Source organism: Tasmannia lanceolata, unplaced genomic scaffold, assembly GCF_043159265.1.
Source record: "Tasmannia lanceolata isolate RefF3 unplaced genomic scaffold, GAP_Taslan_0.1 ptg000003l, whole genome shotgun sequence".
Classification (NCBI taxonomy): Eukaryota; Viridiplantae; Streptophyta; class Magnoliopsida; order Canellales; family Winteraceae; genus Tasmannia; species Tasmannia lanceolata.
The window spans coordinates 23,621,623-23,693,711 of record NW_027518680.1 but is presented as its reverse complement, the minus strand read 5'-3'; the positions used below and the strand labels follow the sequence as shown (position 1 = coordinate 23,693,711).

General features: G+C 36.8%; 1 protein-coding gene and 1 long non-coding RNA gene across 2 annotated transcripts; one reads left to right on the top strand and one right to left on the bottom strand.

Annotated features, from left to right (window-relative positions):
- The first annotated feature begins 5,596 nt into the window (after positions 1 to 5,596).
- Positions 5,597 to 7,324, top strand: LOC143862025 (uncharacterized). Its single transcript, XR_013240128.1, has 3 exons — positions 5,597 to 5,852; positions 6,885 to 6,939; positions 7,245 to 7,324. It is a non-coding gene; the product is annotated as an uncharacterized LOC143862025 (long non-coding RNA).
- A 13,764-nt stretch (positions 7,325 to 21,088) lies between these two features.
- On the bottom strand, positions 21,089 to 70,491 carry LOC143853916 (proline-rich receptor-like protein kinase PERK3). Its single transcript, XM_077363610.1, has 8 exons — positions 70,179 to 70,491; positions 49,055 to 49,969; positions 48,130 to 48,216; positions 47,932 to 48,002; positions 47,567 to 47,646; positions 44,574 to 44,721; positions 44,192 to 44,341; positions 21,089 to 21,523 (listed from the first exon to the last, which is right to left on the bottom strand). Exons 1-8 carry the CDS (start codon positions 70,399 to 70,401, stop codon positions 21,398 to 21,400), a joined length of 1,800 nt encoding a protein of 599 aa, XP_077219725.1. The 5' UTR covers positions 70,402 to 70,491; the 3' UTR covers positions 21,089 to 21,397.
- Between the last annotated feature and the right edge of the window lie 1,598 nt (positions 70,492 to 72,089).

Here is a 72,089-nt window from a genome sequence, read left to right as displayed (position 1 = left end):
GAATAAATATCTACTTGTAACTTGTGAGTAACAATAGTCGTCCTTCAAAAAATTATGTCGGCCACCTCTTGGCTATTATTAGGATGAGGAATGATAGAATGAAGGTTGCCCTTGCAAAAACTTCTCTAGAAAAAGGGAGCCCCCATTGTTCAATGTCAACAAAGTGAATGTATTACGCCATTAAGTTTATATTTATTTATCTGCACCATTTTCATATAGTTCTGTGCTCTTATAAATGAACTATGTGGACATTGTCCAATGGGGGCGCTCATGGGCGGATCTAGGGCGCGGGTCAGTGGGGGGGGGGGGGTGAGGCGGGCAGTTGCTCCCCTGGAAATTCAGATTTTTCCATTCGTAGGAAGGGAATTTGCCCCCTTCCCCCTTGTGACACTACATTTGCCCCTATCTCCATGTGACACCTTGCCCCCAACTCTCTCTCCCTCTCTCTCACACACACGTACAGACATATGCACACACACACCCCGCCCCCATGAGAGTTTATATGTAGTGTGCATGTGAAGTCCGGTATTTTAAAAATGGGTATTGTGGGTCCCACTTCATAGGTTGATCCAATCTGTTTATGTAGGGCCACAAAATAAATAGTTGCAACCCGTAAATCTTCTCCATAGGATGATCCAAACGCTCCCAAGGATTTCAAAATATAGGGGTTTCTATAATGGGCAATCTCATTTCTATCATGCGGTGTAGACAATTTAAGCCCAACAAATGAACGGTTTGGATCATTCTATGAAGTGGGCCCATATCATTTTTTGAAAAATAATAGACTTCATGGTCATCACCCATCCAAACATGATGTGTCATTTTTAGGCCCCACTACAACAAAATACGATTTGTAAATTCGGACTCCATATGCACGGTTTAGGGGGAGATCGTGGGTCCACCTAGCAAAATATGAAGTGTAAAATGGCGGCCCCCAACATGCTATAAGAACCATTCTCTGCCCCCCTAGAGCAAATTCCTGGCTCCGCCCCTGGGGGCGCCCTTTAGGTGGTTTTTGCAAGAGCTCCCTTCAATTTATTAGGAAATGGAAGATGAGTTTTTCAATTTTGAAAAAACTCAGATAGATGTACCAGCTTCAGTTATCTCTCTCTCTCTCTCTCTCTCTCTCTCTCTCTCTCTCTCTCTCTCTCTATATATATATATATATATATATATATATATATATATATATATATATATTATAGCAGAAGAGAAATTAGAGAATTTTTTTGAATATTTCTAAAATTCTGTGAGATTTACACGTCCATGTTTCATTTATTTACCATCTAGCCCTTGAATCCCTTGAATCTTATAGTTCATCCATATTACAGTCAAGGGTAAAATGGTCTATTCCTGAATCTCCTTTTCCCCACCTCCCACCTACTACAGATATTATCCAAGGGGGATTTTTTGGTGTTTCCTTCTCTGGCTGAATCTCTCATTACCTTCCTAAGGTTAAAAAAATGCATTTTCAAAACTGATTGTGAGTACATAACTGATAATTGGATTCAGTTCTTATTTAAGCTAAACTTTTTTTCATTTTCCTCTAGGTAACTTTGATCTTTACAAGAACACAATATTAACATAATGCATATGCCATGAGACACTTCCATTTCATGCCTCTTTGTTGTGTATCATGTGACACTCACCATCAATGCTTGACCTATGTTTTTTAAGTTTTTTTTTCAAATCCTCTATCTCAATCCAATAAGTGTTATTGGAACTAAGTGTTTCTTTTACATACGAATTAGCTACGAATTAGTTTCTATATCTATGTAATCCCAAGTTTGGAGTTGAAATACAAATATTTTTCATGTTTTATAGATTGGAGGTCATTGTTGTGAACTTGCCATCAATGCTTCATCATGTTCTTCAGGGAATTTCGAGATCCTCTATCTCAATCCAGAAGAACTTTCATCAGTTTAATTGGCACAATTGGACTTGCTCTGTCATGACCTTCAGTTCATGGGTTACACACTTACACCCTGCTTTACAGAAAGAAGATTACTATGGCCTTCAACTTTAGGTCAGATCACGATGTGAGGCACACATATTGTACTCAACCCTTATTGCTTTATTTGTTCATTTTGTCCTCTTACCTTTTCATGCTGTTGCGTAGCAAAGTGTTTTTTGGGTCTTCATGCATCTATTAGTGCTTGTGAGAAACATACCTTGGAGAACAATCCACATTTCTCTACACGTCCATGTTTGATTTCTAATCTTCTCCTTTTTCCCACCGACTATAGATATTCTCCTTTTTCCCACCTACTACAGATATCAGCAGAAGAGAAATGCTATGAGATATACACGTCCATGTTTGATTTCTATATATATACATATATATATATACATATATATACATATATACATATATATATGCATACATATATATATATATATATATATCCTCAATTAAGGAGAGAGGGCGTAGAACCATCCCCTCCGTCAACAATAGCAGAAATGAGGAGTGCAACTTACAACATCTATCTTATCAGGTAAATTTGGAAACTCAGGTCTTTAAATGTTGTTTAGATTATTAAGCTAAGCTATGTATCTGATCTTATTGGTTTTTTTTTAAAAATAGTTCAATGAAATCATAATTAAGGCCATGTTCGTTTGGGATATTCAGAATTGATTGTGTCTAAAACTGATTTACTGCACGTCCATGTTTGATTTCTAATCTTCTCCTTTTTCCCACCGACTACAGATATTCTCCTTTTTCCCACCTACTACAGATATCAGCAGAAGAGAAATGCTATGAGATATACACGTCCATGTTTGATTTCTATATATATACATATATATATATATACATATATCCTCAATTAAGGAGAGAGGGCGTAGAACCATCCCCTCCGTCAACAATAGCAGAAATGAGGAGTGCAACTTACAACATCTATCTTATCAGGTAAATTTGGAAACTCAGGTCTTTAAATGTTGTTTAGATTATTAAGCTAAGCTATGTATCTGATCTTATTGGTTTTTTTTTTAAAATAGTTCAATGAAATCATAATTAAGGCCATGTTCGTTTGGGATATTCAGAATTGATTGTGTCTAAAACTGATTTACTGGATACAAATGTGGCCATTTGTCCTGCCTGCATAACCATATTATAATACTAATTGCCTCTGCTTTTTAGTGCTCTGTCATTTTATTTTTTCTGAATAAAGAGTTCTAATACCATTCTATATGAACTGGAATCTGACTTCCGTATGGTGGTGCATGTAGGATGTTGACATATTAGAATTTTTGGCCTTTTATGGAGAATTTTTGTCAACACAGATATGTGGTTGGGAATAGATGACATGCCTTATGAGGTAAAAAGGACAGACTCCTATATGTTTATTTTATTTTTTCTCTTCTGAATTTCTCTGTGTTTATGAATTTATCCTTCAAGTTCTGAAGGATGAAAAGATTAGAGTGGGTCTTTGTATCCTCCTTCCTTCTACTTTGTTCTACTTATTCATCTCGACAAATGATTTTTTGATATGCAGTAATCCTATATATTTAATGGAATTTCATTGGGATTGGAAGAATCATTTATTTTTTCCCGAGGAGAAACAGTAGGTTCACTTTCAAAAAATAAAAAAAATACAAAAGAGTTACTAAATTTTTTGGTGTCTGACTCTGTTATTTTCGTTGTTCCTGGCTACCTAATTTTACTCTTACCTTCATGCATTTTTTTAATCCATGCTCTCTACATTTTTGTTGTTGTTTCTGCCTTCTGTTATTTTTTGGTGTCTGACTCTGTTATTTTCCCGTCTAGTTTTATACTTCTTTTTAATCCATGCTCTCTACTTTTTTGTTTTAAGTATTCTGCCTTCTTAATTTCTTGATTTTCCCTTCAAAAACTTTCCTAACAGAGTTATTAAATTTTAAGTATTCTCCCTTCTTAATTTTCCCGTCTAATTTTATAATTCTTTTTAATCCATCCTCTCTATATTTTTGTTTTAAGTATTCTGCCTTCTTAATTTCTTGATTTTCCCCTCAAAAACTTTCCTAACAGAGTTATTAAATTTTTTGGTGTCTGACTCTGTTATTTTCGTTGTTCTTGGTTCCCTAATTTTACTCTTACCTTCATGCATTTTTGTAATCCATTCTCTCTACATTTTTGTTGTTGTTTTTGCCTTCTTAATTTTTTGATTTTTCCGTCAAAAACTTTCCTAACAGAGTTATTAAATTTTTTTTCCTCTGACCATGTTTGGCTGTTTTCTCTCTTTTAGTAACCACCATGTTTTTTCGAAGTTGAAGAATGCGTAATGCTATATGTGTTAACTTAAATCAGGATTAGATTAGAATTTCTGCTTTTCCATTGCTTTTCAGTTTTTTTAAAATTTCTTTTCTTCTATTTTAAACCTTAAAATGCTTTCGTTTTGTAAAATACCGTTTCTTTCCATTGATTTTCAGTTTTTTTATTTCTTTGTGTTTGACTAAATTCTTTTTGCATTAGTTTCACCAATTCTTCTTTAGTGTTGAGATACAGTACTTCAATATAGGTTATTCCAATGTAGTTTCTGACAGATTAAATTAATCAAACTTATCATTTCATTTCTCTCTTGCCTTTTGAAACCTCATATCCAATACTTTGAAACTACGACTACACTTTACACCTGGGTAATCAAATATATCAGCAATTTATGCTATACTTTTTAAATCATCTCAGGGCATCTTTTTATTATTCATTTAATTTTTCTTCGCACGGGTTGATATATATATATATATATATATATATATATATATATATATATATATATATATATATATATAGAGAGAGAGAGAGAGAGAGAGAGAGAGAGAGAGAGAGAGAACGGTTCCTACACACATGTGTAGATAAGTTATCTACACACTACGTTAAAATACAGTAGGGGCCACATTATTTGGGTGATCCAAACCATTCATTTTTAAGGCCCTCACATAGATAGGGTGTCCACAAAAAATCAGATCCATAGGATCATCCTAACCATTCAAACTGTGGAGGCAAAAAATGGACTAATTTGTGAAGGTTTAAAGACATCCATTTTACCTCCACAAATCGTAGGGTTGGGATGATCCTATGGATCTGATTTTTTGTAGACACCCTATCTATGTGAGGGCCTTTAAAATGGATGGCTTGGATCACCCAAACAATGTGGGCCCCCACTGTATTTTAAGCTAGTGTGTAGAGAACTCTCTACACATATGTGTAGGAACCGTTTTCTCTACACACACACACACACACACACACACACACACACACACACACACATATATATATATATATATATATATATAGTCAATTTTATAGCCATCCATTTTAAACCTCCACAAATCAAGGGTTAGCATCATCCTATGGACATGATTTCTTAGGAACACCCTATCTATGTTAAGTCCTATGAAATCAATATATCTAATATATATATATATATATATATATATATATATATATATATATACACACACACACTACAATATAGCCAGAGAAAAAGGGTTTCTTTTTTTGTCTCTTGAGTTTTCTCCTGCAGTCTCTCTCATACGGTTTTACCCTTAAGCCCCTTAAAAATTCATATTCATAAGGTTTTTAATGACCTAATGACCTTACCTATCCACCTCCTGATATTTCCATCTCTGTTAGACATCCCCTCGGGCTCTCTGTTTAACGCATCTCACCCACTCTCTTTCTTCCATGTGCTCCTCCCCACGCCTCTACCTCACTCTCCCATGCCGCCCTCTATCTTCAGATATTTTTTAGGGTTTGGGTTCCCTAGTTCTGCTCTTTCCACTTGCCCAAATCAACTTCAGCACAAGCAACAGAAGGAAACCCTCAATTTTGAAATCATTTTCTAAAGCTAGGGCTTGGGACCAAAATTTTCATGGTAACAGATATTCTCTGCTTTGTTTATTCTGTTTGCATTAGGGTTCATGGTTTAGGATTTTAGGGTTTTGTCTATTGAAAGTTGTATGGTTTATAAAATGGGAATAGGGGATTGGGTATGTTTTATTCAGGAAGATGAATAACTTTTTAGTTTGCTTGTGGGTTTTGAATCCATTTATCATATTGCTGAATCAGTGTTCTTTTGGCTGAAAGTATTTGGTGCCTGGGATTTTTGTAATGAGTTTTTGTAATTGATTTTTTATAATGTGTTTTTTTTTTTTAAATTGGAGGTTAAGTGAGAATGAGTAAAGAAAGGCTGGTTCGTCTAGGCCCTGTTTGGATTTCAGGAATTTTTTTAAAAAAGCTTGGAAAAGAAAAGGATTTCTGAAATTTCCCAGTTGTTTGAGAAACTAAAAATGACAAATGGAACCAACTTTTAATAATAGGAATATCCCTCCAAATTAACAATAATCTTATCATTTATTTCTAAATCGTGGAAACAAAAATTTCTTGATACCCTATTTGGATTCCAAAAAAAATACATTTACGATGGAATTTTTCTCTTGGATTTTTTTTTCTTTCCACAATTTAGAGGGAAATGACATAATTCTGCTTAATTTAGAGGGATATTGTCATAACTTGAATGTTTTCTAAGTAATTATTTTTTGAATGGTTTTTCTAAGTAAAATTTGAATTGGGTTGTTTTTTTTTAAATGATTCAACTTTATTTTTTTTGAATGGTAATGATTGAACTTTATTAATGAAGGAAAACCACGACTAAGACTGTCATGGGAACACAGTAACAATACAGTGGATGTGGGGGATACAGTTAACACGGTAACTTGAATTGTGTTTGTTCAAGTTATCTTTTCTTCTGTGTGAATTAAAGTAGGAAATTTTAGATATATTTTCCTTCCCAAAATTTTCCATAAAATTCTTGCAATCTAAACAAAGCTTTAGGCAATTGAAATGTCGATGAGTTTGATAAAAAGTACTGATACGCCTCATATTTTCCCCTTCTATCTTGCATCAGGATTCCTCACTATGAGAACAAGAAACCCCTCTTTTTCTACATCAAACACATTAAGGTGTGTAAACTCTAATGCTTTCCTTCCTTATTTTTCTCCCACCATGAAGAAATCTAGGTCTTTTACAGTTTCTTTCTTGGTTTTTTGTAGTGGATATCCTCTTGGGAGGTTTTCTAGAGATAGATATGATTTTGGTTTTGGCAAGTTTTAAGATTTTCTATAATAAAATAAAAAAGGGAAAATAAACGGGATATATTACTATAATCAACAAGACATATTTATGCATATGGTACATAAACCACACTTGTCAACAGCTTTTATGTTTAAGATTGATAAACTCTTACAATCTATTTTTTCATTTACAGCTTTCATATTTAGGTCCGCAAATCTCGTGATTTACAAGGAGTTGCCACTGAAATCAAGATCAGAAAACTTTTAAAGGAGGCAAGAGTTCCAATAGTTTAACCTTTAGAGTAGCTACTGAAATCAATAATGCAAGAGATACACATAATTCTCTAGTTGATTTGTTTACAACTTCATGTTTTAAATCATGATACTCTTCAATGTTTCAATCCTCTCCTATTAGTTGCAGAACTACCTAATCATTGCATGCTTGAATTCTTAAAATTTGGTTAATTCCTACTCTTAGCCCATGTTTTTACACTTCTTCTATGTTTGAGCCTATCCATTTGGAGCATGCATTATATATATCTTGCTTTCTTTAAAAAGATACATATTTAATTGGGTAGTGATGGATTTTTGAGAATTGTAATTACCTTACGAGATTTTATATGATGGTGGTGTACACACATAATAGGGGTACGCCCTTGATATTTGATCCAACATCATCTCACTTTTAGCGAAGGTGATGTCGGATCAAATATTCATGTTGGTACTTCCATCATACCACTTTTACGTGTTTGGACGCCCATTCATCGTACGAACCAATGAAATTCCAGCTTGTCTTTTCTTTAATATCGTATGTATGTTAATAGAAGTTCCTTGGTTTGTTTGTGGAAATCAAACATGTGAGTTGATTTGATCTTCATACTTAGTTTTTAGGTTGGTACTATATCACTAAGCTTATCTTAATTCACGGAGAATCACTGTTGGTGCTTTCGCTTGAAAAATATTTTGGAGCTTCCCAAGGTACTTGCATAATCTCCTTAATTAATTTTATATCTATAACTCCATTGCATTCCCAATGACATTAGCCTGAGAACAGTTCCAAGGGCATTTTTATTGCGTCTGTATGTTAGATTATGTATTATGTTATCGATTAGTTTCATCTTCATGATTGGTTTTTAGGTTGGTTCTTTATTAGTAAGGTTTCTTCATCCACATAGAGTCACTGTTGGTGTTTCCGCTTGGAAATCATTTTGGTTCCTAAGGTACTGGCATAATCTCATCAATTACTTTTGTATATATAACTCTATTGTTTCCTATTAGTTGCAGAACTACCTAATCAATACATGCTTGAATTCTTAAAATTTGGTTAATTCCTACGCTTTGCCCCATGGTTTTACACTTCTTCTATGTTTGAGCCTATCCACTTGGAGCATGCATTATATATATCTTGCTTTCTTTAAAAAGATACCTATTTGATTGGGTAGTGATGGATTTTTGAGAATTGTAATTACCTTACGAGATTTTAAAAAATGAGATGATATTGTTAGAGTAGGTGCCCCTAAAACCCAGTATATTTCGCATGTTAATCAATAAAAGTTTCTTTTTCATGACATTTATGAGTACTAAAAGTTAAATATGTGTGATATGTTACTTGTTATTGACATGTATTTGTCCTTAGGTAGCAAAGTAGGAAACCCATGCTCATGGATTCACAGATCCTATAGAGCAAGGAGATATGGGATTCCTGTTCTTTGCAGACCTCAGTAGTTCCTAGTTAGGGTTGAGGTTGGACACCTCATTCTGTACACAACTACCATCTATCTTGCCTAAATGCACGAGATGTGGAGTGACTTATCTCAATCACTTGGGTAATGAACCTTAAGCAAGATAGAATGGGTACGACAATGAGATTGTGTACTGAACAAGATCACATTAAAATAGCTTGTGGACAGGAGACAGTTGAGCTATTCTACCAGACATGACCCTTTACATGTCCTTTGACCTGAGGGGTCATATTGGTCTGTTGGCAAGTCTCTCATTTTTTGTCTATCTAACCGTGGTTCTTATTGGAGTCATCGGAGGGTAGTACAAGAGTGTTGGACAAACCTTCGAGGTCAATAGTGATACCTGACATGGAATTCTCCGCCTATTTAATAAGATAATTTGGTCAGAGCAATAGGCCTAGAAAAATACCTGGCCAGCTGGATTTGATAAAATGTTTATCAAAAGGATTTCACAAAATAAGTTTTCTATTGAAATGGTTTTAGCAAATGCATTTGCAGGCTGACACTGCTTGACTAAAAGGTATACCATGAGAGCCCAATGGGCAGTTAATTTCCACTCCCCATAGGACTCAACTCGGTAGATGTGGACTTGAAGAAAGGACTTGCACATTTCATGTGATTAGGGGTATGATGATTTGACGGTTATCTTCAGGGTTACGTCTCGATGGAGGCTACTGGCTCAATGTAATTGTAGCATTAGCTACGGAGCAATAATCGCAGTGGGGCCCACTTGTGGGTTCTACAGGATCTACCGTTAAATCCCTTCTATGATCCCACTCACTACTCGATTTACCTATTATAATCTATTTGATAGAGGTCTCGCATTTATTTAGTTGCTCACACGAACTACTTTCATGGCATTGGATGAATTGAAAGGATATACACAATGTATATAGTGTATATGCACTATGTGATACATTGGGAATACCTAAATGGTTAAGTATTAACCATAAGGGTATTTTGGGAATAACATAAATTATGATTGAAGCTTTAATTCTATTGGATAGGCTTGGATTGAATTAATTTAATTATGAATTAAATAAAAATACAAGGGGATTTAAATTGGATAAGTGGAACCCCACATGGGACGAATTTGGGTGCGACCCATGTCCACAAGCCCCATGTGGTGTGCCATTATCAATTTGAAATTCAAATAATATTTGAAATATTATTGCTTGATTTGTTTTAACAAATTAAAGCAACACATGTGATGAAAATGGAATGAGAGATAGAAGGAAACAATGTAGAAAATAAAATTGGAAACAAGAGAACCACATGAGGCAGCCCAAGGTTGCTTGGGCAGCAAGACAAACTCACCTTGGGTGCCCCATGTGGGTTTCCAATTGGGTGTGTCTTGTTTCCCAATTGGAGATTCCAATTTCGACTAGTTTCCTTAGTTTTTGGGATTTCTCTAGAAACTTTGGATGTGCAAAAGGAAATTTAAAACTCTATAAATACAATATAAAGTGCTGGAGTTTTTTTTTAGAGCTCTCCTATACTTCCATATGCTGAAAATTGGTAGACACCCCAAAGTCTTTCTCTTGTTCTTTTCTCTCAATTCCATCAACTAGTTTTGTCTTTTCAAGGTAAAAGACAATCATCTAATCAAGCTCCAATGTTCTAAACAATTATTATCATATTATAATTTGATTGAAATCAGATTATAAAGTGAACAAAGAGTTGTACACAAGTTCTTTTGTGCAATAAAAGGAATCCATTGATTCAACCTGCAGTTTCGCGTCGATTAGATCGCCTGGGGATTTTCGAGGAGTAGATCAAGCGGACATGTTCTTCTCTATAGCAACTAAAGGTATTTGATGTATATTTGTGTTTATTAAATCACCATAAAATTAATTAGTCCTTAGAAATCCTGGTTTAGAGCAAAAATTTTGTTCTACACGGTTTATTATTCCTCTATGTGTAGCGATTTTGCTCGGGATTTTTTCAACCCTTCTAACAGTTTGATCTGATATCAATGGTGGTACATCCATCATACCACTTTTACGTGCTTGGACACCCATTCATCATACGGACCAATGAAACTCTAGCTTATCTTTTCTTTATCTCAATAAGTAGGCTTTCAAAAAATTCCTTAGAAAAAGACATTCTCCAATGAGTTCTCTTTTGAGGTGTAATTTGGTTGGGATTCACATTGATGTGTTCGATTTTGATTTCATATGGGTTTTGATTTGTTTCTTCATATTATCTTTTTATAGGGTTGGGTGTTTGTGTTTTAAATTTCAATTATACCTATCTTAAGTGTTTTTAGGAATTTATGAAATTCTGCTGTATCGTGGGTAATCGTGATGTTGGTTTTGGTTCTTAAAATCGTATGTACGTTAATGGAAGTTCCTTGGTTTGTTTATCGAAATCAAACATGTGGGTTGATTTGATCTTCATAATTGGTATTTAGCTTGGTACTTTATCACTAAGGTTTTCTTAATTCACGGAGAATCACTGTTATTGCTTTCTCTTGAAAAACATTTTGGGGCTTCCTAAGGTACTGGCATAATCTCCTTAATTAATTTTATATCTATAACTCCATTGCATTCCCAATGACCTGAACCTAAGAACAGTTCCAAGGGCATTTTTATTGCATCTGTATGTTATATTATGTATTATGCTATTAATTAATTTCATCTTCATGATTGGTTTTTAGGTTGGTTCTTCATTAGTAAGGTTTTCCTAATCCACAGAGAGTCATTGTTGGTGTTTCCGCTTGGAAATTATTTTGGTTCCTAAGGTACTGGCATAATCTCATCAATTACTTTTGTATATATAACTGCATTGCATTCCCAATGAGAATAACATGCAAACAGTTCCTATGCGATTTGTATTGCATCCGCCATCAACAATTGATTTCTCAAGTTACGCATCAACCTCTGAAGCTATCGGGACTAGAACAGGGAATAATCATACGTCCTCCAATGACATTGATGGATTTACAGAAACTTGGAATTTTGGTCCCCCAAATACGACATGCCAAATGTGTGGCGCATTATTGTCGTATCAAGAAAGATCTACTTCTAAGCCTGGTCCTTTGCCGAGATTTTCCATGTGTTGTCAAGATGGCAAGATTCAATTAGCGATGTTTCAAGAGACACCCACTTATTTGCAAGAGTTGATTGACGAAAAATATGATAATGTCCGTACGTGCTTTAGGAAGCTTATCCGTGCTTATAATTCAATGTTTAGCTTTACTTCGATGGGCGGTACTATTGATCACAGTGTTGTTGGTGGTCGTAGTCCGTATTCTCTTAGGATTTCAGGTTCTAACTACCACAAAATTGGGACATTGTTGCCAAGGCCTAACTGCAAACCAATGTTTGCACAACTCTGTCTGTATGCGACCAACGATGAGGCAAAAATAGAATGGATGCTATTCATGCTAGCAACAGACAATTTTCCATTGACGAGAATGTCATTACTGGTTCAAGACAAATGCTTGACAATATTAATCCCTATGTACAAAGTTTTAGATATGCTAGGGATTTCTTAGCAAACGATGCGGCCGTTGAGCTACGTATTCGACTCATAGAACAAAGAACATGGGATGCTAGGCAATATAATCTACCAACTGCCTCAGAGGGGGCTGCACTAATGTTTGGTGATGGATTTGAGGTTGTTAAGCATCACGAGATTGTTGTTTGCACCAGTGAAGGATTCTTCCAACCGATAAATGAGTTCCACCCTGCTTATATGCCTTTACAATATCCTTTGCTATTTCCATACAGAGAGGATGGTTGGAAGATCAATATACCAGGCAGGTCAGATCTTAATTCCACCATCCGAAAGCATGATTCTGTTAGCATGCGAGAGTTTTGTGCTTATAGGATTCAATATCGACCAATAGAAGGGAAGACACTTATGAAGTCTGGTCATGCATTCTAACAATTTGTGGTTGATGCTTATGCGGCTATTGAAGAACAAAGATTACTTTGGGTACGAACAAATCAATCACAGGTCTGCGCTGATGTCTACCGCGATTTGCAAGATACTGTGAGAAGTGGTGATCATAATGCTACAAGCATTGCACAAAGGTTGATTTTGCCATCATCTGTTATCGAGGGTCCTCGATACATGGCTCATGCTTACCAAAATGCAATGGCAATCTGTCAATCGTATGGCCCTCCATATTTATTTATAACATTTACTTGCAATTCAAAATGGGAAGAAATCAATTTAGCTCTCCCACCGATTCTCGGCCTGAGGATTGAAGATAGACCCGACATTGTCGCAAGGGTATTCAATCTAAAGAAAAAACAACTTATAACTGACCATAGCAAAAAGAAATTCGGAACCGTAGTTGCAGGTACTTATCCTTCTGCTCTCAAGCTTCTCTGGTTATTTGTATTAAACTTTACTATGTTTTTATTTTAATATTACAATTGTTAATCTTATTATTTCTCTACAACTTATAACTGCAGATATTGATGTTGAGGAATTCCAAAAGAGGGGGTTGCCACACGCACATATTTTATTAACACTTGCAAATCAAGATAAGATTGTCACCCCAACAGAGGTTGATCATTTCATTTCAGCAGAACTTCCTGATAAAGATATGGATCCCCAAGCTTTCCAAGTTGTTTCAAAGTCAATGATACATGGTCCTTGCGGACATATAAATCCACACTCACCATTGTTAGTTAGTAGAAAATGCTCTAAGCTATATCCAAGAGGTTTAATTGTGAAACAAAGATTGACGATAATGGATTCGCTGTTTATCGTCAGAGGAATGATGGTCGAAATGCTGCAGTTTGTGGACAAGAAGTAGATAACCGATGGGTTGTCCCATACAACCGCACCCTTTTGATTAAGTACAATTCACATATCAATGTTGAGCTTTGCGCTGAGACCAAGGTTATTAAGTTTCTGTTCAAGTATCTTCATAAAGGACCTAATCGAGCTGCAGTTGTTCTTGAGCCAAATTCTACAACAAGCGTGCAACCCACTGAAATTGAAAAACAATTCTTCTAGTTTCCAATTTTGGGTTTGAACCAAAATTATATACCTTGGTGTATGTTCAAATGATTGAACCTTTGGGTATTTTCTATATTGAGACATAACACGACCGTTACTCTTTCTCATAATTTAAATACCCAACAAATCATTTATAACACCAATATTTTATAAATGACAAAACTCTTTGGCATTTTAATACCCAATTTATGTCAGATTTTGATCACAAATTACTTATGACATCTATAATACCAATGTCAACATTAAAATCACATGTCATCCAAATACGATAACAATTTCAGCATTTTAGATTTGCTATATGCATACTTATTGCATTATGTATCCTCAAATCATTTGATTATATAACCTTATAAAATATTTCTTATTCTATTTGGATACATGAGCAATTCATACAATGAGCAAATCACACAATTACTTGCATATCTTATTTCCATACTAGAAATCTCAGAAAACTTCAAATCATTCAATATATATATATATATATATATATATATATATATATATATATATACATATGTTTTGCTATTAAGATTACTACCAAGATACAATCTCGACCATCCACATAATACTTATGAATCTTAGAGATTAAGAATATGGTTTTTAATCTTAGCATTCAAAGCCTAATTGTCAAAATAATTTATCTTTACTTCCTTTATAAATCTTTTGCAATCATCTTGCTTGAGATTATTTTATGGATCTTTATCTCTGGGTCTTGGTCTAGATCCTTTTTAAAGATCCACTTATAGCAAATGAACTTCCACAAGAGAGTTTACTTAATTACTATCTCCATTCTACAATAGAATATATATATATATATATATATATATATATATATATATATATATTAATTCCTCTTTATAATCTTAAGGATTAGACTCTGCTCTTAGATTAATCATGAAGGAAGTTTAAGGGATTATTTAGTTTCTCCTACTAAATAAATTATGAAAACTAGATCACATTCTCTTTTATTTCTCTTTTTCTTATTCTTATGTATTGAGTATCTCCTCTTTAGACTGTTATAATGATTTTAGAATTGATTAAAATCTTCTAACTTTTGGATAGAGGAGAATTTAATCTCAAAAGATTACAACCCATAGGTCAACGACTTTGTGACCTCACATAGAACATCAAATTCTATTACTTAAAGCATGTAAACTTGCATATTTAGGAATATGCACTCAGTACCCTTACTTCCTAACTTCTTAGACATGATTGGGTACTTAACACAAATACCCTATAACCTACGTTAGGTTTTCATTTTTTTCAATTTTTATAAGGGTACACTATATACATTTAGTGATTGTTGAAGCTCTACCCACTAACTAGGATTTCTTCTAAAATCCTATTATTAGTTTTGCTTCATCTAAGTATATATAAGGCAAAACTTATTTCACATCTTTCCTTTATATTTTCACAAAATTAAGAAAAAAGTAATTTACCTTAATATAATACCTAAGACATTTGATATTAGTTTTATTTTGATTTTCTAAAAGTTTTAACTTTCTCAAAACTCATATTTATAATATGAGGAATTCTAGACTGAAGGGAGCCCTTGCAAAAAAGAGGTGAAAGGGCTCTCCTATTGGCTACACATCACCATCATGCATTAATAACAGCTGAAAAGTCAAACATGATGGTGATGTGCAGCCAATGGGGGAGCCCTTTCACCTCTTTTTTGCAAGGGCTCCGTTCAGTTTAGACTTCCTCTTATAATATAGAAAAGATGCATATATCAAACTTAGATATTTTATCATGATTTTTCACATACTTTATTAAAGATCATATACGTAGCACCATGTACAGTTGTAAATATTCAATTAGAAAATAATTTATACTTTAGAAAATATAATAACATGCATTTTCTAATGATAACCATGTTTCATTCTGTAATATCATTCTTGAAGTTTTCAAATGATATCAAGATTAAACATGCAACATATCATTCTTAATCATGAAATTAACATTTTCATACTAACAAGTATGTGAGTAATATAACTACTTGTATGACATCAACATTATACAATCGATTATTCTCAAACTATCCTTGAAAGATATCACTTGTTTTATTTAAAACAAGTTTATTCCACTTTATCAAAAGTGCCACTAAAGACTACAATGTCTTTAGTTTCAATCAAGAAACTTATATCGGAAAGACCAAGGAATTTTCTTAGAATAAATTCTAATTCCAATATTCCTTATCCTTTGACTTCATTAGTGACGATTGCCTTTGAAGATAATGCTTTCATTCTTAATTTATTCTTAAATCAAAATAGGCCCCATTGTCTTATATAGATGTTCCTTGTCACACCCAAGTCAAATATCAAACATTTTCATCTTCGAGGATATAACCTCGGATATCATGGCTTCACATAATTCCTTTATTATCTTGTGCATCTAACTTCTTCTGAGAAGTATGCACTAACTTAGGCCAACTTTAGCCACAAGAAAAACTAAACCACACTTGTTCTTGTCAAGAACACTTATATGTTTGTTTCTTTTTCGATTTCCAATCAAGAAATAAGAGGTTTTAAAATTAACTATATCATACATGGATATCATTCACTTTTCTCAATTATTATTTGCATGTCCTAAATGATATTTCAAATTGAAAGTCAATATTCTCTTATGCCTTAAATATATCATCACATTAATTTTTCTTTTACAAGAATTACATCTTAAACAAGAAAGTGTTATTTATCCCCTTTCTCACTTCTTCACCAATTGACTGTGTATAAGATGGTAAGAGTTTATACGCTACTTTATCTAATTATTGACATTCAAGTCAATTTTCTTAAGAGATTCAACCATCTTAGAGGTAAGAGTATTAAATTCTACTTTTCTCTAAATATTGACATCAAGTCAATTTCTTAAGAGAATTAAACCTCCTTGAACACAGACTATTGCGATAGTGATTCCAATATGGTGGATTTCATTCTTTTAAGGGAAATATGAAGATATCACAAAGCATATAGTATTAAACATAATACCATGCGCTTAACTTGACCAAATCAAACATGATTTATAATTCGAAAAACGTACCTTATGTAATCAAGTCCAACGAAAGTAATTCATACCATTGTATCCAATTTGTCTTCTTCAAAACAGGCCTTAAGGATCTCCTTGGAAATTTGTCTTAAGATTGTTGGTGGGATCTGTGGCTGATGGAGATTTAAGATCAACAAGTAATGATGCTTCAAGGCGCGTAATCGCTTTCCTTAAGACAAATTTCACACCCACCAGTAGGGTGCAAAGGGGATCAATGAATCGCCTCCAAGATATAATGAAGCCTTGTAGGAATATCCTACAAATGTTTGACGATGCTTTGCACAAGTGGAATCAAACTCAAAACGCCCTTTGAGAATTACAAGCCTTAGAGAAATTCATTACAACTGTTTCTGCAGAAAAACAGTATTTAGTGCACTGTTATGTATAAAACTCAACCTCTAAAAACAAGAGAGTAGGGGATTTCATGAGAGAAAAAATCCAGCAATAACTAACTATCAAAAGACAGATTTCTGCTCTTTTATAGAGCCATAGATGTCTTTTCAATGTGAAAAACATCTCATCAAAGTACCCTTTAGAATGTTAAAAGCATCTCTTCAAAGTACCCTTTAGATTGGCTCGTACAGTGGCCGTAATATCGCACCTCTTCGCGATATAACTAATTTGGATCATCCATAATGTGTCCCTTGATTTTGAAATCATCCATGACTGTTGGGAAGCAAAAGCACATGAAGAGATTCAAATTTGGAAGTAAAAAGATGTGTCCATTTTTCTACCAACGGATAGATTTTCGCCCAGCCGCGGTCGACTGGGCTACCCGTGGTCGCCCGCCGATATGCTTCTGGACTTTCTATTTTTTCCGATCTAAAGAACCGCAGTCGACCGGGGCTACCGCGGTCGACCGGCCATACCTTTTTGGAAATCATATACACTTCCAAATTCCAATCCGCGGTCAACCTAACCTCCACGGTCGACCTGCCCTGTTTGAAAATTTGTTTTAATTTCTCTTTTTATTTTGATAAAACACTTTCAAATATTTTGAATTGCCCCAAAACATTTTGAAAATATCTAACAATCTATTGGACAAATTTTATTTGCTTCCATAGTTTATTTAATTCTTTAGCCAATTAAATTAATTAAATAGTTAGTTTAGTTATGCTCTGTTTATAACATGCTTTATTTGAGATGCCTTACATGTTTGTGGTATGTGATTATGAATGTGTGGCGTTGTTACCTGCCTGGACCGGATCTCGTTTGGGGCGTGTTTTCCAAAAATGGATCACCCACCTCCCCCAATGATTTGAAAATCATGATAAAATCACAACGAAATTAGGGGGATGGGGTCAGGATCGGGTGCAGTCAGGTCCTCGACTCTAATTCAACTCTAACCCAACCCAAACAAAGGAAAAGTCAATCCAACCCGAGCCGAAATCGGGTTTAACCCGTTGGGTTGAGTCCGGATTGAGCACAGCCCTGGTTGCACCCGTACGCCCAAGTTTTCCTCACTGTATATAATGGATAAAGGGAGTGTCATTATCAATACAACAAATTTCGAGTTATGTTATCTTCCTTTATGCGTAACCATCTGTAACAAAATAGGAAAATGGTAATGGAGACCGAGAATAGGACCTAACAGGGGACCTGGAATGAGAATATGCCATGTGTTGAAAAAAATTTACTTTTTTGAGATTTCCCTAAAATTAAGGGTTTGCTCATGGCACTTGTGATGTTATGGCGTGAATCAATTTGTTTTAGGTCCTATTCTCTAAGAGTCGACCGAGCAGACCCTGTGAGGTTTGCCCGGTTCGGCTTCTTCAGCTTTGTTTTTTAGGCATTTTAAGGTTTTTTGGGCCTTTTAAGGTTCTTTTGAGGTCTATTTTAGACTCCTAAAGACTATAAATATCAGTTGGATTCTAAATCAATGCAATATGGGTTATTAGGTGACCTTCTTGAAAAGTTGGAAAAACTATGGTGGAGGTCTTGTGCATGACCAAACTTCTAGTAACTTTACTGTGAGGAGACCTGTTCTATTTCCTGTTATTTATGCAAGTTTTGCTTAAGATATGATTACCATGACTTGAATCAGTACCATGTTGGTTTACACATAGGCTTTAACATGATTGAACTATTTTGCAGGACTGGTAGCATTGTCTACCAGTAATTGTTAAAATAGAATTATTAGATTTGCATGTAAATGCCAGTATTGACATGGAATAGTTATCTTCCGCAGGTATTGTGGGATGCGATCGCTCATGGGTTTAAAGAGGATTGGGTCGCTCACGGGTATTGTGAGGACATGATTGCCCCACATGTTTAGTGGGGAATGGGTTTCCCATGGGTTTAGTGGGGACTTGGCTTACCGCAGATATTGTGGAGGCGTGCCTTGACTATGTAGACCATTGGGCCAGTTTCATGACGCCAACAGTTAAGCTAGTCATGCACTAGTTTTGTGCTAGATATGATCTGCCAGCTATACAGTTATTGCATGGATTTGCCGGTTAACAGTTTCACTTGATCATAAATATTTATCATAATTGATATTTATGTTTATTTTTTAGAACTTGTCTATTCATTGGGCTTAAGCTCGCTCGTTATTATTTATATCTACATATGCTGATCGATGTGAGATTTCGTCTCGCGGGACTGGGAGAGAGAGTCAAGAACCTAGGATTTATTTTATCATCCAAGTTGATTAGATTATTCAGACAGTACTTGACATTAATAGTTGATTTATTATTCATGTAATTTATTGGACAAATTTTAGTTGCTTCCATAGTTTATTTAATACTTTAGCCAATTAAATTAATGAAATTAGTTAGTTTAGTTATGCTATGTTTATAACATGCTTTATTTGAGATGCCTTACATGTCTGTGGTAAGTGATTATGAATGTGTGGCGTTTGTTACGTGCCTGGACCGGATCTCGGTTTGGGGTGTGTTTTCCAAAAATGATCACCCACATCCCCCAATGATTTGAAAATCATGATAAAATCACAACGAAATTAAGGGGATGGGGTCGGGATCGGGTGCGGTCAGGTTGTCGTAGGCCTCAACTCTAATTCAACCCTAACCCAACCAAATAAAGGAAAAGTCAACCTGACCCGAGCCGAAATCGGGTTTAACCCATTGAGTTCAGTCCGGGTTGAGCACAGCCCTAATTGCACCTGTACACCCAAGTTTTCCCCATTGTATATAGTATAGATGAAGGGTGTGTCATTATCAATATAGCAATCTAATAAAAATAGGAAAATAGATAATGGAGACCGAGAATAGGATCTAACAAGGGACCTGCAATGAGAATATGCATGTGTTGAAAAAAAATTACTTTTATGAGATTTCCCTAAAATTAAGGGTTTTGCTCACGGCACTTGTGATGTTATGGCGTTAATCAATTTGCTCGGTCCCCTTTTAGGTCCTATTCGCATTACTCAAAAAGACAGATAGCTACTTCTAACAAACACATGTTGGCCCAGGTGTACCATGTGGACATGATAGGATCTGTTGTTCCGACGTGGGATCATAATCCTAGTCCATTTCCATCCACATTGATCAGATGATCATAGACCCTAGTTCTATCAAGCATCATAGGGCTTCACCGTGAAAAGATAAACTGTTGATTTTTGTAATTCTTCATCTTTACGGATAGGATATCCATTTGGGATGGGACTACAACTGTTTGATACAATAACATTTTCCTCTAAAAATAGGCATAAATTTTTTAGAACCCATTTTCCACTTAAAATTAAGCATAAGTTTTTTACACTCACTTTACATAGAAAGATATAGAGCTAAGTGAACTATACAGTATAGAAAGAAACAGATCATTATCTCCGTCTCTAAGCCACTGGAATCTAGATCATTATCTCCAATGATTTTCTCCCACGAGGAGAAGCTGTTACTAAAACAACTTTTGGTGCTTCTTATGTACTTAACAGAATTCACTCTACATTGAAAATTCAATTCAAATCAAACCATACAATAACATACTAATTCACCGAATTTTTTTTTAATGGGAATGTTAAAAGTAAACTGCAAAAAATTGTTTTTTTCTTTTTGCCTTTCGTCGTGTCATTGATTCTAATCAGGTACATGTTACTCAGTAATCTCATGAATTAGATGATCATAACTATTTGATCGAAGACACTTATTCGTTAAATGTAGACCATTGATCATAACTATCCAGCCCATGAAAGTTCTTCAGATAGACAGTAACCAATCAGTGTGATTTTTGGGCTATGGTGCATCAAAAACAGCATAACCAGATGAATGATCAGTGGGTCAAAGAAGAAAAATAACTACTTTCACCAAGTATACTTTCTTTTGTTAATAGACTGAATAGGAATATAATTATGAATGAAACAAATAAATTATACATAACAGTTTTTGGTGCTTATCATATTCTCTCTCAAATTCAGTTTTATCCAAATCACTCAGCCACATACAAGATCACAAAAACAAAAATTTCCAGTCTAAGCATCCCCATTCTTGCTAGTACAAGATAGGAATAAGAAAGCGAGGGTTTTGACAGGTGATACCTGTCAGTTTTCACGGGTTTCCACCGAATACTTGGCTGTCGTTTTCATCATCCCATCTCCATTTTGCAAGTTTGTTAGCCTCCACCGCTCAAGGCAGTGGTGTTGGACTGCCGAGGCTAGAGGACTCAATATGGTTGAATGTTGAGGCACGCGATACTGTAATGCCTTCGTTCAGAACGTTGAGAGACAAATGTCCTTCTAGGACCCGTACTATCTGCACAGATTCAGATTGCAGAAGGAAGATTTTTAAAAAATATTGAGTCATAAAGAATCCATAGATGGCAATTTCAATAGGTTACCCCAGCTTTGTTTATGCAAGACACAAACAATATATGTAATGAAGAAAAGGATCAGACATGCTAAAGCCATCCAATACATACTTTGGTTTTCAAAAACTTGCTAATCAAGTAGGAACTTGACCTAGTCAGCTTGCATTGGTCGTGTTCCAAGTAATCTGTGTCCAAATCTAGGCTCTTCACAAGCTTCGTCAAGTTGGCCTAAATGGATTTATAATTTTGATTTTGAACCTTGAAATGATCTCAATTAGTGATGTCCAAAATGAAAACCATGTTCTTTAACCCTGTAATGAATTTAAGGGGCTGGTGTTTTTAAAATTGATGATTTTGAACAAAATGGTTGTTTGGATGGAAACCTCCACAGATAGAAAAGTTGGCCATCCTGGATTTTGGTTAAGAAATCGTTGAATGTGAAATTGAACATCGAAGGTTGGATTTCACATTCGTTTAAAGGGAAACACTAGTTTATCGAGTATGAAAAATATATCCTACTCTTGCATCTCCGTTTCACTCCAGTTCCTCTCACCCAGCTTTCATTTTCATTCCTTCGTCTTGAACAACCCCCATCTCTCACAGTTATAATTGCCTCAACTCCGGCTCATCGGTCATTCTTTGCAGTTGTCACCTCTCTCACTATCTCAGTTGTCTTTGCATCAAGGTCTAGCTCATCTGTCATTCATTGTAGTTGCCGTCTCTCTCTCTCTCTCTCTCTCTATATATATATATATATATATATATATATATATATATATATATATATATGAGAACGGTTTCTACTCACAAGTGTAGATAAGTTATCTACACACTAGCTTAAAATACAGTGGAGGACATATTATTTGGGTGATCCAAACCATTCATTTGATTGGCCCTCACATAGATAGGGTGTCCACAAAAAATCAGCTCCATAGAATCATCCCAACCCTACGATTTCTGGATGTAAAATGGACGTGTATAAACCTTCACAAATCTGTCCATTTTTTGCCTCCACGGTTCGAAGGGTTAGGATGATCCTATGGAGCTGATTTTTTGTGGACACCCTATCTATGTGAGGGCCAATGAAATGAATGGTTTGGATCACCCAAACAATGTGCGCCTCCACTGTATTTTAAGCTAGTGTGTAGATAACTTATCTACACTTGTGTGTAGAAACCGTTTTCTCACACACACACATATTAATATATATATATATATATATATATATATATATATATATATATATATATAAATATATAGCAGAAGAGAAAATGAGAGAATTATTTGAATTTCTCCCAAAATTCTACGAGAATTACACATCACATTTTTGACTTTTTTTTAACAAAGGCACCCATTCAACCCACATATTTTCAATCCTACCCCCTCCTTTTATGCTTTTTAACAAAGGCACTCATTAAAGCCACATAATTTCAATCCTACCCCCCTCCTATATGCTTTTGTAATAAAAAAAATGAAAAAAGTCAGAGGAACAACAATTATAGAAACCTCTATAGATTGGAGGGCTAGGATCAGCCTATGAAAATGATTTTACGGGCACAACCTATTTATGTTGTGTTCCATCACATGGACGGTTTGAATCAACCTATGATGTGGTATGTACAGTTCTTTGTCGGCCTGTGCATCGCACGGGGTTTTTTACTAATATATATATATATATTTATATATATATATATATATATATATATATATATATATATATATATATATATCAGTGGTTTCATGGCCACTACTGACAACCCGAAGGTTTCCCTCGCCCTTCTCTTCCTCCATCTTTCTCAAAGAGAATTCTCTGTACATTTGCAGAGCTTGCTCGAAGGCCTTTCTTAGACCATATAAACCACTTTAAAAGATGTTTAAAGTGGTTTTGAAAGCCGCTTACCTTCTTTTCCTGCGGCGACGAAAGGGTGAACAACTCATATATCTTTAGACTATCCCTTTTTTTGTGGATATTTTTATGGCTATGTTTTGAAGGTTTTTAAAAGATATTTGAAGTGGTTGTAAGAAGTCTGAAGTATTATAACACTTCAAAGCCAAATTTTGATCTAGGATTGGAGCCCATTTTTTGTTGGTATTTTAATACAAAAATAGCTCATGTTGGTATTTTACAAAGTTCTTTTGTTTACAAAAGGAAGCCACTTTGGTTTTTGAAAATGGTTTGCTCACTTCCTTCACAAAAGTGAATAGTCCCGTATTGGAAAGTGGAGAAAAGCTTCATGTGGTTATATAGCTTTTCACTTCTTTAGCTTTGTGAATGAGAAGAGGAGAAAAGGGGCATACGCGCATGAGCCACCAAGTGGACCCGGTGGTCTTTTGGCTATACCACATGCGCGCGGCTAGGCCCGGCGCGGCTCGGCCGACCGCGCGTGTGAGTCAAGGTTTTCCTTCCCCTACATTTTAATTTGTAAATAACACCGCAATTATTTTACGAATAACTGCGCCATTCCTAAGCATTGTGAATGTTAAGGATGCGACATTTCGCATCTGTAACGTCTTTTGAATGGCTCTTTTCTTAAAGGGAGTCTTTACTGTTTTCTTCTTGTTTTTCTCAGCTTACTGTAAACAGAGATTTCTTTCTTCTTCTTTTATTTTACGTATTTTATTGGGCTACTGGAGTGTTCGGGTGGTTCGAATCTCCTTGATCGTGCAATTCTTGGAGATCGACGGTGTGTCGGGCTGTTGTACCCTTGGGGTGATTGTGGCCAGTAATCTGCTGTATCAGAATTTATTTCCGCAGAGGCGCAAATTCACCCTAAAGAGAGCGACATAGTCCGTGCCTCATCTCGTCGCATTGGAAAAGGTTTTACTAACACTGTTTGTTTGTTGTTTCTGTTACTCAACATAAATCTGGTAAGCCGTATTATTCCTTAAATCCACAACAATTTTAAGTTAAATTTTGATTGTTTATTTATAATATGGCATCACACTATGAAATTTTATCGGATTCCTCAAATCCGAATAAACCTTTTCGTTTTAACGGTGCAAACATTAAGAGATGGAAGAAGAAGATGTTCTTTTATCTATCCACGAAAAAGGTAGCCAATGTATTAACTAAAGCAAAGACATGGAGATCGGAACTTGAACCGACTCGTTCCTTCTTGAAAAACAGTGGAAAGAATCTGATTTTCTGTGTCAAAATTTTATTTTGAATAGCCTCTCTGATGAACTGTATGATTTTATGGCGACTCTCAAGATTCTAAGTCACTTTGGGAAGCATTATAGAAAAAATATGACACGGAAGAAGCGGGTTCAAAGAAGTATGTTGTAAGCAAATACTTTAGATTTTACATAGTTGATGAGAGGACTGTTATATCACAGACACATGAATTGCAGAAATTGGTCCATGACATCCTTGCAGAAGGAATGGTCATTATTGAACAATTTCAAGTGGCTGCTGTGATTGACAAGTTGCCTTCTTCGTGGAAAGATTTTAGAAACTTTCTTTTATATAAATCTAAAGAACTTTCAATGGAAAGTCTTCTCATCCGTCTTAAGATTGAAGAAGAGAATCGTAACTAGGATAAGAAAGAGGAAAATGGTACTAATGTTAATGCTATTTTTTATGTAAGAAACCCAAACCAGAAACCGCAAGTGAATCTGAAGCCTAAGAAGAAGTCGATGAAGAGGAAACAGAACCAAAATCGAGGTACCAATAAGAGTAAGAACCAGAATCCCAAAAAGAATAGTAATTATTATAAAGTTGTGTGCTACAACTGTGACTTGAAAGGGCACATTGCCCGGATGTGTCGGTAAAAGAAAAGTGCAGAAGTCCCTCAGGCCAATGTGATTGAAGAGCCACTTGTGGCTATGATCACTGAGGTGAATGCCGTTGGCGGGTCTGATGTGTGCTGGGATGACACAGGGGCTTCTCATCATGTTTGTTTTGACAGAAGTTGGTTAAAGACTTATGCACCTGTTGAAAGTGATAAGAAGGTGTTGTTGGGAGACTCACACCACTAAGGTACTCGGAACTGGGGATGTTGAACTCCGATTCACTTCTAGAAAGTGCTGTTGAAGGATGTTCTTCACACTCTTGAAATGAGGAAGAACTTAGTCTCTGATTTTTCTGTTAAATAAGGCTGGATTTAAACAAACCGTTGAATCTGATCAGTACATTGTAACTAAGCATGAATCTTTTGTTGGGAAAGGATATGCTTGTGATGGGATGTTTAAACTTAATGTTGAAATGAATGAAATTTCTTCTTCTGCCTATATGCTTGATTGTGTGAATTCATGGCATGCTAGATTATGTCACATAAATAAGAAATTTGTGTATGGTATGAGTACACTTGGTTTAATCCAAAAAATAAAGTTAGAAGATTGAAATTCCACTTAGCAACCCAAGAGGGGGTGAATTGGGTTTCTTTTCAAATTTTAAGAATTTTGAAAACTTAGATTGCACTAGTTTTAGATTGAATAGGAAATCAAAAATAGTATTCAAAGCAATAGTGAAAACTTACCATACAAGAAGAGGTGAAGAGGCAAAGAAGCTTTGACACCAAGATTTTTATAGTGGTTCGGTCTTATCTCAAGACCTACTCCACTCTTCTCAAGTTACTCTCCTTGAGGATTCCACTATCTTCTCCAAGGAACTTAATGGCGGCGTTCCTTCCGCCTTGTACAAATCGAGCTCTACGCTCCAAGGGTCTTCTACGGCGCCCTTTGTGCCAAATACAAAGAAGATGAAATGAAAAAGCTTGCTTGCCTCTAGATAGGCTAATTTAAGGTAAAGCTCACTCACTCTCACAAGAACAAGATTGAACAAGTGAAGGTCCTAAGGTCTCTCAAGAATAATCTAAGGTAAATGGCACAAGAGAGAGATGGAGAGTGAAGATCTTCAAGAGAAGGAGAACAAATGACTTTTTGTGCTCTTGAAATCTTTGTAATGTCCTTGGGTAGGAAACCCAAGAGTCCCTAGGTTCATATAAATAGAGGGGACAAGAAATCACAAAATATTCGCACCCCAACGGTCGTCTCGGACTCCGGGCTCGGAGCTCCGAGCGGCTATTTTTTGAACCTGGAACAATTCTCGGAGTTCCGAGAATTTTCTCGGAGTTCCGAGCTCGGAGCTCCGAGAATATTCTCGGAGTTCCGAGAAGCCTACGGCCAGCAGATTTTCCTTATATTTTGCTGATTTTGTTTGGGCTTTTGGAACTTTGATTTTTCAAGATAAATGGAGTGTCATGAGGGTCCAACAATGTTGAAACACCACTATGAACATTCACAAACCCATTAAATTCTATCTAGGTTGATTTTAACTCTCCTTTGTGCCATAGACCTAGACTAAACATTGAGGACCATTTACATTCTAAATTTACTTGGTCTTCAATCTTGTTGGCACCTTGTAGAGGCTTTGACATGTCTTCACTCAACTCCATTGATGCTTGAGTTGATTTGCCATTCTTGTGCTTGAGTTCAACCTCGAGTTCAACCTTGAGTTCAACCTTGTCATGCACTCTTGAGGATGGTACACTGTGAACATTATAACTTTGCCAATGGAAATCATTAGTGTATAAAACCTTTAAAACAAATTTAGTTTGTTAATCATCAAAACAATTCAATAGGAGTACTTGTTGAACCCTTGGGCTAACAATCTCCCCCTTTTTGATGATGACAAACATAATTTGTTTTAGGGTAGGAGCTCCCCCTTTAGGGATGAATAAAACACTTTGGGCTCCCCCTAAGAGTTTGATTTAATTGAACATTTAAGGCATTACTTTAAGGATGAAAATTTGATTGCAACATTTTAAGCATAGAGCTTTGCTCCCCCTTAATATATGCATTGGGAGCTCAAATATTCTCCCCCTTTTGTCATCACCAAAAAGGTGGAACAAAAGGAGTGAGGGCAGGTGAGAGCAAATGAACAAGTAACATGAAATGCGATAAAGAGAGTAGGCATAATACATGGTATGCAAGCAAAAAGAATGAAACATAGAGATAATATAGAGGATGTGAAATGGCATACAGAAAAGTGCATACAATCGGTCAGCATACATAGCATTCATGACACAGCATAATGGCGACAGATGTAGATAAACCTAAAACATCCCAAAAAAAAGATCCATACAACCAGCGGATAGTCCAAAGACTATCGATACACAACAGAAACAGATAGATACACCGAATAGAAATAGAAATCTGAGCATTAGAGAACTCGAGCCATCTACTGAGGCGGAGGAGGCGGTGGCTGATGAGAAGAGCTGCCCGGCGCCTGGCCCCACTGGTCACCGGAGAGGTAGCGATAATAAGCGGCCCACTGCTCATCAACGTGGGTAGTCATGGTCTGGAAGCGAGCAGAGATCTCAGAGTCAACATGGGTAGATAGCTGCGCAAATTGTGAGGCCATAGATCGTTCAATAGCCTCCTGCATCTGAGCCAAATCCTGGCGAGTGCAGTATGAAGATGTATCCTGTGATGGCTGCGGGGCCGGTGCAGCCTGAGCATCGGCTTCGTAGCCGCCTCCAGCGGCAGGAGCATCGTCAACCGCTACTTGATTCAAAGCCATGCGGTTAAAGGTCTGCTCATCAAACGGGGCAGTCGGAGTCATGGTCAGTTCACCATCCAAGGTGATGCCAAAGTGACGGAAGACACGGGTGAGGACCATGCCATAGGGCAACGAAGAGCGGTAGCGGCCAGGGGTCTGAAACATGTAGCGAAACATGATGTACGGCAGACAAAGCTGACGGCCCTCGAGAATGCTGTAGATAAGATAGGCCTCTAAGGGTCTGAGGGCTTCACGCATCCCACCACGAGGGATGAAGATGTGGTACATAAAGTTGTGAAGCATACGCGCTACCGGAATGAGGTCGGCGGATTGGACGGGCATACCAGAGTGGTAGTTCCGCGTAATCCTACCATAGACCGTGTCATGATCGATATCATCAAGTGAATGGGTCCCATCTTCCGGCCAGAAATAGTGGGTGAGGCCATCAAAGCTGATCCCAAGAAGAGTGGCAAAGGTGTGATAGTTGAGTTTGATCACTGTTTTCTTGATTTTGGATTCAATTTTGAAGAAGGAAGGAGAAATTGTGAGATTGGCGTAGAAGAGACGCACCAATCGAGGGTATACTGGTTCATTGAGGTGTAGGATGGATGTCCAGTGAAGGGCATCAAATTTGGCCTGTAAGTCGAAATTTTGAAGGACAGGAGGATCAATGTACCTGCCGGTGAGGATGCCCCTAGTGCCGATGTCGGCCCAGAGTTTCTTGGCTTTATCCCCAGTAAAAAATGAGTTAGGCACAACCTCAGCCGTTACAGCCTTTGCCTTTGCCTTCTTCCGAGAAGGCCCTTCTTCCTCGGGAACTTCTTCAGGAAAGTATTCAGGGTCTGCAGCTTGGGAGGAGCCTCCAATGTTGAGATTTTTGGTTTTGGGAGGCATTGTGAGAAGAAATGTGAGTGGAGAGATAGCCCTAAAATGAAGGAGAATAAGAGAAATAGAGAGAAATAGAGAAATAGAGAAGGATAAGGGTTTAAAAACAAGGAAATGGCCCTAGAATGGAAGAAAATAGAAGAAGGGGAGAAAAAAAGGAGAAATTTTAGGGTTTGAAGAAGAAAAATGGGTTGGTAGGAAGAAGAGAGTTAAAGGAAATGGTTTGAAGGAGGAAAAGGGGTTGTGGAAGGAGAAAAAGGAAGAGAAAGAACGAAAATGGAGGTAGTATTTTAGAAGAAAGGGAAGGAAGAGGGAAAGGGGAGAGGAGAAAATGAAAAAAAAGAACCGGATCCAGGGGTTTTAACGCTCCTGGACCGATTCTCGGAGCTCCGAGAAATAGTCTCGGAGTTCCGAGAACACACGCGTTTTTTTTATTTTTCTACTGTCCGATTCTCGGAGTTCCGAGAACACACGCAATTTTTTTTATTTTTCTACTGTCCGATTCTCGGAGTTCCGAGAAATTTTCTCGGAGTTCCGAGAAGCCTGGAAGAAATCTCGGAGTTCCGAGAAATTTTCTCGGAGTTCCGAGAAACGCTCCAGAGCCCTCTGTTCATTTCCTCGGAGTTCTGAGACAAAATCTCGGAGTTCCGAGAATTTTTTATTTTTTTTTATTTTTTATTTTTTTTTGAATGGGAGGAGAACAGAGTTATATGTGATATTTTGAGTTGCAACTTAACCAACCATGATCCAATGCATGAACATAGATGACTTTCCGAGGGTTTTGATGATGGCGCAAGGCCAAAGTTTTAAGTATCTTAATTTAGGGTGATGGTACCGACTCCCCCTTGAAATGAAGTGGGCTATGGGTACCAATTGAGTGATTTTTAGAGTTAGGGTTGGATCATCAAAAACCATGTAGTCACAATCAAAATATGAGATATATATATACAAAGATAATTATGTCTTCTATTCATGCTTCATGTGCAAACTCTTTCATTTGATCTAGACTCCAAATGTTGAGTCCACTCCTAAGGTCACAAAATCGATCCTCATTAAGGGGTTTTGTGAAGATATCCGCCAATTGTTCATTGGTGTGGATGTACTTAATTTCAATATCCCCTTTTTGAGAATGATCTCTTAAGAAATGATGCCTTACCTCTATGTGCTTAGTCTTAGAATGTTGAATTGGATTTTTTGTCAAGTTGATGGCGCTTGTATTATCACAATGGATTGGAACATTACTAAATGCAAGATTATAGTCCATGAGAGTGTTCTTCATCCATAGGATTTGTGCACAACAAGCGCCGGCCGCAATGTATTCTGCTTCGGTTGTAGACAAGGCTACCGAGTTTTGTTTTTTGCTAAACCAGGACACTAGAGACCTTCCTAGAAATTGACAAGTGCCACTTGTGCTTTTTCTATCAATTCTACAACCGGCAAAGTCGGCATCCGAAAATCCTACTAGATTGAATTCATTCGATCGTTCATACCATAATCCTAAAGAAGGAGTTCCTTTGAGATATTTGAATATCCTCTTAACGGCACTCAAATGAGACTCTTTAGGACCCGATTGAAACCTAGCACAAATGCACACGCTAAACATTATATCCGGCCGACTAGCGGTCAAATATAATAGACTTCCTATCATTCCTCTAAACTTTTTCTCATCAACCGGTTTCCCACTTTCATCCTTTTCTAATTTGGTGGAAGTGCTCATAGGAGTTGGCTTGATTTGAGAGCTATCCATGCCAAATTTCTTAAGGAGTTCCTTAGTATACTTCTCTTGGTTGATGAAAATTCCATTTTTACATTGTTTGATTTGAAGTCCTAGGAAATAGGTAAGCTCTCCCATCATACTCATCTCAAACTCTTTTTGCATGGATTGTGCGAATTCTTCACACATCTTATCATTGGTAGCACCAAATATTATATCATCTACATAGACTTGAACAATAAGCATATCTTTTCCTTTTCTTTTAATAAACAAGGTTTTGTCAACCGTGCCCATTTGAAAGCCACTCTCTAATAAGAAGGAGCTAAGCCTCTCATACCAAGCTCTAGGAGCTTGCTTTAGACCATACAAGGCTTTGTCCAACCTATATACGTGATTAGGGTATTTGAAATCCTCAAAACCGGGAGGTTGTTCAACATAAACTTCCTCCATAATATACCCATTTAGGAATGCACTCTTCACATCCATTTGATACAACTTAAAGTTTTTATGGGATGCAAATGCAAGTAGCATCCTTATGGCTTCCAATCTAGCAACCGGAGCAAAGGTCTCATCATAATCGATACCTTCCTCTTGGTTGTAACCTTGGGCTACCAATCTAGCTTTATTCCTTTGAATATCTCCATGCTCATCGAGTTTGTTTCTAAACACCCATTTAGTCCCAATAACTGGGTGATCACTAGGCCTAGGAACTAACCTCCATACTTGGTTTCTCTCAAATTGGTTTAGTTCCTCATTCATAGCAATCATCCAAAATTCATCCTTTTCAGCTTCTTTTATGGACTTGGGTTCTATTTGGGAGATAAATGCCATGTTGGCACAAACATTCTTATAGTGAGATCTTGTCTTAACTCCTTGTGAGGTTTCACCTATGATTTGAGTAGAGGGGTGACTAGACATGATTCTACTATGTTTAGGAAGACTTTCTACTTCAAGTTCTTCTATAGGTTGACCTTCTAAATTAAGATTTTCTAAGGGTTGGACAATGGACTCTACTTGACTAAGAGGCTCTAGAAGATTGACACCATCATCATCTTCATTAATGACATTAGGAGGTTCAAATGACTCGTCAAATTTGACATGCACGGATTCTTCCACAATTTGAGTTCTTTTGTTATAGACTCTATAAGCTTTACTATGGGTTGAATAGCCTAAGAAGATACCTTCATCGGATTTTGAATCAAACTTATGCAAGGTGTCTTTCATGTTTAATATAAAACATTTACAACCAAAGACTTTGAAATAGCTAACTTTGGGGGGTGTTCCACTCCATAGTTCATAAGGTGTTTTGTTAAGGTGAGGTCTAATGAGCACTCTATTTAAAATATAGCAAGCCGAGTGAACGGCTTCCGCCCAAAAGTTTCTTGGAACATTGTGCTCATTTAACATAGTTCTAGCCATTTCAATAATAGATCTATTTTTCCTTTCAACTACCCCATTTTGTTGGGGAGTTCTTGGAGCCGAGAAATTGTGCTTGATTCCATTTTCATTGCAAAAGGTATCAAACTCAAAGTTCTCAAACTCGGTTCCATGATCACTTCTAATTTCATTTATGAAAACCCCTTGTTCATTTTGAATTCGCTTGCACAAGTTGACAAATTTCTTGAAGGTTTCATCTTTACTAGTTAAGAATAACACCCAAGTGAATCGAGAGTAGTCATCAACAATCACATATACATATCTACTTCCTCCTCTACTACTAGTCTTCATGGGACCAAATAGGTCCATATGAAGGAGTTGGAGTGGACAAGAGGTAGATAATACACTTATGGGTTTAAAAGAGTTTTTAGCATGTTTTCCATGAATGCAAGCACTACAAACTTTATCTCTAATGTATTTGAGTTTAGGTAACTCTCTCACAAGATTCTTAGAAGATAATCTTGAAATTAAATCCATATGAGCATGACCAAGTCTCCTATGCCATAACCAAGGGTTATCATCCATGGCGGAGAGACATTGGATGTTTTGATTTTCAAGGTCTTCTAATGCTAATGAATACATATTGCCATCTCTATATGCAACAAATTCAACTTCATTATTCTTGGAATTCAAAATTTTACATCTATCTTTTTCAAAAAGAACTTTGTGACCAAGATCACATAGTTGACTAATGCTTATTAAATTAAATGAAAGACCGTCAACGAGCAAAACATGTTCAACCTTAATGTCCTTAATTTTAATGGTACCTTCACCGAGGATTTTGCTTCTTGTATCATCCCCAAAGGTGACATTTCCTTGATGACTCATGGTGACAAAGGCGAACTTGCTTACATCTCCCGTCATGTGCCTTGAGCAACCGCTATCCAAAAACCATTTGTCCTTTGAGGGTTTTCCTTTCAAGCACACCTACAAGAATCAAAGCTCATGTTGAAGTTTTAGGTACCCACTTTTTCTTGGGTCCTTCAAGGTTAGCAACATCATAAAGCTCATTCTTTTTAACCCACATAAATTTTGTTGCTTTTGATTTCTTAACATTGCATGCAAACCTTAAGTGTCCTATTCTACCACAATAGTGACAAGTGGGAATAAAGGCACTAGTGTTAGCATGGATGTAGGAGAAATTTCCTATAGCTTTATTTTTGAATGAGGCTTTTCCTTTAGAAAAGGGTTGGTAACCAAGACCATTTTTTTTTAGAGAGACAAGCTTATTTTCAAGAATTTCATCTAGTTTATTTTTGCCACATGAGAATTTTTTAAATGTCAAATCAAGTTCTTTGCATTTCAAAATAAGTTTCTCATTTTCTTCTTTTAAGCTTTTGTTTTCAAAGATTAATTTGTCTACTTCTTCATTCAAAGCTTTGTTTTCCAAAAACAATTTTTCACTTGTATTGGTTTGCAAATCGAATTCCTTTTTCATGAACCCAAAATCCCTAGTGACATTTTGTAAGGACTTTTTCATTGTTTTGTTTTTGGCGAGTTGTAAATCCAAATTTTCATGAAGTTTTTCACAAGCAAAAATTAGTTCATCATTAGAGAATTCATGAGATATATCATCAACATCATTTACCTCGGATAAGGAGATGTCTTGTGTTACATCGGCGAGTCCCATGAAGCAAAGGTCATCTTCATCCTTTCCGTTGGATTCATTTCCGGATGAAGCACTCCCTTCATCCCAAGCCGCCGCACACAAAGCCTTTTTGCCATGTCTTCTATTCTTCCTATCCTTGTCATTGTTGTTGATGAGTGGGCAATTTGGCCGTATATGACCAACCTTGTTGCACTTATAGCATCTCATCTCCTCTTTGTTTGAGGGTCTATTTCTTCCTTGGCTAGAGTTGCCTCCTTTCTTGAATTTGAGAAATTTCTTGAATCTCTTGGTGAAGAGAGCAAGATCATCTTGTGTGTCTTCTTCACTCTCTTCCTCTTCACTCTCAACTCTTGCTTTGAAAGCTATTCCTTTCCTTTTTGTATCTTCCTTTTGTTTGTTTAAGGTTTCTCTTCCTTTTAAAATCATTTCATAAGTTGTTAAGGAACCTATTAAGTCTTCTAAGCCCATTTTTGATACGTCTTTTGCTTCTTCAATGGCGGTGACCTTGGGATCCCAATCTTTAGGTAAAGACCTAAGTATTTTGGTAACTAAGTCCTTGCTAGACAATTGTTTACCTAAGGATCTCAACCCATTTGTTATGTTTGTGAACCTAGTATGCATTTCGGCAATGGTTTCATTTGGGTCCATCATGAATAGCTCATACTCTCTAAAGAGAAGATTCATCTTGGACTCTTTCACTTGATTTGTCCCTTCATGAGCTACCTCTAGCATATCCCAAATCTCCTTAGCGGTTTCAAGAGTAGAAACTCGATTGAACTCCTCGGGAGATAAGGCACAAATCAAGGCATTCATTGCTTTTGCATTGATAGTGGATTCTCTTCTTTCATTTTCATCCCATAGTTCCATATCAACACTAGGTTCATTATATCCATTTTGGATACTTCTCCAAACATCAAAATCCAAAGATTTTAAAAACACTCTCATTCTAGCTTTCCAATATGGATAGTTTGAGCCATTGAAGAAGGGAGGTCTAGTGGTGGATTGCCCCTCATTGCTATGAGAAAAGGTTGCCATTTGAATCTTTCCCTTGTAGGTTTTCAAAGAGAATTCCTATGTAAGAGCCTATGCTCTGATACCAAGTGAAATTCCACTTAGCAACCCAAGAGGGGGTGAATTGGGTTTCTTTTCAAATTTTAAGAATTTTGAAAACTTAGATTGCACTAGTTTTAGATTGAATAGGAAATCAAAAATAGTATTCAAAGCAATAGTGAAAACTTACCACACAAGAAGAGGTGAAGAGGCAAAGAAGCTTTGACACCAAGATTTTTATAGTGGTTCGGTCTTATCTCAAGACCTACTCCACTCTTCTCAAGTTACTCTCCTTGAGGATTCCACTATCTTCTCCAAGGAACTTAAATACGGCGTTCCTTCCGCCTTGTACAAATCGAGCTCTACGCTCCAAGGGTCTTCTACGGCGCCCTTTGTGCCAAATACAAAGAAGATGAAATGAAAAAGCTTGCTTGCCTCTAGATAGGCTAATTTAAGGTAAAGCTCACTCACTCTCACAAGAACAAGATTGAACAAGTGAAGGTCCTAAGGTCTCTCAAGAATAATCTAAGGTAAATGGCACAAGAGAGAGATGGAGAGTGAAGATCTTCAAGAGAAGGAGAACAAATGACTTTTTGTGCTCTTGAAATCTTTGTAATGTCCTTGGGTAGGAAACCCAAGAGTCCCTAGGTTCATATAAATAGAGGGGACAAGAAATCACAAAATATTCGCACCCCAACGGTCGTCTCGGACTCCGGGCTCGGAGCTCCGAGCGGCTATTTTTTGAACCTGGAACAATTCTCGGAGTTCCGAGAATTTTCTCGGAGTTCCGAGCTCGGAACTCCGAGAATATAGCAGATTTTCCTTATATTTTGCTGATTTTGTTTGGGCTTTTGGAACTTTGATTTTTCAAGATAAATGGAGTGTCATGAGGGTCCAACAATGTTGAGACACCACTATGAACATTCACAAACCCATTAAATTCTATCTAGGTTGATTTTAACTCTCCTTTGTGCCATAGACCTAGACTAAACATTGAGGACCATTTACATTCTAAATTTACTTGGTCTTCAATCTTGTTGGCACCTTGTAGAGGCTTTGACATGTCTTCACTCAACTCCATTGATGCTTGAGTTGATTTGCCATTCTTGTGCTTGAGTTCAACCTCGAGTTCAACCTTGAGTTCAACCTTGTCATGCACTCTTGAGGATGGTACACTGTGAACATTATAACTTTGCCAATGGAAATCATTAGTGTATAAAACCTTTAAAACAAATTTAGTTTGTTAATCATCAAAACAATTCAATAGGAGTACTTGTTGAACCCTTGGGCTAACAAAGATTTTCAAAAGTGTGAAATTTGTAGTATGGCAAAAATAACTAGAAAGCCTTTCAAAAGTGTTGAAAGAAATTCAGAATAATTAGAGTTAGTCCATACTGACATCTGTGAGTTAGATGGTATCTTAACCCGTAGTGGTAAAAGATACTTCATAACTTTCATAGATGATTTTTCTAAATTTTCAATCATTTATTTGATAAGACAAAAGAGTGATGCCTTGAAAATGTTTAAAGAATATTTGTTAGAAGTTGAAAACCAGTTTCACATGAAAATCAAGAGACTTAGAAGTGATAGAGGTGGTGAGTATGAATCACTAGAGTTTACTGATTTTGTGAAATCTCTAGAGATTATACATGAAACTACTGCTCCTTACTCCCCCGCCTCGAATGGGGTTGCAGAAAGGAAGAATAGAACATTAGTTGAACTTACAAATACTTTACTTCTAAGTTCAGGAGCTCCTTCTAACCTACGGGGTGAAGCAATTCTAACTTCTAACTATGTTCTTAATAGAATCCCAAACAATAAAAGTAAAGTGTCTCCACTTGAGTTATGGAAAAACAAGAAACTTAATGTAAGTTACTTTAGAGTATGGGGTTGTTTAGCCTATGTTAGACTTCCTGATCTTAAAAGACCAAAACTAAGAAGTAGAGACATATAATGTGTTTTTATGGGTTATTCTTTAAAAAGTAAAACATATAGGTTTCTTGACCTAAAAAATAATGTAATTGTTGAGTCAGTAGATGCTAAATTTTTTTAGGACAAATTTTCTTTTAAATTTACACATAGTGGGGGTACCAAAACTATTGTAAATAGTGGGGTTACTAAACATGGTTTAGATGAACACACTGAAATTGAACCAAGGCGAAGTAAGAGGGCTGGAATAGCCAAAGATTTTGGCCCTTACTTCTATGCCTTTACTTTAGAGGGAGATCCATCTTCATTAGAGGAAGCTTTATCCTCTTTGGATGCTGATTTTTGGAGAGAAGCCATCAATGATGAAATCTTTGATGTCTAACCAAACGGGGAAATTGGTAGACTTGCCTCCAAGATGTAAAACTATTGGTTGTAAATGGGTTCTTAGAAGAAAGCTAAAACCAGATGGAACCATAGATAAGTTTAAAGCAAGGCTTGTGGCCAAAGGCTTTAAACAGAAAGAGAACATAGATTTCTTTGAGACTTACACTCCAGTTACAAGAATCACATCTATCAGAGTCTTAATTGCAGTGGCAGCCATCCATAACCTTGTTATCCATCAAATGGATGTAAAGACTGCATTTCTAAATGGTAGTTTAGAAGAGATCTATATGGATCAATCTGATGGTTTTGTTGCCTTTGGTCAAGAAGACAAAGTGTGTAAATTGTTGAAATCACTTTATGGTCTTAAACAAGCTCCCAAACAATGGCATGAAAAGTTTGATAATGTTGTTATATCAAATGAATTTAAGATAAATGAAAGTGATAAATGCATTTATTATAAGTATTTTGATTCATGTTGTATTTCACTTGCTTGTATGTTGATGATCTTTTGATTTTTGGTTCTAACTTAGAATCAGTTAATAAAACCAAAAGCATGCTTATGTAAAACTTTGATATGAAAAATCTTGGTGAAGCAAATGTATCTTGGGAATCAAAATAACTAGATCTGAAAATGGTATTTCACTTGATCAATCCCATTATATTGAGAAAATAATTAAAAAGTATAAGTATTTTGATTGTAAACCTGTTTGTACTCCTTTTGATCCAAGTATTAGATTGTATTCTAATGATGGTGATAGTGTAAATAAAAAAGAGTATGTTAGTATCATTGGTAGTTTAAGATATGCTACAGATTGCACTAGACCTGATATTGCATATGCTATTGGTTTGCTATGTAGATATACTAGTTGTCCTAGTATAGAACATTGGAATGCTATATCACGTGTAATGAGATATCTTAAACGTACTATTACTAATGGGATTCATTTTCAGATATTTCCTACTGTCTTGGAAGGATTCAGCGATGCGGATTGGAATACTTTGTCAGAAGATTCCAAAGCTACCACGGGTTATGTATTTACTATTGGTGGTGGTGCAGTCTCTTGGAGATCCAAGAAACAAACTATAATTGCTCAATCTACTATGAAATCAGAACTAATTGCACTAACCTCTGCTTGTGAAGAAGCTACTTGGTTAAAGAATTTTTTATCTGACATACCTGTTTGATATAGACCTGTGTCTGCAGTTTTGATTCATTGTGACAGCATGGCAGCCATTGGAAGAGTACAAAACAAGTACTATAATTGAAAGTCGGGACAGATCCGAAGAAAGTACAGTACTGTGAGAGAGTTGATATCCAATGGTGCAGTCACGGTTGATTTTGTGAGATCAGGTGACAACTTAGCAGATCCCTTAATTAAAGCCTTATCAAGGAAGAAAATCTGAATTACATTGAGGGGGATGGGACTTAAGCCCATTAATGAGTAATTACCTATGATGGATACCCAATCTAGGGACTGGAGATGCCAAAAACTAGATTTTCAATGGGAAAAATGAGTCATAGTGTAATTGGTGGACGGTGCCATGATCATGCTAAATATGAGTTTAACTCGAAGTCCATCCCTATGGTGTAACCCAGCATGATATCCTGAAGCTTTGTGAAGTTGAGTATTGTACTCTTAATGAGATCTATAACTCATATGAGTGGAATGTCTAGGCTACAGGAGTTTTCTTGATAGACTCACCTACGTATTTGCTAGGAAGTGAGCCGCTTCCAAAGAGAATGTGGGCTTAATTCTCTTCTGCTTACATGAACCTGGGATGTGCACAGGGCCATAATGTGCAAGCTTGGAAGAACCAATAGAACACTTTAGCTTCATGCGTGTGATGTATTTCTTTCTAGCCCTCAAGGATTGTAGTTCAAGACATAGCCACTTCAACTCCTGGCAGTTAGAGTACACTTACACTAAATAAAGGTTCAAGACATAGTCACCTTTATTATGTGTGTTGCTTCGCCGGTTGCCCAACACAAGTTATATTTTATTTTAAAATATTTTCTTTTAAAATAAGTGGGGAATTATTTCTATTTTAATACAAAAATAGCCCTTGTTGGTATTTTACAAAGTTCTTTTGTTTATAAAAGGAAGCCACTTTGGTTTTGGAAAATGGTTTGCGCACTTCCTTCACAAAAGCAAATAGTCCCGTATTGGAAAGTGGAGAAAATCTTCATGTGGTTATATAGCTTTTCACTTCTTTAGCTTTGTGAATGAGAAGAGGAGAAAATGGGCCTACACGCATGAGCCACCAAGTGGACCCGATGGGCTTTGGCTATATCACACGCGCGCCGCCCAGCCCGGCTCGGCTCGGCCGACCACGCGTGTGAGTCAAGGTTTTCCTTCCCCTACATTTTAATTTTGTTTATGTCCGTTTAACTTCCCTTTACCTTCGCCGTTATTGTTTAGGTAAGCCGGTGTACCTGGGTAAGCCGGCTTACTTGAACGTCAATTAACTGGGTAAATGACGCCGTAGTTATTTTACGAATAACTGGGTAAATAACTACACCGTTCCTAAGCGTTGTGACTGTTAGGGATGCGACCTTTCGCATCTGTAAAGTTTTTTGAACGACTCTTTTCTTAAAGGGCATCTTTACTCCATTAAAGGGTGTGTTAAACGGATATGTTTTGGTTTATAAAAGAGGATGTTCTCTGTGGTTTTCATACACAACAACAGAACGAAAAACTATTGTTTTCTTCATGGTTTTCTCAGCTTACTCTAAACAGAGATTTCTTTCTTCTTCTTTTATTTTACGTATTTTGTTGGGCTACTGGAGTGTTCGGGTGGTTCGAATCTCCTTGATCGTGCAGTTCTTAGAGATCGACGGTGCGTCGGGCTGTTGTTTCCTGGGGGTGATTGTGGCCAGGAATCTGCTGCATCGGAATTTGTTTCCGCAGAGGCGCAAATTCACCTTAAAGAGAGCGACATAGTCCGTGCCTCATCTCGCCGCATCGGAAAAGGTTTTACTAACACTGTTTGTTTGTTGTTTCTGTTCCTCAACAGAAATCTGGTAAGCTGTATTATTCCCTAAATCCACAACAGTTTTGAGGGAGACAAGGGTCCCATTTCAATGCAGAACATCGTAACGTGAATGGGGCTGATCCCTCACAAGAATCAAGAAAGATTCACTCAATTTACTTACGTAAATTCGAGTTAAAAAGGGCCCATGTTGCTGTTCACATCATTGTTCAAGTGACTGTGTTCATATCACTGCTTATGTCAATGTTCGTGTTCTCTTTCACATCAATAATTCATAGGGTTAGAGTTAGGAATTGAAGTTGGTTTATTTATGTTTGAAGTCCGTATTAGGATTGATAGCATTAAAAAGAGTCCTTATTTTAGCAAGTATATTACGTTCCTACGATCTTTTTTTATTAGAAGTGCAGTCTAATTAGACCTCTAATTGGATAACCACAAAGAAAGAAGTATACATTTAATTGGGACTACGGTTTTAAGCATTTATTTTGACATACTCGAATAGGAGAAAAAAGTAAGGGTTTTTTCAGTGATTTAATATATTTTGAAGAAATTAGACTTAAAATTAATATATTTTGATAGCTGATTCATTATTTTGGTTCATTATCATATAAAAGGTGAGTTGCTATAATTTTTAAGCAGTAATTTACTTTTTAGCTGATTCAACATTTGAATTGTAATGTGGATATTTGAATCCAAGGGCCACCCATCGACTCTTGGATCGTATATCAGTTATAAGCTACATTATTTGCTGAAAGAGAATCAATAGCATATTTTTTTTCTATATTATTTGGTATCACAGCTAAGATAGCTCTGAAAAAGCCCTCATGTCCTGATTATAGGGAAGAGCTTCCGGAAAACAAGAATCTTGAGAAGATTAAGAAATTAATTCAAGGAGGAGAGTTAATTCTACAAGGAGAGAAGCAAAATCGAAGGAAGAATGAGATAATAGAGCAGTTCGTACAATACAACGTCATTCTCTCTCAATTTCTGGGCAACCAAGCAATACTGCACACTCCAAATTCATGAGAAAGAAGACTTGATTGCGTGCAAATGTAGAAGATGATGAATCCTATGAGGATTTGAATGAAGAATCCTATAAGATACGCCAATCAGTTTAATACAACATATTAATCCAAAAAGAGATTCATTTTGATGAATCCTATGAGGATTTGAATGAAGTATCCTACCAGTTATGCCTATCTTTTAAATACAACATATTAATCTGAGGAAAGATTCGTTTAATATCACAATCGGTAGAATTAGTGATGAAAAAATTGAGCTCGATAGAACACTACCAAAAGAAATTGTGCAAAGAAAACTGGCGTATGATCATTCGACGTTGGTGTAGATATATATGACAGATTGACGGCAGAAAAAGAAGAACAATTGGATGAGATGAATATTGAGATGTTATTCATCGGCTATCCAATCTTGGAGGAGTTTATTTATATACCACTATAGTTACCAACAAAGTATCCTCTTTATCCTCTTTTTAAATATCTTGTTTGGAAAAGATATGGAATCCTTAGATTCGTAGATCTTAGCTACAATATTTCTGTTGGCAAGCGATTATCTGTAGAAGATGATTACTTGAACTCGAGATCGTGTTCAGTTCAAGATGGAGACTGATGTAGTACAACTTCATAGCCAAATTTTGACACTGGATTGGATCCCAATTTTGGCACAGATGAGGCCTACTTCACTTCTAGGATAATGTGACACAGATGGGGCACATCCTTCCCAAGAATGAAGAAAGATTTACTAAAGTTATCTGAGTGAAATAGAATAAAAGGTCCATGTCACTATTAATGTCATTGTTCAAATTATTGTTTATGTTACTGTTCACTCTGCTGCTCATGTATTCACACGATAAGAGTTTAAGACTAAAGTAGATTTTATTTCCATTTGAAGTGAGTAGTTAGAAAGTTGTGTTAGGATTGTTAGTCGTTTAAAAGAGTCCTTAGTTTAGTAGGTCTGTTGTGTTTCTTTTAGCTTTTCTTTTTAATCATAAGTGCAGACTAAATAGAACTCTAATTGAACAACCATGCAGGGGGAAGTATATATGTAATTAGGGTTGCAGTTTTAAAAGTTTTTGTTTTTTTTGACATATTGGAATATGAGAAAGAAGTTGGAGATTCTTCAGCTCAGAATTGTTTTTTCTTATTCATGGGATTTTTTGGTAGAAATGAACTCCACATTTCAAAGATCTTTTGCTGCAGATTTCTGCTGGGTTTTCAAAGGGATTGATCAACGATTGTAATTAAACTAGGTTTAATATATTTTGACTGCAAATTTCATTATTTTGGTCTATTATAAACTAAAAGGTGAGTGACTATATTTTTTTAGCAGTGATTTACTTCTTAGTTGATTCAAGATTTGAATTATAAAGTGATATTTGAATTCAAGAGCTACTCATTGACTCTTGGATCGTATTTCTGTTATAAGATACATTATTTACTAAAAGAGCACCGGTGGTGGATCTCATTACATGCACACCGAGATTTTGCAAATTTTTGTAGAAGGAATAACTTCTACAAAAGATTTCAAGCATAATTTCTTTGGGTTTGGACTCTCAACATGAAAGTCACGGGGAAGAATATTAGTATTGTGTTAATGAGCTTTAATTGACTTAGTATTGGTTTTTCCTTGGTAGAAGTGTGTAATTTCTGAGTTTTAACTCAAAACTTTAGTTTTAGTTGATGGGTTTAGGGCAGTTACTAGCTTATATCTTTAATTTATTTTGAATGATTGATGTTTTTCTTTACAGATGAAGGGATAGAGCGATGGGGAACCCATATGAATTCCGTAGTTTATTTTTCTTGTTATCTTCTGGAATTTCCACTTAATTATCTTTTTATTCTTCAATTTTTTGAGTTAAAAAACTAAGAGAAATTCTGCTGCCTCTCTAGAATTTGATTACTCCAACGTGTGCTGGCTTCCTCCTAAGTACTATGTTTCATGAGAGTAGAGATCAGGAAATTTCCAGATGGTAATGAGGTTCTCTGAGATATTTACTGAGGTGAGTGAGTAACAGACGTAAGACCATCCTCGTGCAACATTTTAAGAAATTTGTCTATAATTTCTGTAATATGGTCCTCGGGGAAATAATTTCTTGAGCAAGCTCTTCTGCTTAACTAATTCTACAAATCAATTACGTTTTATGTTCTTTTTACATGCAGTCATGTTTTCTCCTTCTTGTCAATAAGCATAAGACTCGGGTTTAAAAAAGAACTTGGAAGATCGTTACAAACTTACAATAAACATATTCAAGGAGAGCTTCTTGACACACACACACATACACAGAGAGAGAGAGAGAGAGAGAGAGAGAGAGAGAGAGACTTACGAGACCATCTAAATGGTATTTGTACTTATTAGACCATATAAATGTTATTTGTGTGCTTTTAATTTGTCCTTCTCCATGTCAAGTAGGCAGCTTTGCTAAACATAATGCCAAGAAACATTAACAATTGCTAAAGGAATTTATCACATTAATAAGGATCTAAATGTTTATTTGAATTTATCTAGCTATGGATTTTTTTTAAAATTTTTTTTTTATCAATGTTACCCGTTTTGCTAGGTATGCTAGGAGAAAACAAGCAACCTCAAGGTTGAAATGGAGAGTACTGCCAATCTAACTTCTTTATAAGCCAAAGAGCACCAATACGATTTACAGGAAAATTTGCGGATATCATCCAAACAGTGCAAATACAAGAATTTAACCCAAACAACATACATATTTAAAATTCGGTCAATCTAAAATCACTGATTTTAAAATCTGTAAATTTGAAACTTTCAGCAAACGCAAAATCGGAATTTTCTTTACATTGAAACCTACGATAAGGTTAGGATTACAAAAATTAGAAATTTCCAAATACAACTAAAGACAAAATAGTGAAGTGTTCCTAGTGTCAAAATCAGTGTCAACGAGTAAAACATTAGAAATTTCCACGTACAACTAAACACAAAATAGTTAGTATTCCTAATGTTAAAAGCAGTGTCAAAGTGTAACTTTTTTGCAACTCACTGGACCAATAAAAGCAATTCCTTATGCGTCGAGCGAAAGGTTTAACTATGCTACAATCACTATTGGAGCAATCACTCTAATATCATACCTGGCTCATCTTCGGTCGACTTCGAGAAGACGCCCTCACACAAGCAGCTGCACAATCAACAACTCGTGTCATGTCATTGACATCGTAGTTTGCCTCCAATCGTGGATCAACAAGCACGTGGTAGTTGTGAGCTTCCATTAAAGGTTTCGCCTGCAATGCCAGACAACTAATCTTTCAATTTTCCATGACACATATACCTACTAGATCTGGTAGGAAATGGGAGACAGAACACAAACAAAAGTAGGAATAGGCGATTTTAAGACCCACAGTGTCTTGAGATTTCAGGATTCATGGGTAGGAATGGTATTGTAAGTGAAGATTTATGCAGCTCAATATTCAAGACATGTAAGGAAAGGGAGAATCGGTGATGTACAATACTAACCCACTCTACCAAGCTATACACCCCAGAGGACTGAGTCCTCATAACAGCTTGGCGTCCAGTAATCAGCTCCAGAACCATGACTCCAAAAGCGAAAACATCTGATCTTTCAGTGAATTTCTGGGTCAAAAAACATTCTGGATCTAAGTACCTGTCATTAGAAATCACATTAATAAAGAAAATAAAAATGTATGGATGATTAAAGCAAGAAAAATCACATTAATAGAGTAAAGAAAAATATATGGATGATTAAAGCAAGAAACGGATTGTTTTAATTGGATATTTGAAAATGATTCTGTTTTCCATGAATTTGCAGATCCAAAAAATATTCCGGATCTAAGTTACCTGTCATTAGGAAACACATTAATAGAGAAAAGCAAAAGGTATGGATGCTTAAATTAAGAAATGGAGTTTGTCATTGGATATTTGAAAACGATTCCCTTTCTCATGTCTGACTCTTTTTTTTTTAAATGGCAATAATTATATATAGCAAATTTAGGAGGCCGAGATGGACCACCCATATCTACAATAGGAAGCAAGAAAGAAACAGGAACGAAGAAAAAACAAAATACAGAGAAAACCCCTTTTCAGGGAGGAAGGTGGTCGAACCACAGAATAGAACCACCTGAGACACCACGCTTAGCTAGCGCATCCGCCTTATCATTTGCCGATCTTCTAACATGTTGAAAGCCGATAGCGGACCCCGCAGTTAAGTCCTCAATCTCATCAAAAATGGAAAGAAATCTCCACGGAGGAGCCACCCCACCTTTCAGCCAACGAATCACATTTAACGAATCTCCCTCAACAATGGTCTGATCCATCAACCTTCTATCAATATTCAAAATGCCAAAATGTGCCGCCCTCACTCCCGCATCTGAGGAATCAGACACACCAATAGAGCCGTAGTATGCCCACATAACATCCCCCTTATCATTGTGACAAACCCCTCCCACTCCTGCCGGACCCGGATTGCCGGAACTCGCACCATCGAAATTAACCTTATACATGTTTTGAGCAGGGGGCTTCCACCTATGCAAAATAAGATCTCTGCACTCAACACTAAAGCACACCTCCCGCCAACCTTCCCAAAGATCAAAAGCCGATACAAACCGAAAGGATGGGAGGCATCTCACCCAAGATATAACCAAGGTGATGATCTTCAAGTAAATCCAATGAGGATTCATGGCTTTCCCCTCAAAGACTCTAGAGTTCCTCTCCTTCCATATAGACCACCACGTAGCAAGTAAACAAAAATTCCACAAGGTTTTTCCTTTTTCCTTCCAAGGAACCCCTCCCCATTGGTGCAATAGCGACGGAATAGATTTTGGAAAAACCCAACAAATCCCAAATCTCATGAAGATGAATTGCCATATGAGCCTAGTGAACGAACAATGCATAAACAAGTGATCCACAGATTCCCCATCATGCAGACATAGTGGGCAATGATCAATAAGCCACATACCACGGTTTCTCAGAAAATTAATAGTTTGTATTCTATCACGACAAACCGCCCAACCAAAGATACAAACTCTAGGTGGGCAATGAAATTTCCATACCTTTGCCGAACATGAAGGGTTAGAAATGGGCATAATACTTTTATAGAAAGATTTAACCGAGAAAGTCCCAGAAGGTTCCTCAATCCAAAGCCTTTTATCCTCCCCATTCCTTTTAATGTAACAACCCTCAAGAAGGGCCCGCAGGCTAGAGACCAAATCCACCTCCCACTCAAAAAATGATCTTCTAAACCCAGGGTTCCACACAAGAACACCCTCATTCCACTCAAAGCAATCGCTAACAAAGGCCTCCCTATTTGAAGCCATATTGAATAATCTCGGAAATCGACACTTAAAGGACACATCCCCACACCACACATCCTGCCAGAAAGATATTCTATCACCCCTATACACTCTAAATCTAACCTTTAACTTGAAAAGAGAAGATATTTTTAGAATGTCTCTCCAAACCGACAACCCTTTTTTTGCAAACAAGTCCAAGGATTCCCATCTCCCCATATCACATCCATACTTACTTCTAATGACCTTGACCCACCAACGATCATTCTCATGTCTGACTCTCTTCAATAACATTTAAAAAACTGGTAGTTTACTTTTAATCAAACACTTCAGTACATGTACTCCGGAATAACACAACTTGAATTAGAAACAAAAAAAAATGACACTAGCTAGGTCTGTCCATTACTCTAATTTGACCACATCAGTTCTATATCAATGCAATTGGAGTTCTTGACCAGAAATGAGTCCAAACCAGGATAACAATAGAGTATAGCCTTTTATGAAAATGCAGGAGTTAGAAACAAAATTCACACCAGCTAGGTCTCCCTAGTTCAACTCAGACGATCTATAAACCAATGCAATTGGATTTTTTTCACCTGAAATCAGTCCACACAAGAAAAATAATCATGCTATTGAAAATGAGATAATTATAACCAAAATCACACCACCTGGGTGATGGGGACTACCAAACAAGAAGAAAAATAAATAATGGGGGTCCATCTATCCACCAAAAGTTCTTGTTTCTTTTCTTTTAATTACTGGGTTTCATAGGTGTAGATTTGTCTTAAGTTAATTAATTAATTGTTGATTTCAGTTAGGAGACTTGACGTTCACAAGTCCAAGTCCTAATAGGATTTAAGTTTCAGTTCTAATAGGAGTTTCATTAGCTGTTTGAGTTTTAATAGGATTGGAGTTCAAGTTTTAGTGTCTTTTAGTTCCTTATAATACCTAAATGGAGTGTAAACATTTTCAAGAGCTTGCAAGCCAGAACCATTTGGATTGATCTCAGTAGATTCCTAGAGACCCCCAATGGTGAGTTGTTTTGGTAACCGTACCCTTATTCCTATTTACTATTCTATTATTTCTTTGATCTTCTCATATATTACAGATTTCTCTCCAATCTTAATATTTCTTAGATCTTCTCAGTTAGTACACCCAATGAAAAGTGTAAGATTTTCATGAAAATGAAATGGGTTATCTTACCCGAAAGTTCCCATTACTCGAGTGACTTCAATGTAGGTGTTGTCATCAGGAAAGATCTTTGCAAGGCCAAAATCAGCAATCTGCATAATGACTTCAGTTCATTAGATGAACCGTAGAAATAAAAGTTTAGGAATGAGAAACTATAATAGTGCCTTTACTTTGTCATTGAATGGTCAATGCAACAAGCAGGTTTGAGTAATGCTTGGAAAAGGATTGATTTTTTAATGTACTTAAAGCTACTTCTTCATGAACATGAACATAAGAAATTTCAAGATAAGACTGTTTCATGAAAAACCGGTAAACCAGATCAGCATGCTAGATCATTACAATATATTCTACCAAACAAGCAAAGATGTGCATCCTACCTTCGCTTCACAGTTAAGATCAAGAAGAACATTGTCTGACTTGATATCACGATGAATAATCTTAGGATGGCCTACAAATTAAAAATATCAGTAAGAACAAGGAACAATGCCTTGACACATTTCAATGAAGAAGTTCAATTACAGTTTATAAATAAATAGATATCAATACAAGAAAATAGCTAGAAAGGGAGAGCTTACAGTCCTCATGTAAATATGCCAGTCCTTTTGCAGAACCCAAAGCAACTTTTACTCTTGAGGACCATTCCATCGTTGTTATCCCACTCCCTACAAGATCCAAGTTCAAAACCAGAGCTTGAAACCCCATTGACCAGTTCAATTGGTTCATCAAGCCTTATTTACCAAAAGCAACAAGAAACAGAATAGGGAGGACAAACTAAAAATAAAAATTAAAGTGGTATAGTACACTAAGTGGAAGATTTCATGCAATCATAGATCAATATATATTTTCAACCATCAGTTTATCAAAGATCAGAAAGAAATTGATTGAGTATTATAAAAAAAAATATGAATGAGTGGTCTCTCTGGGATCGGGGTTTGTGAGAGGAATTGTTGTTGAGAAATCTGAAACTAGAAAGGAATTTTGGAATTCCTATGGAACCATAATAGTCTAAATGTAACCATAGTATAAAATAGGGTCAGTTGACTTGTTCCAATTCATTGGTCTCGAAAGACTAAATATCTCTGTTGTACTGGATAGCTTTCCCCCTAAGGCATCCATGGGCGTTGCCCTGTTCCCCAATCAGATGTTTGGATGTGAGCTATACTCCGCGAGGAGCCACACGGGCGTATGGCCTTGCCTTGCCATTTGACCTCTCTTCCCGTGTGACTAGGAATGGGCAGAAAGCCCAAAAACAGAGAAAGTAGAAGGAAGGGAAGCTCCGGGCGGAGCAGGCTACCATGAGACAAAAGATCTTCTTTCTAAAGAGATTCGATTCGGAACTATTATATGTCCAAGGTCCAATATTGAAATCATTTCAGAGGTTTTCCCTTATTTTGTCCGCGGAACATAAATTAGTAGACTTGTGAATCTCAGTAGAGTACGAGAACTCAAGAGCTTGGATTATATCATAAGCATTTTAAGCACAAGAAATAAAAGTCTTACCATGCAAATGGAACTTGAGTGTGTTGTTAGGAACAAACTCATAAACAAGAATCCTCCGTTCTTCAGCGATGCAGTATCCAACCAATGAAACAAGATGTTTGTGATGTACCCGGCTAATAATCTCAACCTCTGCTTGAAATTCACGATCACCTTGTCCGCTGCCGGCTTTTAGCTGCTTGATTGCCACTTGAATACCATTTGCCAACGTTCCTTTATGGACAGACCCAAAACCACCTTGCCCGAGTAGGTTGGCGGCCGAGAACTCATTGGTCACTTTGGCTAATTCCTCGTAGCTGAACAAGGTGACCCTCGAGAAACTCAAGGCAGTGCCAATACTAGATGGTGATGGCTGCAATTGGTTGTCTGACCTTGCACGGTTGGGACGTGAACGCCGGGAACGGTCTGCTGGCGGTGGCAATAGAGAAGGGGCATGGGAAGGCTGTGATGGATATGGGAAAGCCGGTGCTGAATTCCAACGTAATGGTTGGCTCATAGTTTCGACTTCGAACACACGGCGTTCATTTGATGGGAACACATCTTCTTTCTCACCTGAACTGGTGAAAGTGGAGATGGTATCAGTTGCTGTGTGATAGGTGGTCGAATCTTCATTGCTGCTTCTGAGGGTTACTTGTTGTGGTGGGATCGGGCGTGGTGGTAGTTTAGAAGTGAATGAGGTGGCGTCTGAGGAACTGGAGGTGGAGGTGGTGGGGGTGGTATATTCGGGTAACCATGGTGGTGGTGAATTCGTTGGTTGCGGCCGTGGATGAACAACATGGGAGGGCTTTGAAATGAATGACAATGGCGGTATTGGGTGAAGGGTGCTTAGTTTGGAGGTTTCGTCGAACTCATGGTGTGTGTCTGTGGATGCTAGTGATGAGGGAGGAGCGATGTGGTGCCCGTTTTGAGACTGTTCGTCTGGCGAACCAAGAGACACAAGAGCAAGAAAAAAAATTAGAACAATATGAAGAAGCTTCAATGACCTCTAGTATTTACAGTCAATAATAACTCAATTATTCAAGCAACCTGGAGATGATCATGAAAACTAGGAAAGTATAATAGTATGTTTTTCCCAAAAAAAACCAAGAAAAATTAGTGTAAAGTGATAAAACCGTTTTTTCCCTCAAACGACAGTTAATAATGTGTTTGGTCCACTCGAAGTCTGTAATGGCACTGAATTTTGCCCCCTTTTTTTGGAAATTCACTCTCTCATCTCTCTCTATACGATGGCCTACTACCTCTGAAGTTTCTCACTCTGAAATTCTTGCCCCGAAAGGGCAAAAACCCTGCAAAACCCTTGTCGTGAGATGAAAAAATTCCCGCCCAAAAATGATTATTTTGTCGTTAGTTTAAAGAGCCTTAGCAGAACACAGCCAAACCAAGAAGTGCAACTGATCTATTGGGTTGAAGAACTGAAAGAGCCCTTGCTATGAGAAGAAATAGTCATGTTAAGAACTTCTGGTTTTCAGGAAATTGTCTATAAATAAGATAAAAAAGAAACAGCAGAAGAAATCTTTGGATTCGGCTGCATTCTTCCTCCTCTTGATTCACATATTCCCCTCGATCATTTCTTCTCCAAATAGGCCCCAAAAAATTTCTAGAGCTGATAGTTCTCTAAGTTTTCGTCTCATATACTTGTAACTAGAGTACGGAATCTCAAAAGTTCATAGGGCTCTAATTGTAGGATGATTGTAATTGGAGTATTCTAATCATAATACTAGAATCTCAGTCACATAATTTTGGGATCTTCATGGGTTTGCTCCCCGGTGATGAGCGTTCGAGTCCCCCCTTGTTTACCCGATGCGCGTGGACTCCGGGTGCCTGTGTGCATCCCTTGGGGATAGTCCCGCCCTACAAAGTGGGGTGGAGATACCCTATGGCAACAAAAATTGAAAAAATAACTTTGGGATCTTTTATAAGATTTAATTTATAAAAAATAGGGGTGCAACCCACCCGACCCAACCCGTGGAGTCCTTTTTTCCAACCTGACCTGACCTGATTTCCAACTTGCAAGGTTCAACCCAACCCGACCCTTTTTCAAACCCGGCCCGGCCCGAGTTCAACCTGACCCATCCGAGTTTTTAAGCTTACAAAAACCAAATTTCATAAAAATTGTCAGGTTTTACCCACGTTCAACCTGACCCATCTGAGTTCAACTGACTTGTCTTTTTTTTTTTTTTTCGGGTTGAACCCAACCCGAGTTGCACCCCTAATAAAAATAGTAAATGGATTTCTACATGTGGAAATTAATGTGCATCCATACAACGCCATTAAATCATAAAGCTTAAAAAATTTACTAATAAACCCTTTCAGGTAGAATTAAATTTATCCATAAATAGCCCAGCAACTTTTCCTCCCTTTCCGATGTGGGATCTCACAATCCACATCGATCTCTTAAGGCTCAGCCTCGCTCGCACACCGTATTGAGGGAGGTGCCACGACCCGACGCCACGGTGCAAATATTGTCCAGTTATGGGTGTCCTACTCGCCCCGATTTTATTTTCTAGTAGCACTATCGTGCCCAACCCACCCGGTAGGGCCCCGCTCCTTGGAGATGCTAAAAACGCATCTATACAGTTGAGGGAGGGTGTCCACATATACAGGCAAACAACTTTTCCTCCCTTTCCGACATGGGATCTCACACATACTCAGTTGCCTAGATACACATCTCTATTTCAGAACACTCTCTCTTAAATTGTGCCATCATGTCCCTGGTTGTGGGCTAGTCCTAATTCTACTTTTGAAGCAAATTCATCTCAAATGCCAAGATATAGCAATTGGCCATCTAATCATCTTGATGACATGTATAATAACTGTATTTTCTTCTAGAGGGACAGAAGTGTCAGGGAGATGAAGCATGATGGTATTGACTCAGCCAATGGCTAAAATGATAATTAATTTTATCTAATAGTTTGCAGCATAGTTTGGACTAGAAACTCAATTGTCATCCATCATCTTGAATAATGGGTGGAAGATGTATTTGTACATGTAAACTGAAGCTATAAATGTATATCCATCCACAGACAGTGCATCATTCATAATATTAACCATTGGATTTGGGTTTTAGTCTACAATAGCCTTCTACTCATATGCATACCTTTTACTTAAAAGTTAAAGGGAAAATTATTAAAAAAATGTGAAAAGTTGCTGAAATTATGAATCAAGGGCAAGGTTCTCAAAATCATGAGAAAGGGATGTCAGGTACGGTCAGGAGGTGTTTCAGGACAAGAATACCCTTCTCTTTCTTTTCCCTCCGCCTTTTAGGAATGGATCCCAATGCACTTCACCAACCCTTTTCATCTCTTTTATCTTCTTCTTCCCCAAGCCACTGTCATTTCCAAACGGTAAAACTCCATTGACATTGCCATTGCCATTGCCATTAGAAAAAAAAACTCTATTGGCTCTCTTTATTTTGCTTTGGGTAATAAACCCTCAGAAAGCACGTCTCTCTCCACTGCCAAACCTTTTCACCTTTCTTTTATCTTCTTCTTCCCTCACGCCGGAATGTAACATCCCTCGCCGGAAAGCACGTCCCGAATGTGAAGGAGTTTGTAACAAAACTACTGGAATCCTATCAGACGTCCGAAGGGGACGTTCGGACGTCCGATGGTTTCCTTCAGACTCCCGAATGTGTAGGAGTTTTTAACGAAACTATTGGAATCCTATTGGAAGTCCGAAGAACTTCTTCGGACGTCCAAAAGTCAAAATTCGCATCCCATTAAATAGTGGGTCCTAGGTTTAAATTAGTGGTTCCAATATCAAAATAGTGGCCCAAGGACAAAATAGTGGTTCCAAGGTCAAAAATAGTGGTTCCTATGTTCAAAATAGTGGTTTCGTGTTCAAAATAGTGGTTCCAACGTCTAAACTGGTTCTTCCAATATCAAAATTGTGGTTCCAACACAAGAGTTATAGTGGTTCCAAGGTCTAAAATAGTGGTACCACCATACAAATATATTATCACTGTCCAATACATGTACACCACCGGCCAAATAGTGGCTACAAGGTCTGGTGCAGAAATAATTCATCCAACTCTGTACTCTTTAGTTATGTACAGGCTCATAGAATTAAATAGTCTATTTTCAAAAAGCATCATCACCATACATAGGTCATCATCATTTCGATTGTCATATAACAAGATTTGATATAGATCCATGACATATAAACATTTTATAGACAATGAGACGTTGGTTCCTGTGGTCCCAATTTTTTGGTGAATTAGAGACTGAAATTCTGAAAATTTTATATGGCAATTCATAATTAAACACATTTTCGTCCCGCCAATATATTGGAATGATACTTCGTCCTTCAAGTAGCCATCAATGTGTAAGATAAAAGAAGCCCTTCATTCCACCATTTTCGCAAACCCTATAGGGATAAGAACCACTATTAAACTTTCTGAACCATTTCTTATAAACTATGAACCACCATTTAGAATGTTATAACCACTTTAGAATGTTAGAACCACTATTAATAAGCTATAAACAACTATTACACTCTCGGAACCACTATTTAGTGGTCCGACGTATAAATAGTGGTTCCAAGTGTTTAAATAGTGATTATGAGTATTTAAACCACCATTGATACACTGATGATCACTTTTAGAACCAATGAAATACTATTAGAATGTATAAACCAATATTTAATCTATTGGAACCACTAAATTGTGGTTCCGAGGTCTAAATAAAGGTTCCAAGTGTAAACATGGGTGTTCTGAGTGTTTAAATAGTGCATCTGATTTTTTGATAACGTTTAGAACCATTGAAATACTATTACAATGTATGAACCCACTATTTACACTCTTGGAACCATAATTTAATGGTTCAGAGGTCTAAATAATGGTTCCAAGTGTATAAATAGATATTCTGAGTGTTTAAATAGTGCCTCTTACCGATTAGATAGGGTCATGAGTGAAATACACACTCAGAACAACTATGTATACTCTAGGAACCACTATTGATTGGTTTTGAGGAATAAATAGTGGTGTTGGGGTATAGATAGTGGTTCCGAGGTTTAAAAACTGGTTGTGAGCCCTTTTAATTAATGGTTCTGATTGTATAGATAGGAGTTCTATTCAGGTTTTCCTCCAGAGAGAGAGAGAGGTCAAAACAAACAAAGAGGGCACTGTAAAGAAGATGAAAATAAACCATATCACTGTAAACAGAAAAAAAGTGCAAAGAACATATAAAACCTAAGCAAATGGAGGACAATTGACCTACTAGAGCATAGGTTTATTACCCAAAGCAAAATAAACAAAACCAATTGAGTTTTTTTTCTAATGGCAATGGCAATGGCACTTGAGTTTTACCGTTTGGAAATAACAGTAGCTTGGGGAAGAAGAAGATAAAAAGGTGAAAAGGGTTGGTGAAGTGCATTGGGTTCCGTTCCTAAAAGGTGGAGGGAAAAGAAAGAGAAGGGTATTCGTGTCCTAAAACAACTCCTGACCGTACCGGACACCCCTTTCTCATGATTTTGAGAACTTGGCCCTTGATTCATAATTTCAGCAAATGTTCACATTTTTTTAATAATTTTCCCAAAGTTAAATTGCCCAATTTCAAACAAAAGTTTCATTAGGCAATTTTTTTATTTCTAAAAGGGAAATGATTTTAACACTAATGTTTTTATACGTAGTGTAAGCATAATGTTGTCTTGTTCATAATTGGCATTGTCAGAGCTTTTTGGGAACTGTGATGTGTTCCACCCTTTGTCGTTATTTCCGCTTGTGTCCCACTTCCATAATTCCAATTGTATCCCATATGTAAGGGTATTTCTGTCATTTGTCGTTATTTCCACCTTTTGATCCACACATAAGCATTACTCTTTTACCATTAAGCCCTTTGTTGATATCTAACATCTGCCTCTATGAGAAATTATTTGAGGGTAAAATCGTAATCTACATACGAAAAGTACCGACACGGGTACATGTCTATGACAATTACGGCAAAAAACTACCAAGAAGAGGCAAAGGCATATGACAATGACGAAAGAACTAATTTATATTACTCATGCAGGACATTTGCAAAATATTGATGGATTCCGGGCACCTGAAGAGGAACAACAATTATGGAAACCCCTATCGATTGGAAGGCTAGGATCAACCTATGGAAATGGCTTGACGGGCCCAACCGATTGATGTTATGTTCCATCACATGGACGGTTTAGATCAACCTATAACCCTCTATAGATCGGACGGTTCGGATCAACCTATGAAAATTGTTTTTGGGGCACAACCTATGTAGGAAGTGGCCCATCCAAAAGGAATTTATTTTCTTTTTATCTGGGATTCACACGTCAGCATTACTCTTTTATCATTAACCCCTTTGCTGCTATCTAACATCTATCTCTATGAGAAATTATTTCAGGGTAAAATCGTAAGCTACATACAAAAAGTACCGACACAGGGTACGGACCATACCGTACATTTTAATAGAGTGAGGAGTGTGATCATCAAAATACGGTGCATAGTGCCATTATAAAATATGGTAGTGAGGACATTAGCAGTATATATAATTTCAAACCGTTGTTGTTACTTGGATGTTCCCACGCAGGTCGGGTTAAGCTTTTTCCCAAATCGGGTTGGGTTGGGTTGGGAAAAATCAACCCCAATTGGAAATCGGGTTGGGTCTGGTTGGGCTGTCGGGCAACCCGGCTCGACCCGAAACCCAAATTTGGGTTCCATCTAAAGAAGTTCTTTATATTTGTGTTTTTCTTTTTCAACATTGAAATAGTCTCCACAGTCCACAATGGATGGTTTGGATAATCCTATGGTGCGGGCCATACCGTACTTGAATAAAGTGAGGAGTGTGATCATCAAAATATAGTAGTGCGGATAATATTTCCCTTTGTTAATTGTTAGTCCCTGTTTGGTTTGGATTTTGAGAACCGATTGTGAGTTAAAAACTGATTATTGGTGACTCACTATTGGTTCTCAAAATCCAAAAGAACCCGGCTTGAGTTGAGGTGGTCAACAATTGGTACCATATCAAATCGGGTCAGCCCGACCCAACCCAACCCGAATTGGGTTGGGTTGACACCCAAGTTGCACCCCTAACGATGACGAAAAAACTACTTTTCCTTATTCACTATGTGTGGGTCAAATTACAGAAATGTTGATATTACGAATGCATGACATCTGTAAAAATATTGACGAATTCTGGGCACCTTAAGAGGAACAACAAGCATGGAAACCTCTATAGATTGGAGGGCTAGGATCAGCCTATGGAAATAATTTTACGGGCACAACCTATTAATGTTGTGTTCCATCACATGGACGGTTTAGATCAACCTATGATGTGGTATGTACAATTTTAAATGGATAGACGTGCATCGTACGTGCATTTTTACTAGTCTTAACAAAAGCAATTGCGGATGGAAAGGGCGCAACCATTATCTTTATTAGGTAGCACCGTTGCAGCTCTGGGACATTGCTAGCACAAGGCCTAGGACCATACGACCAACCTCTGATTTGGGTTCAATACTTGCCCAGGCCAAGAACCCCCCCACACCACCCCCCAATAATGACCTCGGAGTGATTCAAACCAGCGACCTTCTCTGATACCACTTGTAGGATCATAGCGCTACCAACCTTACCAAAATCAATTGCTGATGCAAAAGGGCGCAACCATTATCTCTATTAAGTAGCACCATCGCGGCGCCGGGGCATTGCCTAGGACCACAAGGTCAACATCTGATCTGGGTCTAGTACATGCCCAGTCCGACACGGGATTTTTCATTTCTTCCCGAAACGATTGAAGGCTTTTCTCTTTAGTTTCTTTCCATTTCTCTCTCCTCTCTCCATCTCATTTTCTCTCCCTTTACACAGGCCATTTTTGCTAGGAATTTGATCGCAATGTCAACACGAGAATTGTTTAGAAAAATATGAATATTATATCCGGTCCATTCTCAACAACCAATAGCGAGTGTCACTGCTAATTTGGGTATACTTCTCATCCGCCAATTGTGATCTAACTGCCAATCTAGGCCATCGGGATGTCCGATATAAGATCTGTGAAAGACATCGGGTTCCTTTCGACATCACAAATAAATTACATAGTTGATTTCCACATATTCCATCTAGGACCATTTGACATTTATCTTCCCGACAATGGCTTCGTTATTTGTTCCATATTATACTGGCTACGATCCTATAGTGATTATGAGGATGCATGTCGACAATGGATCGACCCTCTGGAGGCATATCATGAGTACCACAATTATGATCACTGAGTGACCCTTCGCCTAGTAAGAAGCACTGTGAGCCAAAGCGCCAAATTGTGGATACACATGGTGATGGAGCGTCATCACTTCGGCGGGTCTCTATTTTGTTGATGGGAGGAGGTCTATGACAAGTTTCTGAGAGCATATGCGCCATTGGCTTATCGTCGTTATCAGCAGAGATTCATACGTGAAGAAGCAGCTCGTCGTGAATTAAAACCATAGCTCGCCATGAACGAGAACCCACATTCTGTTGTGAACAAGAAGAGGAATTTGTGGCGGGAATGAAATGGTAGATTTTCTCCTAAGTCAGTTTTATCTGCGGAGGAGTTTCTTAGCTACTTCCTCCCCAGTACCACCTCAAGATGAGGTTAGTTCTCAGGAAGGCGAAGAGGAAGGTTCTAACACTATTAATGAGCCACATGATGAGTCAGGTGCTATTTGGTGGGACTGTTATCGACGCTGAGCCCGAGCCTATGTCAAACATTATTCAGTCATATCCTCTAGCACAGGCGAGAGAACAAATATAGAGCCAGAGAGTACAATGACTGATGAAGCATCGCCAATGTGTGGAGAGCTGGAGCATTCTATTAAGATTGTTGATTCCACATCAGGGCAAGAGCATCGTGCCAGTGTTGAGTATGCCGTAGAGGTTGAGACAGAGGATTTCAACACCACTGAGTTGATTCGGTACCAGCGAATGCCTTTATTACTAATTTCATGGAGCCTAATTAGATGATTTTATTGGTGATTTGTTTTTGGGGGCTTCTCATGGGTTAGTGCCTCCCACAATTATCGCACCAGTTGATGAGTACGTTGCTATCATCCCGGCCAGTTTACTTCTCAGGAGAGGTTTCAATTCTGATGGTTCTACATATGCGATTTCAGCTCTTTGCCAATATTGATTTCAAGCTACTTTCACAGATGTCATGAACATTATATAGCGTGAGTGGCTTCAACGGATTACGACTCCTAGTATTAGAGTGGATCATTTACATATGCTTGACTACTACTAGGATGAGGCTAGCAGGGAACACAAGGACGAGTTCTTTTCAAGATGGGAAGAATGATGGGGTTCGTAAGAACCCGTGGGGCGCAATAAGCGCCAGAAGACTTTTAGAGATTTTATTTCCATGTTATTTTGTTTTCATGTAATTTAGATTTAGGGATTTTATTTTTCATGTTATTGCATATATATATATATATATATATATATATATGCAACAAGAAAAGAAGAAGAAAATGGGAGCAAAGCTCAACCCAATTGATATTTCATCAATTATATAAGTTAATCAACATCCAAAAATCCCCTCTAAAGATGGTTTCTAACTCTTTAAATAAAAGAAAACCAAAGCAAATTCGTTCAAGATCCTCCACTAGCTAGCTTAGGAACTAACATAACATTAATTGCATTGGAACTCACTAACTTTGACTGTTTTGGGAACCCACAGACACAGTCCACCAAAACTGCCATAACTTTCTACCCTCTTATCCAATTTTCAAGCACAAATACTTGTTGGAAATATCTCAAAGAGACCTACAACTTTGTAGTTTACCACTTTCCATAATTCGTCCATTTAGAAGCTCAAAAAGCAGGTTCAAAACGGGCCAGCAACATTAATGAGGGACTGCACCTTGGAACTCCACCAAAACCACCTAGGCATGACATGGCTGCCATGTTGGCACTGCATCAGCATGTCACATAGTTCGCACATTAATATAGAGTTAAATGAGCCATTTAAAACAAATTCAAGAGAGTTAACTTTTGAAATTGAAGATCGGATTATCGGGCAAGAATGGTGCATGTGGTGGTAACTCCCCATACCTTCCATTCACGTAATCAGGTAACAAATCTAGATTTCTGGTCACGTATGGGTCCTAGATCTCTCATCTAGGTGGCGACTCTGTCATCTTTTTTTTGTGAAATTCGGATTGCTTTAGTGATCCCAAGTTCACGAAAAAGATGAATTAAATCAATATTAAAAAGCACAGGCCATTCACGTGGGTACAAGAGACCAAGAGAGAGGGAGGCGGGCCGTGGCGCCCCTCTCGTGGGATCAGGTCCCACAGACTGGCGACTCTGTTGGGGACCACCTAACTTAATTAAAATTTCAAAGGATAATTCGTTTGGATTTATTTTAACTGGCTCATGAAAACTCTATCTTATATGTTATATGCTTGATAGATTAGTTTGTTTATTTTCCTTTATTTTCTCATCACATTATACTGCAAACTTAATCTAACAAAACCTAAAGGTATCATAGAATCTCGCAAACTTACTTCACACACTTACATCACTTGCATCTAAACCCTTGCATCTCACATGCACACAAGTCCTATTTAGGAACCCAGAGTGTTATCCATCATGGTTGACTAGGATTTCATCACCTAGTGCCTTTGTGTTAGAGAAGCATTCCAGCTAGGGGTGGTTATTCGGTTAAAACCGAACCGAAAAAATTGAAATCTTAAAATCGAATTTATTTCGGTTTCCCAAAATTCGAACCGAAACCGAAACCGAATTTTTGAGAAACCGAACCGATTACAAATTCGGTTATTCGATTACAACCGTTGGGCAGCTCTCTTTGGACAAAAATCATTTATAAAAGCTAGTTTATAAATTGTTTCGAACGTCTCGAAAAGATCTACAACTTTCTAGTTTACGAATTTTCCTGATTCAGTATCGAAATATGTCAAAAATGAGCTCAAACGTTGGGCAGCTCTCTTTGGACGAAAATCATTTATAAAAGCTAGTTTCCTATGTGAGAAGGCTTCTATATTGATCTCGAAGGATCTCCATTGTGTAATTTAGCACTGCTTAGCTTGCAAGAAACAAGATTTAGAAATAAGTTCAATATGAAAATCAAAGAATGAGAAAGTTAAAGCATAAGTTGGAAACAAGCTAAAAGGAGAGAACTCACAATGAAAATTTCAAAAATCATTCAACCTAGGTCTTTTATCTATAAAATCAAACATTCCCAAGGCAATTCCTTCTCTTGAAAAACCAACCTTAGGAGGTTGCAAAATTCATCCCTCTGTCTCCTCCCTCGTGGAATTTATTCCACTTTTTTGTGTGCTTTGGTGTTTATCTCTACCACTTGGTTCTACACAAAGTGCTTTCATATATTCAACATATTCAACATATTGGAGGCTATATTATTTTTCTTCGGGGTTTTCTTTGTGATTAAAAGGGTAAGTCAAAGCGTATATCCAAGGATTACTTACCCTAGAGATAAGGAGAGCTAGCAAAGTTGGTCTTCTAAAACCCTCTTTCATGTAGCTTAAATTAGAAGCATGCTAGGAGTAAATCTATGATTTTCTTTGAAAAGTTATGAAGATGAAAGTATTTGCATGTGAAATTTTGAGAAGATGAGATCAGGTTTAGGTTATTTCATAATCTGAATTTTTTCTTGGAAAATCTATTTTTTAATATTAAAATCCGATATTTGAACTTAAGAAGGTTTAAATCCATTTTACAAAGCAATTCTAACAAGCCTTTGAATTTTTGAATTTTTCAATCTCTGAGTCTTTTGTGTATTAAAGAGTATAGAAATTTGGAATTTTCAGGAATTTTGACTTCGTATTGACCACTATTTGACCTTTTGAACTCTACCCTTAAAGGGGTAAAATTCCAAAGATCGAATTTAAAAAGATGTCAAAATAAATAAATAAAATAATGAAAATTAAAACATAATAGGCTTTTAGGGTTTTGAAACAACACGAATTTTTTGAAGAATTTTGGATTTAAATTAAGGGGTTTAAAAAATTGTTTAATTCTAGGGGCATTTTTGGAAAAAAACCAATTTTTGAAAAGCATATAGGGTTTCCAGAAGTATAATTTCGATGAGAAGTAACTAAAACCTGATCTGATCTCCAGTGAATTTTTCAAGATTTGTGGTTGCTGTTAGATATGTCTTATGATTTTAATGCCAAATCAAGCAAGCCATATTAAATTCGAAAAAATAGTAAATTGCAATAAACAATTCTGGAAATATTTTATTGAGGTTTAATTCTGGAATGACATGTTCTCACAAAGTGTGGATTGATTCAGACTATTTTTACTATGTGTTTTTGTGTAATTTCATAATCTCATTCAGATATATTTAAAATAAAAAATTGTTAGTAAATGATCTTTACAATCCATGAAAATTTTACAGTAATCTTCTCTGGTCAAGAGAAAGCTACTGTAAAATTTCAGCTTATTTTGATTAGATTTGCTATAAGTTTATGAGTAAATTTATAATCTGGACGGTATCTTCAACATTGGAAAACTGATAGCAAAACATAGTTAAAATCCATAAAATTTTTACAGTAGTCTTCTTTGTTCAAGAGAAATCTACCGTAATAATTTTAACTTATTTCGATTAGAGTTGCTATAAGTTTATGTGTAATTCTATAATCTGAACTGAAATTATTTAAGATCCTTAAGAAAATCGAAATAAATTCAAATTATTATAAAAATTTTCAAAGAATTCTAATTCTCCATCATGTATTCAATCTTTAAACTATCGAAACAGAAACCTTAGGAATCATTGATTCCTTTTGCAAATTTGCTATACCATGATAGTTTAATTGCCAAGATCGCATTCATAATCATATTCCAATTGCAATTAATCCTTGATAATTTGGGTATTCGAATTATAGTATATTGTTGGATCCGAGGTTGTAGTCTATGAAAATCCTGAGAACCATACCAGACAACAATATACTATAACTTATGTGCTAAATTGTGCAAGGTGAGAGCGCACGATTCCCTTTCATGAATGCGATCTAAGTATGAATCCGTCAAGCCTTAGATCCTTTGGTATTCCTTAGATGTTAGGAATCGAAAATATTTGAAAAATTGAAAATGATTTAACTTAAAAATTCGAGTCGATTTAACCCTTGTGTTTGGAACAGTTGGATTGCGGTTTCCCATCGTAGGAACCCATAGGGCCCTTTAGGAACATTTACGTCACGTTGTGTTCTAGGTTTTAGCGTGTCCTAGAGTTATGAGTCCAGCCTCATCATGGCCGTTTGCTATGGATAGCAACCGTACAATAGATCTAGTTACGCTAGTCAACCCATCTCCCTATAAGGCAAGCGTAGTTAACTTAGGATGTAGGTTCACCTGCATTAGTTTAAGGAACGTCTTGCATTTAGATATGACTATATAGCATCTTAGATGAAGTCCTAGGATATTAAAAGCTACTCAACTCGAATTAAATGAATTTCCTTAAACTGTTGAAACAGTTAGTCCAATTTAGATTGGTGTCTTAGCAGTATAGGCATATAGCTTAGTTTAGGCACCGAACTACGATCGACTCAGATTCCAGTGAGGCTTGGATACGTATGCAGCTTTGGATGCTTTGAATGGCATACCGAGCACGAATCGGCCCACCACAAATGATGGGATTTTATCTGTAGTTTTTTTTTAATTGAATTAAGTAAAATATATAGGATTTCCCACAAATTAGAATTTTAGGAGAACACTCACTTAGATTGAATCCAAACATATTAAGAAAGTCAAAATACACATTAGGAATTACATTGAAATTAGATTTTAGGATGCATGTCACATAATTCGCACATTAATATAGAATTAAATGAGCCATTTAAAACAAATTCAAGTGGGTTAACTTTTGAAATTAAAGACTGGATTATCAGGCAAGAATTGTGCATGTGGTGTTAACTCCCTATACCTTCCATTCTCGTAATCAGGTAACGAATCTAGATTTCTGATCACTTATGGGTCCTAGATCTCTCATATAGGTGGCGACTCTGTCATTCTCTTTTACATGAAATTCGGATTGCTTTAGTAATCCCAAGTTCATGGAAAAGATGAATTAAATAAATAATAAAAAGCACATGTCATTCGCGTGGGTACGAGAAACCAAGAGAGAAGGAGGAAGGCCGCGCCGTCCCTCTCGTGGGATCGGTTCCCACAGAGTGGATATTTACATATGCTTGACTACTACTAGGATGAGGCTAGCAGGGAACACGAGGACGAGTTCTTTTCAAGATGGGGAGAATGATGAGGTTCGTAAGAACCCGTGGGGCGCAATAAGTGGCAGAAGACTTTTAGAGATTTTATTTCCATATTATTTTATTTCCATGTAATTTAGATTTAGGGATTTTATTTTTCATGTTATTGCATATATATATATATATATATATATAGAGAGAGAGAGAGAGAGAGAGAGAACATTTCCTATACACTTGTGTAGGTAAGTTACCTACACACTACCTTAAAATACAGTGGGGCCCACATTGTTTGGATGATCCAAACCATTCATTTGAATGGTCCTCACATAGATAGGGTGTCCACAAAAAATCAGATCCATAGGATCATCCTAATCATTCAAACTATGGAGGCAAAAAATGGACTAATTTGTGAAGGTTTATACACGTCCATTTTACCTCCACAAATCGTAGGGTTGGGATGATCCTATGGATCTGATTTTTTGTGGACACCCTATCTATGTGAGGACCATTCAAATGAATTGTTTGGATCACCCAAACAATGTGGGCCCCCACTGTATTTTAAGGTAGTGTGTAGGTAACTTACCTACACAAGTGTGTAGGAAATGTTCTCTCATATATATATATATATATGAGAATATAGTTCATAAGGGTGCCCTCACATAGCTTATATGAGGTGGCTCTCACAAAACATAAGGGGCTCACATTGTTAGGATGATCCAAAGCATTCATTTGAAAGGCCCCATCATAGATAGGGTGTGTACAAACAATTAGCTCCGTTGGATAATCCTAACCCCTCCAAAAGTGGGGGCAAAATGGATAGACATGTTTTGTCCACAAATCTGCCCATTTTTCCCCACTTTTGGAGGGGTTAGGATGATCCAATGGAGCTGATTTTTTGTACACACCCTATCTATGATGGGGCATTTCGAATGAATGCTTTGGATCATCCTAACAATGTGGGCCCCTTATGTTTTGTGAGAGCCACCTCATATAAGCTTATATGAGGGCACCCTTAGGAACTCTATTCTCTCTCTCTCTCTCTCTCTCTCTCTCTATATATATATATATATATAAAGAGGAAAATGATTGTGAGCTTGAAGCTCATATAGCTTATATGAGCTTGAGGGCCCAAACACATGGGTCCCACATTTTTTGTGGTGATCCAAACCATTCATTTGCAAAGCCCCATCATAGATAGGGTGTGTACCAAAAATCAGCTCCATTGGATCATCTTAACCACTCCCAAAGCGGAGGGCAAAAATGGGCAGATTTGTGGCAAATGGTGTCTGTCCATTTTGCCCTCCACTTTTGGATGGGTTAGGATGATCCTATGGAGCTGATTTTTTATACACACCCTATCTATGTAAAGGCCTTTCAAATGAATGCTTTGGATCATCCTAACAATGTGGGCCCACATGTGTTTGGGCCCTCAAGCTCATATAAGCTATATGAGCTTCAAGCTCACAATCATTTTCCGCATATATATATATATATATATATATATATATATATATATATATATATATAGGGAAAACGGTTCCTACACATATGTGTAGAGAGTTCTCTACACACTAGCTTAAAATATAGTGGGGGCCCACATTGTTTGGGTGATCCAAGCCATCCATTTTAAAGGCCCTCACATAGATAGGGTGTCTACAAAAAATCAGATCCATAGGATCATCCCAACCCTACGATTTGTGGAGGTAAAATGGATGTCTTTAAATCTTCACAAATTAGTCCATTTTTTGCCTCCACGGTTCGAATGGTTAATATGATCCTATGGATCTGATTTTTTATGGACACCCTATCTATGTGAAGGCCTTAAAAATGAATGGTTTGGATCACCCAAACAATGTGGGCCCCCACTGTATTTTAAGCTAGTGTGTAGATAACTTATCTACACATATGTGTAGGAACCGTTTTCTCATATATATATATATATATATATATATATATATATATAGGGCTGGAACAGGGTCGAGTTGGGCCGGGTTTTTCGAAACCCTAGCCCAACCCTGACCTTCCCAGAACCTGAGTAAGGGCCAAAAGGCCTCAACCCAATGCTAGCCCTGCAGGGCTCAGCGTGGCCCTGGCCCACCCTGATTGGCCCTAGTTGGGCCCGGCTGGCCCTAATTGACCCTAGTGCAAATACATTGTTGTCCATAATATAAAAGCAAAATTTTATAAGTTGTGTGGCTGTAAGGTCCAGTATTTTTCAAAAATTACCGTACAACCCACTTCATTCGATTATCCAAACCGTTCATTTGTTGGGCCACAACATAAATAGGTAGTGGAGGCCAAACCGTTTAAAAAAATAAAAATGTAGTGGAGGCCACCTTATTCAAAGATACAAGGCATTCGCACCAATATAAATAGGGCATGCCCCTAAAATCATGTAAATAGGATGATCATAAATTAAGACCATTTGTGGTTTGGTAAGTCACATATACTGTAAAGTGTAAACAGGGTCGGGTCGGGTTGGCCCTATGTATCAACCCTGACCCCGACCCGACCCTGAGTCAGGGCCTAAAAAATGAACCCAAGCCCGCCCTCAGGGTTGGATTTTTCAACCCTGACCCGATTCGGGCTCAGGGCGGGGTCGGGGTTCACAGTGCCAAACTTGCACCCCTATATATATATATATCTGTGTGTGTGTGTGTGTGTGTGTGTGTGGAGGCCTCATGTATTGGAGAAATAGTTTTCTGAATAATATTGAATGAAAATTTCTCCCCTCTAATTTTTCCCTCTTCTTCCCTTCTCTTCTTCTTTTTGTTCCCTCTTCTCCTTCTATTCTTTTTCTCTTCTTCTCCTGTTAGTCTTCTCATTTTCTTCTCTTTCTTCTCTTTTTCCTTTTCCTGGCCTTATCACATACCTTGCTTGATCTCTTCTCCTTCCAATAATCTATATATAATAAAGAGGAAGGGGGTTTACTGTTCACCGCTGATGTGGTAGCCCTCCCCTTCCTCCCTCAAGTCTACGTGGCACTATAAATTTAAAAGTTTTTCTCTTTTTTAATTCTGATTTTTTTCTTTTATTATATATAGATTCCTTTTTGACAAGCCTCTTTAGCTTCCCACTTATTTTTTCACGATTTTCGACTTAATGTTTATCCGAGTCGAAATACTTACCTTATGCTATGTTTGGTTGCTTGTAGATGGCTGGGAGGATAGGAGAAAAATAAGTCAAAGAGAATTAGACAAGAATGGAAGAGGATGGAAGATGCGGAGAATATTAGGAAGGAGATTTGCACGTAGTGTTTGGTTGCGCGAGGAAATTAGCGAAAGATGTAGGGTGTCATTATCAAAATATAGGTGGAAGAGAGAAAAGTAAGAGAGATAAAGAGAGAAAGAGAATAAGACAAGAATTTCTCCTAATTCCCCTAACAAATTTCTCCATTTTAGTAAAAAAATGGGAGAAGATTATGGGGGGAACATCTCCGCCACATAGGCGCAACCTAGGATAAAAACCAATAATGATGTCTAGAAGTTGTCTAGTGGTCAAAGGTGTAGATGACAACCAAACATGCTTTGGGGAGATCTCTGGGAGATCTCATGCATTTGAATCTCCTACAATCCCCCCAAAACAAGCAATCAAACAGAGCATTATCGTTTTGTTTCCCATTTTACACGCGTAATCAAAATCCTCAAAATCCCTAAAATCACGCCTCTCTATAATCTCTATAATCTCGATTCCTTATTATATCTATCGGTTCTTATTCCAATATTTTCAAAACGCCTTCCATATTCACTTAATGAGAAAATTATCAGTTCTTCTTGGTTAACAACCCTTACAAGTTTTTGGAGGAGCTCCAGGAAGGTCAGATCTATGAGGATATATTCCCCGTACTCTGCGAATGCAATTTGTTTGATATTTTTTTATTTGGTAAGAGTTTTTTTATGAATAGAATTGGTTTAATGGATTGTAATTCGTTTGATCTTTATCAAAGTTGGTGAAAATATTAAAATATTTTTTAAAATATGAGTTAGAATTTTTGATTTTTTTTATGAATAGAATTGGTTTAAATCTGGATGTTATTGGTTTGATCTGTGCTATTTTTCCAATCTGATCATGTTATTTTATAGCCATTTCAATGCTTTTATTCACAGTTTCCTATCTCTTTCTCCTTTTTACAACTATTTGTATCTTATCATCTTTTTATTAATTTTGTCTCTTTTATACAATTATTTATAGGTTTTTTCTTCCATTTTTCTTAATTTATTTTTGCTAATTTACAACTATTTGAAGGATACTATTTACATCTTTTTTCCAATCTATGTCAGCTTTGTACCGTTACTTCCATGGTTACTCATTTCAGTTTACTCACATTTATATATTGGTGTTCTCATATAATTTCTTTATTTATTTACAGCTATTTGTAACTTTTATTTGCCATGGTTTCCCAATTCATTTTTCTTACATCTATTTATTCATATTCTCATATCATTTTGTAAGTTTTATTGCTCTTTTTTCCATTCATTTATGTTATTTACGGCTAATTGTTGTTCATCACTTTCTATTCATTTCCTTTTATTTTTATCTTTTCTTAATTCATTTATAGAATGTATTTTCTCTGTTTAGTATTCATTTACGGCTAATTGTTACTCTTGCGTTTTCTCTTTGTGGTTTCCATTTGTAGATTTTGGCTTTCGTCTTTCTATTTCAAAGCTTTTAAGTACAAGGACCAAAATCATTCATGCTTTGTAATGAGACTATGTAGCCTTGATATAAAGGAACTTTCATTGAAATTAAACATCTACACTTATAGTTTTTTGTTTTTGGTACTTATTGGTTGTTATTTACATCTATTTTTTTTCCAAATTTGTTAATATATGATTTATATCATTTGTTTTTTGTTTGGAATCTATTTTTTAGCCATTTGCATGCTTTAAAGTACATTTTTCTCAATTAATTTCTTTTTTTTTGTTTCATTTATTTGCAGGCTGCTATTATAAGCATTTTCAGAAAAAATTTATTCTGTTTTATATCTATTTGTAGGTTTTTATTTACATTTTTCAGAATTTAATTTTATTTAAAAATTAACTATTTAAATGATATTATTTTACACTTTTTTCCAATCTACGTTCTGTTTTCTAATGTTATTTTCATTTTTCTCATTACAAATTTTTACCTCAATTGATAGCTGATCTTATTTCGTTCTTATTTTTTCATGGCTGGTTTAAAATCAAATTCTAATTTGTTTTCAATCTTAATTAATTTCTAATTATAAATTACAAATCAACTTATTTCAACAAGTTAAAAATCAACTTCTAGATCTAATTTGTTTTCTATCTTAATTAACTACCAAACCATGCATCGCATGGTTGGTCCCACTAGTAACCAATTGAAAATGGAGATGATATTTTCACCCCCTTGCAGTACACATCCGCCCCCTTATAAAGTGGTGGGCAAATTTAACGCTTTTGGGGCGTGAAAATATCATCGCCCATTGAAAATCAAACTTTATAAAAAGGAATTTGGTAGCGACTTTTGTAGAAAGGCATTTTGCGGCTAGCTACTGCATGAGAGAGCAGCCACCTCCGATGAATTAAATGAATGTGAGAAAATCTGCTGAAAATTGAGCCTGCATGGCTGCTCTCTTATGCAACAACTAGCCGCGAAATGCCTTTCTACGAAAGTCGCTAGGAAATCCTGTATAAAAAAGAGGTTGTTTCATGTCTGTACCGTGAAATGCCTTCACATCTAGTGAGATTAAAAAAACGTGTGCTTTAGATAGTTTAATCTTAGCCCTTGAGAGAAATAATTGAATAGCAGATTTCTTCGCGACCGCCATGAAACAATAGCTATAAAAAACTCCTAACCAAACCCTTAATAATCTAAAACAGGTCGAGTCAACTCCAAACTTGTCTGAGTTGACTCGTTTCTAAACCTTACCAAGTTTTGAACCTACAACGCTAGACCCTGAAATATCTATGATTTTAAAAGTAAGAAAAACAAATATATCAATAACTCCCAGCTCACCTACCCACCAAAAAACAGAAAAATATGTGCTCGAGTTTTTATCAAGTCACAGAGTCACTCATTCGAGGTGACTCAACTTAACCCAGCGAAGCCGAGTTTTCAATTTGTTAAACCATGCTTCTGTTCTACCACGAACGTCAAACATATGGACTCTTAAAGTGTCTAATTTGGAAATATTAGGTTTCCTTCTCCATCCAATTTTCCTTATTTAGACACTGAGAAATAGGACTTGGAAGTTTTGGGCAGTTTTAGATCCAGATCTATCATGGTTTCTCTTTTTACTTTGTTTTAGTAATTGAGTATCTTTTATTCCCTTTTAATACATGCTTTGTAGAATCATCTCATCGATCTCTTTTAATTTATTTATTTTTATAACAAAAGAATCATGTCATCTCTTTTAATTAATTTATTTTTATAACAAAAGAATCCTGTCTCACCGAGATACAAGCATATAAAATGGATTTTGTAGAATTCTTCTACAGTATTACTTAAAATGTTGAAATCCATGTTTGCTTTTAGGCAACCACATAAATAGATCATGCATGTTATGTTGCCATTTTTATGGATATATATATTTTTTCTAGGTGGCAACGGGTCTTTTTTTTGGAATTTGGGTTGATCGATCATTTGCCATAATATTGGGTCGAGTTTGGGGTGATTCCAATTCATTTATTAACAAAATATCAACCTAACCCAATCAGGTTGCAACTCTAAGGCCTTGTCGTTTAAGATTATGACAACCGATTGTGAATGCTAAACCGATTATCGGACTCAACTTTAAACATAACTTGAGGTATTCTAAACTCACAGGCCCCTTGCAGAAAAAGGGGTAAAGGGCGCTCTTTACCCCTTTTTCTACAAGGCACCTGTGAAGCTCATTCCTCACATAATTTTGAGTCCAATAATAGGATTGGCACTCACAATCTGTTGTCATAATCTTAAACGACCATGACCTAATTTTTTCGCGCTTTCTCACCTTTGTCTGGTGGCGGCGGTAGCCTATGAGTGCGTTGCCATCTCTTCTTGTAGCATCTTATCAGGATGCCGGTGACGGCTGCAACGATAAGCACACAGATAATTACAACTGTACGCATCGGGATACTGATCCACGGAGAGGCAGAGGTATTCTCCGCCGTCAATAAAGAAGGTGATGATGGAGAGGCCCTAGTTACGAAATCCAAATTCCGAGGCAGAGACATTGCCGGAATCCGGTGATGTTGCTGGTTGAGTTCTCGCTCACAGTTGAAATAACTTTCTTTATGACTTTATCATAATCAAAACCTAATTAAGGTGTGGCTGAAAATTATTCATCACTGTTGTTATTCCAAAGTCTCATTTGTATGGAATCAACTTTTTGGGATTTGCTAGGAAACTTCGCGAGAAGTCATTTTGCGGCTGGCTTTTTCATCAGAACCGCCACCTCCATGAATTAAATGAATAAGAAAATAAAAAGTGAGCCTGTGTCTGTTCTCTCATGCAAAAGTCGGTGAAGACTGACTTTCCGAAATTGCCTAGCAAGTTCCCAACTTTTTTACTGTTGAAATGAAAGAGAAATGATATATGGAGAGGGGGTTTCCGTGTTTTTCACTAATCAGTTGGCGGTATAATTTTACAACCCAAAGATTCTTCTCCAGCTCAGAGCTTCTTTTCACATTCTGTAGCTGGGTACCGTACTTGTTTCGTACGTGCTTCTCTAGAAATCGACAGCGACAAATTTGTCATCTTAGGAGATGATATTTTCACTCCCCCTGCTTTACGCAACTTTAACGCTTTTTGACGTCAGATCACGTAATAAGTGGAGCGCATGCGTAATGTAATGCGGGGGGAGTGAAAATATCATCTCCCTCTTATAAAATGTCCCTCATAAATTCATCCCAATGAGTAGTCCCTTTCCACTTTTTTACCAGGTGTGACCCCCCTCCGTCTCTCTTTGGTGAAAAAGATCTACTATGAATTTTTTTCATGATAAACTAGTCTCTCTAAGTGGCGAGAGAGACGGAAGGCGGGTGAAGTGGCTTAAAAATATAAAACTAGCATCTTCAAATGGTGAGAGGTGGCTAAAAATCAGGAAACATACTCAAAATAGGATCAACTTTTTCATTTTTTTAGCCACGTCGCATCCTCATCTCAATAGTGCACTCTCAAAACTCTCTCCTTCTCCACCTGCACTACGCCTCTCTCACCACTTGGACACACTAATTTATCAGGAAAAAAAAAATCCAGGCTGCCAAACATGGCCTAAGTGTCGCCCTCCACGCCCACAGGTTTTGAAAGTGGTGATAAATTCACATTGAAATTAGGGGGAGGGATTGAGATTGGGTGCAATTAAGTTGCCCTAGGCCTCAACTCTAACTCAACCCTAACCCATCCCAAACTAAAGAAATGTCAACCAAGTTTTTCCCACTATATATAGTATAGATAAAGGGAAGAGTGCCATTATCAATGCGATAAATTTCAAGGTCGGTTGTATTCCCTTATTATATAACCATCTATATTTTATACAAACATATAATTAAGTTTATCAGGAAATATATATTAAATACTAGGCAGGTAAAGATATAAGAAAATAACACAGAAGCTCCCAGTCTGGATATAATTTCACTCATTTCTTTCTTTTGCACTTCAAGTTAATAGTGTCATTGAAAATTGGTAAAAAGACAGATTGTTAAGTGCACCACGTGGACATGATTGGATCCATTGATCCGACGTACGACCTTAATCCTAGTCCATTTCAACCCTCATTGATCAGATGATCCTAGACCTTGTTCTATCAAGCATCATATGGGGCTTCTTCTGTGAAAAGATAAAAATGTTTATTTTTGTAGTCCTTCATCTTTATGGATATAGGATATACATTTGGGATAGGATTATAACCGTTTGAATCGTC

What these genes read in the sequence shown, in the direction of transcription:
- LOC143853916 (XM_077363610.1), bottom strand. Translation starts at nt 70,401, where the DNA reads ATGTCTCTGCCTCGGAATTTGGATTTCGTAACTAGGGCCTCTCCATCA. An exon ending in ATCTTAACTGTGAAGCGAAG is followed by an intron (nt 47,647 to 47,931) that starts GTAGGATGCACA and finishes GTCATTATGCAG; the next exon opens with ATTGCTGATTTTGGCCTTGC. An exon ending in GTCGACCGAAGATGAGCCAG is followed by an intron (nt 21,524 to 44,191) that starts GTATGATATTAG and finishes GAATCTGTGCAG; the next exon opens with ATAGTACGGGTCCTAGAAGG.